General features: G+C 34.7%; 5 protein-coding genes across 6 annotated transcripts; 3 read left to right on the plus strand and 2 right to left on the minus strand.

The window, feature by feature from the left end:
* Positions 1-14,699: 14,699 nt before the first annotated feature.
* On the plus strand, positions 14,700-22,082 carry LOC132189299 (filament-like plant protein 4). The gene is made up of 6 exons (XM_059603969.1): positions 14,700-14,936; positions 17,016-17,147; positions 17,913-18,132; positions 18,244-20,659; positions 21,013-21,067; positions 21,314-22,082. The coding sequence occupies exons 2-6, from the start codon at positions 17,022-17,024 to the stop codon at positions 21,764-21,766; spliced, it is 3,270 nt and encodes a 1,089-aa protein (XP_059459952.1). The 5' UTR covers positions 14,700-14,936; positions 17,016-17,021; the 3' UTR covers positions 21,767-22,082.
* An 8,757-nt stretch (positions 22,083-30,839) lies between these two features.
* On the minus strand, positions 30,840-31,567 carry LOC132190206 (protein SMALL AUXIN UP-REGULATED RNA 51-like). The gene has a single exon (XM_059605119.1). It carries the CDS (start codon positions 31,459-31,461, stop codon positions 31,144-31,146), a length of 318 nt encoding a protein of 105 aa, XP_059461102.1. The 5' UTR covers positions 31,462-31,567; the 3' UTR covers positions 30,840-31,143.
* A 7,762-nt stretch (positions 31,568-39,329) lies between these two features.
* On the minus strand, positions 39,330-43,508 carry LOC132190349 (ATP sulfurylase 2). Its single transcript, XM_059605319.1, has 5 exons — positions 42,757-43,508; positions 41,542-41,947; positions 41,067-41,327; positions 40,160-40,246; positions 39,330-39,694 (listed from the first exon to the last, which is right to left on the minus strand). The coding sequence occupies exons 1-5, from the start codon at positions 43,308-43,310 to the stop codon at positions 39,557-39,559; spliced, it is 1,446 nt and encodes a 481-aa protein (XP_059461302.1). The 5' UTR covers positions 43,311-43,508; the 3' UTR covers positions 39,330-39,556.
* A 5,328-nt stretch (positions 43,509-48,836) lies between these two features.
* Positions 48,837-51,024, plus strand: LOC132189390 (pentatricopeptide repeat-containing protein At3g56030, mitochondrial-like). The gene is made up of 2 exons (XM_059604122.1): positions 48,837-48,945; positions 49,400-51,024. The coding sequence occupies exon 2, from the start codon at positions 49,614-49,616 to the stop codon at positions 50,616-50,618; it is 1,005 nt and encodes a 334-aa protein (XP_059460105.1). The 5' UTR covers positions 48,837-48,945; positions 49,400-49,613; the 3' UTR covers positions 50,619-51,024.
* A 3,297-nt stretch (positions 51,025-54,321) lies between these two features.
* On the plus strand, positions 54,322-67,048 carry LOC132189075 (5'-3' exoribonuclease 3). Of its 2 annotated transcripts, none has more exons than XM_059603576.1 (23): positions 54,322-54,845; positions 55,808-55,910; positions 56,006-56,082; positions 56,751-56,942; positions 57,096-57,215; positions 57,386-57,448; positions 57,746-57,895; positions 58,015-58,179; positions 59,598-59,675; positions 59,751-59,837; positions 60,122-60,475; positions 60,681-60,776; positions 60,904-60,999; positions 61,087-61,157; positions 62,313-62,441; positions 62,531-62,607; positions 62,710-62,750; positions 62,858-62,932; positions 63,055-63,212; positions 64,272-64,388; positions 64,494-64,569; positions 65,784-65,905; positions 66,082-67,048. In XM_059603576.1, exons 1-23 carry the CDS (start codon positions 54,642-54,644, stop codon positions 66,797-66,799), a joined length of 3,369 nt encoding a protein of 1,122 aa, XP_059459559.1. In that variant the 5' UTR covers positions 54,322-54,641; the 3' UTR covers positions 66,800-67,048. The 2 variants fall into 2 exon arrangements, with proteins under 2 accessions (XP_059459559.1, XP_059459560.1); XM_059603577.1 differs by having other exon boundaries at positions 54,323-54,845; positions 64,284-64,388.
* Positions 67,049-72,089: the final 5,041 nt, after the last annotated feature.

A 72,089-nucleotide genomic window follows, 5' to 3' on the forward strand; every position in this document is an offset into this window, starting at 1 on the left:
AAGAGGTAGCTTAATCGACTTGAGATCACGTTTCATGTAACAGAAGTCACTAGATCAAATCATTTTATCTCATTGTATGGACATATATAAAATAAAAAAAATAAATAAAAAAAAAAGGTAATTTTTTTTTTATAATCGATACTTTTTCTCTTTGTCATAATTAACAATTATAAGAGTGCCGATCTAATGAACATATTTTCCTTTTGCATCTTCTGTTCATCAGTCTCAAGCAAACATCAGGGGAAGAAAGAAAAAGGGGAGGAAAATGAAGTAGTAGCAATAAGAAAGGTGAAGATTCAACGAAGAGAAAACTTTCTAGACACGTAATGACTTCAAGTAGACAATGGGCCCTTGGCTAGTTGGCCCCAGCAATTCAATCCAATTAGGAGCCATGGCCCAGCTTTCATCAAGTTTGGTGTGTCAAATCAAAGCCTTGGATCATAGTCATACCACTTTACAGACCTCACTCTTTTTGGGTTGACAGAATATGATTCTTGGATTGCCATAAAATATATATATTTTTTTTATAAAAAAAAAAGCCAATTGTTTGTTCTCCTATCACCATATTGATTAAGGACGTTTTTAATTATTTTTTATTAAGTTTTTTAGATAATTGATGATTTAATATCGTTTCAAAACAAAAAATTTAAGTTCAAACCTTTATCTCTATAATTAACCATTATAAGTTTTTTTTTTTTTTAATAAATAATATATAGTATCAAAACAAAGGTCATAAATCTGTACATTATTTTTATCGTTTATTTATCATTTCAATTAAAAATTTCACAATCAACATAGTGTTCATTGTTCAATTTTTGCGGATTACAAAATGCATCAATCTCACATGCTAAGAAATTTGAACTTGTCAATCATTTCTGATATTGACAATCAAGTGACATTTTAACATTATGTAGCCATTTCCAGTGGGTCTAGCTACTGACTAGTATCACATCCATGACTTATTTTCTCCCTTCTTTTTTAAGCAAGAGTAAGAGAACTGCAAATCTTAAAAATTGCCATTTTCTTACCAAGTTCAGTTGCCTGAAATTAAATTTCTTGGAAATGGACTACGTGATTTAGTGAAAAACAAAGAGAAAAAAAATAAATAAATACACAAAGAACTTTCGCAATTCGGCAGTGTGTTTACGTCAACAAGATCGAGCGGCTAATGTTTTCACTATGTCGAAAAAAGAATAAGAATACAACTTATTTGTTCCCGATTAAAACCCTAATCCGACCATCCTTATCATATCTAGTGTTTACCTGAAAACGTTTGAGACCTTTATAGTAATCAGCCAGAGTGTCATTTCCTGGCTCAAGTTATGAGCCATCCCATCTAACAAAATTGCTAAAATTTTAAGCAAGTCAAGACAATATAAAGAAGAAGCAATTTGATGATAATAATCACCAAAGATCCAAAGCAAAAAAGAAAAGAGAACATGAGTTGGAGAAGTAGTAAAGGCAAATAGAATCCAAGGATAACTGGATAAATAAATAAATAAAAAACAGAGTTGCTTTGGCATAGAAAGTTTGGGGAGGTGGACTAAAGCTGTCTTGTGTTAAGGGGTGGTCCCCGAGTGGTATAATTCGTGGGTTGTATGACTATCACATTACCCGCTCCTCCCACCCACACAAGAAAAATAAAAGAAATTCTTTCGTACGAACCAAGCAAAGCAAAGGTTGAAATTCCCATAAAAAAGATACACTAAAATTAATGAGCCTCCATCTTACCAATCATTCTCATCATCGCATCCCACACCACCTCCACTATCATCTCTTTTACATTATGCTGTACATCACTTTTCCGTCCCCAGTACATGAAAATTGAATTTTTGGTTGAAAAAATCATGTAACATAAGATGGAGGATGATGAATAAAAATACTCGAAAAAATTTCACTAAACCAGTGTTCTACGATAATATTCGTTTAACTCAGTCTATTAAATTTACATATATTTTTTAAGGACATGATTTTCCAACATAATTTGAAGGAAAGTTTTATCCTACAGAGTATACCATGAATGGATCTATACAGTAGAGTATACCATGATTATTTGGTTTAGATAGCCTTATTATTATTATTATTTCATCTTCTCAGATCCATTTATTTTTCCTAAATTTTTTTGTTTAAATAAATATATTTCAAAATTCTTTATTAATTACATATGGCTATAAGATTAAATGAATACCCAGTATCTGGTTTTATACTATATATTATTCATGCTTCGTGTGTAAAAGTAGTGTTACACGTCTTTTCACGTGACATGCATGTGTAGAAAAATGTCCGTGCATGTGCGTACAACTCAAAAAAAACACTCCAATAATGTGTTCCCCGTATATGTTTCGCATTTGTGAGTTTGTGACAACTAACACGTCTTTTAAGATTTAATACACTAACACGCCTTCTAAATGTCAATTACGAAGAGCTTAAGAATTCTCTCTCTCTCTCTCCTCTTAATTTTCTATTAATTTTTAAAATTGCTCTTACTACACTAAAAATATCAACACCACAAAAATAAATTAGTACACACATACATAAAAATTAGTACATTTTTACTCTCTAATTATCATTTTTTTTAAAAAAAATTTGTAACATCCTCCTCAATTCACCATGACAGTTGCTATTCCTTTTCCCAAGCCCAAAATGAATAAAAAAAATAAAAAAATAATATATATATATATATATATATATAAGGTTTAAAAAATAATAACTTGTATTTTTTTTTTAATTTTTTATACGATAGAGAGTATTTTTATTATTTTGGATCATCGTAGGGAGACATTGCAACTCTAGAAGTGGTGTCAATTTGTGTTTGCATATCGGGTTTGAGTCGTGTCAATATATGAGTATAAGAATATTAACCCAATCAATTTAATGGGCAATGCTATGTGTTCTTCCGGTGTTCTCCTTGTGTCCTTCTAATTGTAATGTAACTTTTAAAATAATTGTTGAATTTGAGATTATCATTATTGACTTTTAATCTATTGGTAATTTTAAAAGCTACATCACAGTTGAGAGGACACCAAGAGAACACTAGAAGAACACCTAGCATTTTCCAAATTTAATTAAACCGGTCAAACCCTTTAACTTTAACCCTCTAATTTTATATTAGGTCCGTGTCGGATTCACGAATTATGTTGAAAATTGCCAATCAATATGTCGCATGTCTTGTTCGAATCGTATCGAGACATGTATATAAGATTATATAGGTTAACCATAACCCAATCTATTTAATTAAACATGTCAAACTCTTCAACCATAATTTTGTATTGGGTTCGTATTTAATTTGTACTAATCCTAACTCTAGGAGACGACATTGCAAAATTTAGCTCATTTTTAATTTTAAATTCTTTATAATTTCATAAAAAAGAATTAACAGGTCATGCATTAAAAATGGCGTTAAGCTCGCTCCTACCCTCAACGCATGCATTAAAACAATTACCCACTGGATAACGTTTAAAAAGCATATCCAAATTAATAGACACAAAAGAATAATCAACACGTCATGCTATTATATAGTTTTATAAATATCTAAAGTCGCTGAGGCTGCTAAATATGATTCTAGCTGCAGCTGGCTAAGTGCAGGAATTTTATTTTTTAACAATAGTTGCCGCAGAGAAAGAATCCAATTGTTTCCCTCTCTGTCATTTTCCCTTTAAAATCCAGACATTCAATATGACAACTATAAACGTTTGGGTTAAAATGACGTCTCAACCACTACTGATTTCACTAAACTAATCACATTACAAGGATAATTAACAACACTACGTAAACTCTGGTCAGGGATGGAATTAGTGTCTTGAATATTATGGTCTTCATCATACTCCTTTTCATAATGTTATTTATTATTTGAATGGGAAAGGAATCCAACCCAACTAAAATTCAATTGGATTTATGACTATCAGGCTAATGCATTATGGTTTTATTCAATTTGAAGCTCATTATAAAATTCATTTAAAAAAAAAATCAAAATTATTAGCAAAAATATAGATGTTGTCACCGATGCAAGATATCTGTGCCGACAGTTTGCTAATAATGTATCATTAGCCGCGACATGTCGGTTAAGGCTCTTATGTTATTTGTGACGACTTTTAATATTGTCAACGACGACAGCTATTAATGTCGTAAATAATGATATATAAACAACTTCAACTTTTTTTTATATACAGAGCATCAATGACAACTTATTATCGCTAAAAGTCATTAGCAACAATAAAATATCATTGCTAAAGACCAAAATTCTTGTAGTGAACTGGGGGTTAGAGAGTCGTGGCCCCTCCTCAGTTTTAAAATTTCCCTTTATACAAAAACACATTCATGCTTTGCCCCTAAATATGATAAATCTTGGTCTGACCCTAACCATAGTTCATCTATTTTATGCCAAAAGAAAAACCCTAGCCTCATCCCGAAATTAGGTAAACCATCTTTCTCATAATTTGTTGAGATGAGCTTTAAGCATTTATATATAGTATACGACAGACATTGCTTAATTGAAGTGTCTCAATCTACGTACACGTAGTCAAAGTTTTAATTATACTCTCCTAATCTTAATAAATTATCATTAATTAGTGCTTGATGTTGATATTAATTCTTCAATTATCCAAGCCCCTTAATATATGGGAACAGGATATGATACTCACACTTAATCTGAACATTAATAATTAATAATAGCAATTACAAAAGGACAACCTGGATAAGTCTGCACTTTAAACTATGTTCTCAAAGGAAGAAAGGATTTTTTTTTTTTTTTTTTTTTTTTTTTGTAAAACAAAGGAAGAAAGGTTTGAATAGTTTTACTTCTAAATAGCTTTAATATAAAATTTAAAACTCATGAAATGGAAAAGAACAAGATTTTGTTTTGTCTTGTTTTGTTTAATCTAATAGTGTATATAATGCCACGTTATTACGTTATTGAAAAATTTTAAATGGCATGACAACACATTCACTTTATAAGTTATAACAACATATACAACAACAAGATTGGTCGATTTGACTTGAGCGTGGAACTAGACATATTAGTATGGTTACATGGACAGATTTAAGGGGGGGACTGGTAGTGGTCTTGGTCCCCCCAAATTACAAGAAAAATAAAATTATGATAAAAATAAAATAATTAAGGTAAAAAATAATAATTTAAGATATTTTTTGCCAATTGGTCCCTTCAAAAATTTGTTTTGGCTCTTGGTCCCTCCAAACTCAAAGCTGGCTCGGTCCCTGGTTATGGAAGCAAAAGTTTGGTTGGTTATTGAAAAATTTCAATCAAGGATAGATAGATCCCTTGATTATTAATCAAATAGTTGGGTGATCAGTTAGTGGTTAATTCTTAATGCTCATCCAAATCCAGTTGTTAACCTGTTTATTCAGAAACTAACACATAAATGATATATAACTATCTATTCCAGTAGACGTTGCATGCTTTTTCAGCAAAATCTTTACATGGAGGTATCACGTCGCGGCTGAGGCAGCCACCATGGGCCTAAACAAAGTGTTCATAGGATTTAGTCAAAGTTATCCCAAGTTAACGTAAATATGACTCTATTATGATTTTCACGTTCTTTTAAATTGAAAAAAAAAAGTACATATATAAGAAATCTGTCTGAATAGGCCGTCGAAGAATCTAAAATTTATTTGAACATATGATTTTCGTAAGATATATTTCACAATATATTGCCCAACTAGCAATTTGAGCAGCTTGTTGCTAGATATTCCAATCCGAAACGATGATCCCGATTACATCAATTGTTGGGAGAATTAATATGAGACCCATTTTTTCAGATAACTGACTGAATAATTTGAACATATAATTATTGTAAATCTCAATCAAGAAACGAGACAAGACAACTTTAAGCTGCATTAGGTTTCAATAAATTGCACTTATTAATTATTAACCCTACTTTGCTGTTGACAGGCATTAACTCCACACAAAAAAGAAGTCGACGTTGATAACTTGACATACCAATTTTTGGAGAACAAGATTCATCACCTGAAGAGGTATTGAGCTGATCTTATCATGCTTGAGTGCTGGTTTCATGTTATGCACCAAATTAGGTTGAATTTAGCTGCAACAAGAGTGTCAAATATAAATCACACACAAAAAAAAAAAAAAAATGTGTCAAATATACGCAAGAGTCAGTTTCATGATCTAGATGGTGAATAATGCTTTAATGATTAATAATATTCACTTTCCCTTCTTTTTCCGTAGCTCTTCATTTTACTTTTCCAAAGAGAGAGAAAAAGATCATAATTACCCAAAATTTATGCATCCTCACTTTCAATGCTCATAAAAGCACTCCTACCCTTACTATAGGGACACTTTGGGGATCATGTGCGTGTAGGAAAAAAAAAAAACCAACGTAAGTTTGATTCATTTGACCCCAATAAAATTTTAGAAAATTTTCTATTCGAACTTTAATGTTTAAAATTTAGCAATATAACTTTCAAATGTTTTAAAAATTTTTAATTCAGATCGCCTGTTACTAATTTTCGTCTAATTTGACGAAAATCATCTCACGTGCGTTTCACGTAAGATTTTGATGCTATCTATTCTAATTTTACCCTCATTAAAACATACGAAACTACATAATTATTCTCATTAAAACCTACGTAATTGATGGTAATTCCGTAATTTTATAGGTTTTAAATAGGAAAAAATTGAAATATAGGGCATCAAAATTCAACACGTGAGATGATTTCTGTCCAATTAAACATAAATTAGTAACGGAGGATTTGAATTGAAAATTTTTGAAACATTAAAGAAATACATTGCTAATTTTTAAACATTAAAGTTCGAATTGAAAAACTCCTAAAACTTTATATGGGTAAAGTGAATTTAACTAGACACATCAATTAACAATAAAAGTATCTAAGTATAGACAAACCGAGAGGAGGCCTAAAAAAATAGCCTTTGAATTTTCTAAAAAAAAAAAAAAAAATTCTTTTTATTTTGACCCATACCCAAAAAAAAATAAAAAATCAAAGCAACCTAATCCCTCTGAAATTAAATTTTTTGTTCCATCCTTTTATATCAAACCATTAATCTGGTGGCAGCCGACAAAACGCACCATGTGAAGGACTTGGAAGGCATTCTAAGAATTGTGAAGCTCCAATTTGTCAAGTGGAAAATAAACATGTTTTGTTTTTTGTTTTTTTCTTTTTTCTTTTACTTTTTGTTTTTCTTTTACTTCGATTTTAATGTATTAATGATGCTGCTGTGTTTTGTTTTGTATGAAGTGGGTTAAATCTCGTGTTTCGATTATAATTTGTCGTGTTATTAGCCAATGGCTCTAGTCTCTTCGCTCTGCCGACGCTGTCAGTTTCGATAATTAAGGCCAGATGATTCGGGCTTTCCCTAAACGTGGTCTCTTTCTGCCGACACGTGTTGTTGAAGCTCTCGGGGGGGGTGGTCCCCACTTGATCAAAAGGCTAGTGAGCGCTGATACGTGTGGTGCGTGGGGACCAGGTGTCTTTTTTTCCTAGACATCATTGGATGCTTCACCTCTCTGCTCCACTATAGTCTATATGGACCTGGAGGAGCCTCTCTCTCTCTCTCTCTCTCTGTTCTTTTATACGCCTTACCTTCGACGCGCTTCGACATGTGTGGGCTCCACTCTCTCAATTTTGGGTGGTTGTTCGTTCACATTCAATCTCAGTGCCCCCTATCCCCCCGTGTTCCTCTCTGTACTACTAACAATAATAATAATAATATATATATATATATATATATATATCTCAGTGCACCCAAAAACTGGAAACATTTGCACGGGATTAATTAATTTTATTGTTACTTAATACTTACCCAAAAGATTCTCCTCCCAAAATAAAAATATAAGCAATATAAATACAAAACACTATAAAAAAAAAAAACATATAAATAAATTTTACTTTACGTCACTTCATAATATTTTCCAAAGCAAAACAACAACAAAATACATTTTAACATACAGAGCCAAATGACCTTGTTTGATAATATTTGTTTAGAAAATTGTTACTTTTTGGCAAAATATATATATATATATTAACAATTAACTCAAAATACAAAGAGTAATACTATATCTCACACTATTATTCTATTATTATTTTACTATGTTAACGTGGCATTGCCAATCTACTCCCCTTAGATCAGTCATAGCATGTAAAAAGATTTGCAAAATGAACTCAGTATTTTTATAGTTGTGTCCCGTATTTTTGCATGTCTACATGTGTTCTCAAATAAACATGTATAAAGTATCTTGTTTGTAAGTGTATTTGAAAGAGAATGATTGTTTCAAACCTTAAAATATATATATATATATATATATATATAACAAACAAAATGGCTTAAATCACCATTTATTTCAAAAGTTTAAATTGATTTGAATAAATAAATTTGAATAATTTAATTAATACTTTAACACACATTTTTTTTCACGTGTAAGCTCAAATTTCTTTTTAATAGGTAATACTTAACAAGTGATATATTTAATTGAAATTAAAGGTAAATGAATAAAGTTCGTACTTCATGACCTTTAACTTTAATACCGTATTAAACTATCACTTATTCAAAAAATTTAAGTTAATAATAAAATGTAAATTTTAATTACTTAATTAATACTTTAACATAAAATATATTATTTAAAAACAAAATTACAATTTTATCAAATACTTAATTACATTGTCATTTCAAATCGCTATTCAAAAAATAAGCAACAAAAACAGAGTAAGTTTCCCTCCTCTTAATTGTTTTACACCAACCTATAAGACTTAGGTGGGAATAAAATAAGTAACGAAGTTATTGCACCATTGAATGTGTGATTTGGTATGAGTCAAGCTTGTCAATATATGCGGGCACACGTACACAAATCATAGCTTCATAGGCCATCGCTATCCCTATTTCAATAGGATCAAGACGCCTAGGGCAATAACTTGCATGACTTTCAATTCTTGTCGCGCTGGATTTGAATCTCCAACGATTTAAATTAAATAATTTAAATAATACATTACATATAGTTTAAATTGCTAATAATTGTTTAAAAAATGTAGCTTAATTGACTAGAACCACGCCTAATGAAATGGAGGTCACTAATTTGAATCTCATTTCTCCCTCTTATATGGATATGCAAAAAAAATAAAAAATGCTAATAATTAAAAAAATAATAATTTATAGAAAACCCTTATCCATGTCAATATGATTAAACTATAGAACTAGGGATTTGGCTTAAAATAATAGTATTTATGTTGTAGTGTAAGCAACGGTCAAGATTAAATCTCTCAAAAAAATATTTCATTTTTTCTTTCTTATTAAGAGCTTTTAAAAGTAAGTTAACTTTGATATTCAATCTTAATTGTTGCTTACATTACAGCATACATGCTGTTATTAAAAAATAGCATGTCGTCTTCAAGAAATAGATCAATTGACTAAGACTACGCCTAATAAAGTGGAAGTCACTAGTTCGAATTTTCCTTCCCTTCTTGTATAGACATGCATGCAGAAAAAAAAAAAAAAAAAATAACAACATGTAAGCAAGATCCTGAAATTAGTAACATTATTTTTATAGGGCGTGATTGCAAGTCGAATAGAACTAGTAAATTTACCTTGTAGCCCTTGATGGAAAGTAAAAGATGATTGTTCTAAGCTTTTTCATTCTTTTTTTTTTTTTTTTTAATATGTTAACATATTCATTCGTATGATTGTACTTGCCACATCAGTGAAAGAGATTGAGTTAAACTTGTGAAAAAGTAATACGGAAACGGCGCGACCCTTGGCAATTTGGGAATTTTACTGAACATGGAAGTAAATAAAAGACGCAAAATAAATGCAAATGTCGTTTAGCTATGTAAAGTGTTTCATACATACGCGCTACCATTGTTGGGGATCCTTCGTTTTGACGGTTGGAATCGTTTTGAGATGTTCACGCGGCATTTCGTGATTGGAGGAGAGGGTGATTAAATTGATCGGTGAATGCCCAAGTTACAGACAGCCGTCAAAAATGAATTTTGCCAAGCAAGTTAACCCAACCGACTGTGGGTTTTATTTACAGATCCGACGGTCAGATATTTCAGGTAAACACCAAAGAGGCTGTCTTTTCAAGAGACAGGATGGGTACGTACTAGTTACCTATCTAATCAATCAGCGTTTGTCTCTGTTCAAGCTTTTATTATCGCTGCACTTGTCAGTCCCTTGCCATATTGACTTTCTGACTAAAATAACCTTTCGGATTCAACCAGGTTAACGTGGCTCCAAATCGCATAAATGGGTAGGTTTGGAGATGACGATTTATGACCCTGTCGTGAGGTATTCTGTCACGAAATAATTGTATAAATTAATTTTAATTTGATAATTTTTTTAATTTTATTTCAAGTTCGTGCTAAATTTGTAACTCAAATCAAATATTTTTAGTTATAAAAGTTGAGTATTAAGTTTAAGTCAAGTCAAATCATGTTAAATTTAATTCGATTCATTTAATTAAATAAGTTATAGAGGGTGGGTGTTGGTTATGGTAACCCTATTTTCGATAATTAACTTAAATTATCAGTTAATTCGATTAATTAACCCATAACATTTCGATAAAAAATTATTTTGAAAATTTCGGTTAAAACGGTAATCAGTTAACAACAGTTCGAATATCGGTTACCGTCAGACTAGCATCGTGCAACCCATGAGGCTCCAACACTGCACCACTGACAACTAGAGTCGAACCACACCGTCATGGACTCACGAAAGAAGAGGAACACGACAATGACAGAGCCAGAGAGACAGCCGAAAGCTGAGAGTGACGAGAGAGGCGTCCTGCGAAAGATCTGAGAGGGGCATGCGAGAGTCAGAGAGCTAAGAGTGAGAGCATTGTGAGAGTCGAGAGAGCAGAGGGTGGTGACAAATGATTTGATTTGGGGTTAGGGGAAATAAAGGAATAGATCTATATATAGCATCAAAAAACTACATAGTTTGATTTCAATAAATTGTATATTAGGAAAAATTAAAAACGAAGTGACGTCGTTTTATACTCCCACTATCGGTTCGGTTCAAAAACCGATAAAAAAAATGTTTTACCGATTACTGAACTAAAAATTGGTTTAAAAATCTTAATTGATTACTGACCGACTTATGTCGGTTGATGATTAATATCGGTTCAGTTGCAGTCGGTAGACATTCGATAATTGGTTAATATGCCCACCCCTAAGTTATAGCACTCAATCTTACTCCATTAGTTTCTTACTTGATTCGATGTCGAATTTGCAAGCCGTTTCAAAAAATGTCAATCCTACTTGAGTGTACCTGATAAACCAAATTACATTTATACAATTTTTCATTCTTGAATTACACCTAAATTTAACGTGGTTTATAATTAGTTGTTATATTATATGGAACGATTAATTAATGACTTTTTTAAATTACCATCTAATTGACAATATTCTCCTAACCTTTCAATTTGTGATAATATCTCTTCAAACTATCAAAAAATTGACAATATCCCTCAAACTCCCACCTAATTTTTTAAAATGAGTTCGGAAATCACATATTTTTTTAAAAATATATGTGGAAATACATTTTGAACACATATAAATTTTATAGACTATATTAGAAAAAATTCTTCCAATATAATTTGAAAGAAAATTTTGTTCATATTAAAGATTTTTCCCTTTTTACGAGTTAGTTTGGTTAGGGAAAAAATTGAGAGGATGACATGTAATAAGTGATTTTTTTATTTTTTTTTTTTGAACAATGTAATAAGTGATTTTAAATTGATGAATGTTCCCCTTCATATTGAATTCTATAAAGTGTACCTTTTATCGAATATACTATGTTAAGGCCTTATTTTATATCGTACAAATTAACTGTATTTCTTTTTTATTGAACACTTGTACCTTAAAGAGGAAAATGTATGAACTAGAAGCCAAAGATTTTGATCAACCGGCTCCATCCCATTGTTTGCCATTTTGGGAAATTGTTCAGAAACAAGAATTGGCATCATTTGCGTGTTTTACGAGCACGCCATACCAGATCCCCATACCAATGGTCGCAGCCTGTCCGGTTGCTTTAGCAAAAGCAACCACGTTTTATTTATTTATTTATTTTTATTTTTATTTAAAAAAAAAACACTCAAAATTATTTTTTCATTTATAGTACATTAAACTCCTCCAATACAATTGTCATCCATATCCGATAAAGTGTTTTTCTTTTCAAAGAAAATGCTCTAATTAAAATGACACATGTAATTAAATGTTGTATGTGAAAGTATGTGAAAAATATATATTCTAAGAACAAGGGTGGCTCGTGGCCACCCCATGCCACAGGGGGTTGTTTGCCGTCACCCCCGAGCAATAGAGGTGGCGGCGGATCCAATCTCTATATTTTTATTTAAAAAAAAATTAATAAAATTTGATATAATTTGGTATGGGTGTTTATTTTTTCTTAAAGTATTCTAACTAACGTGACAATCAATAAATGATTTGCACAAAATTCCTATTTTATACAAAGAGCATATAGAAATTATTCCCTTTTGTGTAATGATAAAACTTTGTGGGTTGAACTAATTCGCATGTAATAAATTAAATAGTAAGAATGTTAAAAACTTTTATTTTTTATTTTTTATTTTCATGATGAAATGATTCGATTGTCCACTTTTGGCGATTTTTCCAATGTGTGAATGATTATAGTCATAAAAGGAAAACCAGCTTTGTACATTTGTAGTTGAAAAAAGAAAATAACTTTAGCGTGTCGAAAACGACGGAGACGATGTCCTCTTGGATACCGCAATCTAAGCTATCCTCACCAAAAACAAAAATGCAATCTATCAAGAAAATGAAATGACATGTAAATATAAAGTCTCCAAAATTCCATTTCCTCCGTTTTTTATTTTTTATTTTTATTTTGAATAAACCCATTTGTGCATTTATACTTATCTATTTGCTCGTGTTGTTAAAACTTTGTATTAACAAGCAAAGCTAACCATGATCACATTTTCAAATCCAACACAAAAGACACCGTCTAAAACACAATAACAAACAGAGCTTGTTTACAAAGTCTTTGTCCTAAGCAATATGAGGACCAGTAGGGGCAAAACCATTCTTGCCTTTGGGGTCCTAGACGCCCACAAAATTTGAATTTTTTTTCTTCTTAGATTTATGTATTTTTATGAAATAAACCCAACATTAATTTTGATCTTCAATTTTATATTTTTTAGTTTTTTAGTTTTGACCTCCTCTCATAATATTATAGTTTCGCCCCTGAATGCAAATGACTGGTCGAGAGGAGTTTAGTATAAGCCAAAAATTAGAGACAGTGGGAGCTAGCTCAGCCGGAGGTGGAGGTGAATTGTTATGAATATTATATGAAAATCAAAACTTCCGTCTACAATTCCCGATCGTATTTATTGGTTAGTTTAGGTATTTTAACTTTTTAATTATTACACTTGATTTTAATACCATTTTGGCAAACACAATTGCAACCGCTTCAACGTCATCAAATAAAAATAGAAAGGAAGTGCACATGGTGAAAGGTGAAGCAATTTATTTACTCTATGAGGCCACACATTAGGTAATCCATCTTAAGATATTTCGGGTCTAGTATTGAAGGGACTACAACACTTGCCAAAAATGCAGCTGACTTTCATCCTTATATCTCACGAGAGTAGGTGTAGATTCAATTTCACTATAACTAAGATTTACGACTAAAAGGGTTCTTCTATTATGTGGGGAACCCTAAAAAATAAAAAAATAAAAAAATCAAAAATCAATACCTATTACTTTTGACATTTATCATACCTACTTTCTAATCAAATCACCCACAACAATAACATTATTTATTTGGTCCAAACTCAATGCACTCTTAACCCCTTTTATTTTTATAGCGCGGCTAGGAATCCGATTCCGTCCAAGTTTCGTAAAAAATTAATGTGGCAATATACGTGACGGTTTTCACACTAGTCATTAATCAATTAAATTTGTTTGTTGTTAACGTGGCAGTGAACCGTGAACTGTAATAGTGAAACGTGGCAATAATTTCACTTTTTACTTTCATGTAAACTTTTTATTAGTGTTATAATATTTGAAAGTAGAGTAGAGTAGAGTAATATTATTCTTCACATCTATTTATTACACAGTTTATAATAAGCGGCTGGATCTTAGACTAACCATTAAAAGTTTAAAACAAGTAAAACCAATTAATTAATGTGTAATAGATATAAAAAATAGCATTTATAATTTTATTTGATTAACATGTAAATTAAGGGTAGCATCGTGGTTTTGAAATAATGATTAAAATAATATAAAGTGATAGTAGCCGAATCCCAAAATTCCATTCAAGCAAGAGACAAGTAGAGAGAAAGATGAGGTGTATAGAAGAAGAAATGGCGCTGGTGTAGCGCGGTCCATGACACTGTCATGCAGCACAAACACAGCAAAATACCGAACGTATATGAGCTGTAGTGACTTAGACCGACTAGGGAGTGACGGTGGTCCAAAGGCGGAAAAAACATATAATAATATAATAATCATCATCAAAACAAACAGAACTTTCCAATTACCGCGATACAGCTCATCTGTTGCTTCTGCCACAAGCGTGGGGGACCCTCTCGCCATTCCCTAACTCTATAGGGGCATATCCGTCAACCCACCCATCCATTTATTTTTTTTGTCATAATTCGCAAAATTAAAAAAAAAAAAGAGAAATAATTTTAAAAAGGTGATGGTTTTGGAGCTTTTTCCAACGTCTTGGCTTTTAAGTGACACCTAAGTCCGAATATTTCACCCACCATTACCACCACCTCCTCCACCACCACCACTTCCACCACTTCCATCCATCTCCTCCGTCCATCTCTCTTTATTTATTTATCTATCTGAAACTGAAGCCACAGAGGAAGAAGCACTAATTTCGGATCTCCATTGCTGAATCTCGGAAAGCACCGTCTTCACTGCTTCCGTATTGTCCGAGAGCATTTCTTTGAGCTGCATTTGTTTTGGTAAGCTTGTTTCTCACGCATTGCGTGTGAGTGTGTGTGAAGCGGCGGAGTCTATGGAGCTACTGTTTCAGAAGTCGGACTAGAAGCGACTCTGTGTGTGTGTGTGTTTTCTGACCTTTCTGTTTTTGTGAACTAAAAAGCTGTCAATTCGAGTTCTTACTTCGTCAAATTTTCGATTTTCTCTCCCTCTTTCCTTATCCTTGATTTGTTAAATGGAGATATTTTTTTTTAATGGCGAATAAATTTTATAGTAACTTTATTTTCTTTTGAAATTTAGGTTTTGATAATTATTTATTTGTGCTTCAGTGTCTTGTTGGTGTAAGTGTTACTCATCTCAAAGTTTTTCATAGTTTCTCGGATCCATTTGGATCTAAATTAGCTTGGCAGGATATTAATTCTTCCAAGATTTTGATAAGTAAACTAATACTATTTTTTTTTTTTTTTTTTAATTTGTGGTTTTCAAAGTTTTTGATGTTGTTTTAATTCTGTGTCTTCGGTAATTGATATGAAATCTTCTTCTGTGGGATCGTCGGCAATAGCTTGCTCTGTGATTAGATCTTGGTGATTAACCTCATTGCATTGGCATGCACACCAATTTGATACAATGTGCTCCTATTTGAACCCTCATAGTGTTTTTTGATGTTCAATAGCTTCAGATTTATGTCAAGCATACAATGATGTGTGTGGTTATGTAAACAATTTCTTTAAAATGTATACACATTCACATACAAACAGGTTTTCTGAGTGAGTATTTGTGAACCTGTGCCGCTATATCATTGCTCGTGCTTTGGTCAGTAGTCTTTTGGTTTTCCAGTGGCGAATTTGTGTTAAAAGTTGTTAATCCTCAAGAAAAATATCTGCACTGCATGTTACAATACTAGAGCTCTGTTTTCTGTTATGCTCTGTTTGGTTGTAAAAAATGTACGAAAAAAGAAAACAAATTCTAGTTCTGAATATGGGTTTTCATTGCTTGAGACGTGAGAAAATCCTCTCCTCAGCACCTCCACTTGACTGAGACTTAGCCTACTACTTGACTTTGTCGGTGTGAGATTTTAATTTTTGAGAAACCAAAGAGATATAAAAAAATAAATCTGAAATAAATAAGTGCTTTTTTCTTCGAAGTTTTTCCTGCAACAAGAAACGGAATTATATGTTTGATGTACATGCATCGAGTTATTTTATTTTTTTGCTGGCCTGTGACGATAAATTACAAAATGCCACTGTTCTCATGTACCTCAGCTTTCTGCTCATCATGGTTTGATTACTTATCAGTTGTCTAATTCATTGCAATCGATCCCTGATTTCTTGTGTATAACAAAGGATCAATGTTGTTCCAATGTTTTCTGCATCCTTTTGGGTTTCTCCATGGCATGGAACATAATATAGCAATAGAACACTCGTTTATTCAAAGATCATTCACATCTCTCTCTCTCTCTCTCCCCAATAAAACTAGTGCCAATATGATCTATTATCTGAGAGATTGAAATGTCTGTATTCTATAGTCACTGGGTGAGTTTACTTTGGTCCATCATACCTACTAATATGATGGTGCTTGGGTTAGTAAATAGCACCCAAGAAATTTGGTGGTGTCTGCTTGGGAAAACAGAGTCCATAGTTTGCTTAATGGCCTTGTCCGGAATGCTCTGGCAATGTCAGTCCGAAAAGTTTTGAATGCCACCTGTTGCCCTTGTTAACATATTAGCTTGAATCTTGTCAGTTTTTTTGTTGCTCGTTGAACCATTAAGTGTATGTTTTTTAAGCATTATCTTGAGGCTTGAAGAATATACTGGCTCATTGCATTTTCTGATTATGGTCGAGTGTTTATGGCATTGTACCAATCAAACACATATTGTCATTCATTTTTTTTTTTTCAAACTATGAGATACTTTATTTATGCATCGTGTCCTTGTAGCATTTTATTTCTTCACTCTGATAAATTTTCCATATTCATGAGAAACACTTATTCAATAATGTTAATCACATTGATACATTTCTAATTGTTTTTCCCATGATTGAAACTGTAAATTTTTTTGAGCCGCTCTTTTGTCATTGGAACTCATACTTCTGCAAATTTTATAGTCTGAGATGGACCGGCGGGGATGGCCATGGAAGAAAAAATCATCTGACAAGGCTGCTGCAGAAAAAGCGGCTGCTGCAGAAAAAGCAGCTGCTGCATCTAACGCTGCTGGTGCTACTAATCAGGCTGATCAGGTGAATTCATTGACCTGTGTTGTTACTAATGGAAACAGTTTTGTTCTGAATATTCTTTCATCTTGAAGAGGTTTCTATTCTTTTTCCATGTTTTTTGCCTGCCAGTTATCTATACGTGACTGGTGGTATACAGTTTTCTTTGGTTTGACAACTATTCCTGAATGAGAACTACTATTTGTCCTTCTCCTGTCCATCTCCCATACAACTTTTTTAAAAATAAGCCATTAGATCTGTAAGACCCCCACCTTCATCCATGTGGGTCGGGGTCCTACAGATCCAATGGCTGGTTTTTAAAAAAAGTTGTGTGGGAGAAGGACAAAAGAAGGATGTTTACTGTTTAGACTTTCTCATTCCTGAATTTGCCTATATTCTTACTTGTTATTGTTTCTATCCTAGTCTTCAATATGTTGGACATTCTCCTTATCAAAAAAAAAAAAAAAAAAAAATGTTGGACATTCTCCTAATTTTCCTTCTGCAAGTTGAGCACTCTGTAGATGCTAGCTTTGATCTTCTTTGCTAAGTTCTGCCTTAATTTTCCTCTATGCTTGTTCATATTGTATGTTGTCTGATCATATCAATCTATAGCAGAAGCATAGTTCTTGATTAGGGTGAAGCTTAGAAATTGTATGTTGCCACCAAGGTCTTTGTCTTTTTACCCCATCCCTTCTTCATCATCATCATCATCATCGCTTCTTAGTTTCTATATCATTTTAATTGAATAATATCATAGTTACTCTTTGTGGATTTTGTTCTTTTATGAAACAGGATAACTACAAAAAACCGACCTATGTTCAAATTTCTGTGGAGTCATATACGCATCTGAGCAGTTTGGAGGATCAAGTAAAGACATATGAGGAACAAGTCCAGACGCAGGAGGATCAGATTAAGGAATTGGATGAAAAGCTGTCAGCAGCCCATTCAGAGATGACTACTAAAGACAACCTGGTAAAGCAGCACACTAAAGTTGCTGAAGAAGCTGTCTCAGGTATGATGCTGATCTAATCTTGCTTTGTAGATGAATAAATGCTGGTTTAATATTGATGGTTCTTCAATTTTTCTTGGCCTAGATTTTGAATTGAGACTAATTTTTCTTCAGGTTGGGAAAAAGCTGAAGCTGAAGCTCTGGCATTGAAAAATCATCTAGAAACTGTCACACTTGCAAAACTCACTGCTGAAGATCGTGCATCGCATCTAGATGGTGCTCTTAAAGAGTGCATGCGGCAGATACGAAATCTGAAGGAAGAACATGAGCAGAAATTGCAAGAAGTTGTTATTACCAGAACCAAGCAATGGGACAAAATTAAGCATGAATTTGAAGCGAAGATAGGTAACTTTGAGCAAGAACTCCTCAGGTCTGCTGCCGAAAATGCTGCTCTTTCAAGATCTTTACAGGAACGTTCAAACATACTAATCAAGATAAATGAGGAAAAGTCACAAGCTGAAGCTGAAATTGAGCTGTTGAAGAGCGATGTTGAATCATGTCAAAAGGAAATAAATTCTCTTAAATATGAACTGCACATTGTTGCCAAAGAGCTGGAAATTCGTAATGAAGAAAAGAACATGAGTATGAGGACTGCCGAAGTAGCAAACAAGCAGCATATAGAGGGTGTTAAAAAAATAGCTAAGCTAGAAGCAGAGTGCCAAAGGTTACGTGGTCTTGTGCGGAAGAAGTTGCCTGGTCCTGCTGCACTTGCCCAAATGAAGCTAGAGGTCGAGAATTTAGGCCGAGATTATGGGGATACTCGACTCAGGAGATCTCCTGTTAAGCCTTCTAGTCCACACGTTTCTCCAGTAACTGAGTTTTCCCTTGATAATGCACATAAGTTCCATAAAGAGAATGAATTTCTCACCGAACGTTTATTGGCAATGGAAGAAGAAACAAAGATGCTCAAAGAAGCGTTGGCAAAGCGCAACACTGAATTGCAGGCTTCAAGGAGTTTGTGTGCTAAGACTGGTAGCAAGCTCCAAAGTTTAGAAGCACAACTTTATGGCAGCAATCAACAGAAAAGTTCCCCAAAATCTATCATTCATATCACTGCTGAAGGTTCTTCAAGCAATCCTCCGAGCCTGACCTCCATGTCAGAAGATGGAAATGATGATGAGAGGAGTTGCGCTGAGTCTTGGTCTACTACAGCATTGATTTCTGAGCTCTCCCAATTCAAGAAAGAGAAGAACAATGAGAAATCAAACAAGGTTGAAAATGCAAACCAGTTGGAGCTTATGGATGACTTTCTAGAGATGGAGAAGTTAGCTTGTCTACCAAATGGTTCAAATGGAGCCATCTCCATTTTGGATTCTTCAAATAATAAGATACCTGATGCATCAGGAGAAGTCACTACCGAGAACGATCTTCAGTCTGATCAGCTCCGTGATTTGATTCCATTGGAAAATCAGGTACCTTCTAGCATCGAATTGTCAGAACAGTATCAAGGCTCAGATGCAGAGCAGCTTCCACTGGTGAAGCTCCGATCAAAAATTTCTTTGGTATTTGAGTCTATGCCCAGGGATGCTGATATGGGGAAAATTTTGGAGGATATTAAGCATGTTCTGCTGGATGCACATGATGCTCTTCGTCAGCACTCTGTAACTTATGCTACCGAGGAAGTACAGTGTTCTGATGCCATATCTGACGGGAAGGGTGATCCAGAAGAGCTAACTGCAGAAAAGGAAATTTCTTCATCCCAGCCAGCTACAGAGACTGTGAATATCATAAGCCAAAATTTAGCAACTGCCATTTCACAGATTCATTACTTCGTTTTGTTTTTGGGCAAAGAAGCAATGGGAGTCCATGACACATCACCTGATGGCAGTGGATTGAGTCAAAAAATTGAGGAGTTCTCTGTCACGTTCAATAGAGTTATGTACAGCAATACTAGTTTGGTTGATTTTGTTCTTGACCTTTCTCATGTTTTAGCTAAAGCCAGTGAACTCAGATTCAACGTCCTGGGCTATAAGGATGCTGATGCAGAAATTAGTAGTCCCGATTGCATAGACAAGGTTGCTTTACCTGAGAATAAAGTAGTTCAAAAGGATTCATCAGGAGAAAGATATCATAGTGGTTGTGCCCGCATTTCCAATCCTACTTCTGACCTGGAGGTTCCTGATGATGGAAATTTAGTCTCAGGCTATGAATCTAATTCTGCATCATGCAAGTTCTCATTGGAGGAGTTCGAAGAATTGAAATCAGAGAAAGATAACATGGCTGTGGATCTAGCGAGATGTACCGAAAACCTTGAGATGACGAAGTCACAGTTGCAGGAAACTGAGAGGCTTCTAGCAGAACTTAAATCGCAATTAGCATCTGCTCAGAAGTCAAACAGCTTGTCTGAGACACAGCTGAAATGTATGGCAGAGTCATACAGATCGCTTGAAGCACGTGCAGCAGAGTTAGAAACTGAGCTGAACCTTTTGCAAGTTAAAACAGAAACTTTGGAAAATGCACTTCAAGAAGAAAAGAAGAGTCATCAACATGCTCTGGCCAGATGCGAGGAACTTCAAGAGCAATTGCAAAGGTTAGCATCTAAAGTTTTCTTGTAATTGATTGACATCAGCCACCAGTCTTGTCAAAATTTATAGACCGTGCTCATCTAAGATCCAGATAAGAGGGTTCAAAGGCCTTCATGGCAATTCTTGGTTGCATCTTTGAAGGCCATAATTCGGCCAGCATTCCTTTTTTTTGTTTTTTTTCTTTTTGCTACCTAGTCCCAATTGAATAATTAAGTTACAGATTTAGGCCTTCAAATTTGCATTGAAGTCTTAACTCACAACTTAACAATTCTGTTTTGTTTTGAATAGATAGTGATGTCTCTCGGTGCTTGATCCAGATTGAATTTATTTCTAACCCTTGCATACGTATTACTTTTAGGAATGAGGCCTGCTCTGTCTGTGCTGCAGCAGCTGATGATCTCAAGACCAAACAGGTGAGGCCAAGATTTATCAGCACGAAATAATTCTAGCCCCCAAATTATTATGTTTGTATAAATGCAGTTGCATATAATAATTTTTTAGTTCTGCTTTTGTTGCTAACAGAGTTATTGAAAGGGACCCATGTGTTATTTCATATTTGGGGCTTTAGTTCCTATGTTGCTTGTTCAATGCTTGCCTTTTGTCCTAGTTTGCTGATATGGCTGATCATTCTAAACTTCTAACTGTTTATTTCATCTCAGGAGACGGAGTTAACAGCTGCAGCAGAGAAGCTAGCAGAGTGTCAAGAAACCATTTTCCTTCTTGGCAAGCAGTTGAAATCTTTGCGTCCTCAAACAGAGTTCATGGGATCACCTTTCAGCGAGAGGAGTCAAAGGGAAGAAGGTCTCACCGAAAACGAACCGACTACCAGTGGCATGAACTTTCAAGACTTTGATCAAGCTGAAATGGACACAGCCGCTTCAGCCAATGTGCAAAAACTCGGTGCTGAGTCTCTCATGGACTTGCATAGTTCCCCGTGCAGCCCGTCTGATACCGAAGCAAACTATCCCCAGAGGTCACCATCGAGCTCAAAGCATCCAAAGCACAGGTCTACCAGGTCAACCTCCTCGTCATCTTCTTCTGCCCCAACACCTGAGAAACAATCAAGAGGATTTACCAGATTCTTTTCCTCGAAAGCAAAGAACAGTCAATAGGCTTGCAGCTCGCAGGCAGAATAATGGTGGTTGTTGAAGTGGCCATTAAGTAATAATAATATTTAGAAGCACCCAAGGCGGAGAGCTCTATCAGCTACACGTTATTAGAATCCAGATTCTGAGAGGTTTTGTGGAGCTCTTTCTGAGAGGATGCTTTCCAAACATCAGGTAATTTTTGTAACTAATGGCTGTACATGATATCCATATATGTGAATTTGTTTTTCTTCTATTCTAATTTCCTTCTGTAATTTGGTTAATTGAACCGTGACACTTTCTCAACTGTTACAGAATATTTGAATATATTTTATGTGGCAGTTTTTTTCTTCTTCTTTATAGTTTATAGATGCTATTGTTTTATTCTTTTTTTGGTCAAATAAAGAACGGACTCCAGAATTTGATACATGGATGGGGATCGGGTGCAATGATTGCAATGGAAACCTCACATGAGAGGGCACCCGGGTCCCCATCTTGCTTGGGTTTTACCTGGCACGGATACCTATGGGCTATGGGATTTGTGCAACTTCATTGCACAGGATCATTATATACACCGACTCAAACTTTTAATCCGGATCGTCTCCATTTGTAAAAAAATCTTGCCACGTCATAACCTAATAGATTAGTGGACTTAATTCAGCCCTGTAATTATACATTTTAATACCACGAAGAAGAGAGGCCAAGTTCTGAAAGCTAACTACCAAACTAGGAAAAAGCAAATCCAGAAAACCAGTTTGCTTGTACAAGAGTTCCTAATCCTTGTTTGGCACGAATAACCACACTTCATACTGCATAGTCCTCCAAACGGACCAAACCCCTTTCAAGGGAATTCTCACATTTACTATCTTGTTCATAAGCAATTTCAGTAGCAAGATTGACGAAAATTTATATCCCGAAACTTGAAGGTAATTGGACCAGCCAAATTGATGAAATCGAGAAGGGTAAATCCGTAAATACAAGTACTGTTTTTCACCATTGTTAGAGATGACATGCACTGACATATGTCACATATTAATGGGTCCCGTGGGCTTATTCTTGTTTGACCCTTTTGGGTCGCCTGAATTTCGGGCTACTTTTCTTTTTCTTTTTACCCAATAAATATGGGCCTCATCCGTCAAACTCAAGAGAAGACTTATGGGTTGGTCAGGCTACGCCTGGCCATTCCCCCACAAAACAGGCTTTACAAGTAGGGTGGGGTAACTATCACGTGCTGATCATCCCCACCAAATGAGTGAAAGAACCGACAGCCAAATTCAGCCTCTGGCCGTCCATGACATTTTCTCATTGACCTTTCAACAGTGGTGATTCGTCTGACATGGCCCTTATGACCAGCTTTTTTAGGGCAAACAAAAGATCAAAACCCAAAAATTGAAAGAACAAAAAGACATCAATTCAATTTCTTGACTTAACTCAGCACAAGGCCGCTCTTTCTTTCTTATCATTCTGAAACTGGGTCCATACTGGCCCCGCTGCCACCTACTATTTTAAAAGAAACCATTGGAGTGTATTATTATTATTATTATTATTATTATTTTATTTTATTTGATTCAATTTATTAAATTAATATATACTTTTAACACATGATTTTTACATGTATTTTTAAAAATACATACAAAAATCAGATAATATTTTAATCCTATTAAAATTATATATAAAAAACACACTGTATCGCCTTGAACTTCCATATATGTAATTCCCTCGAGCATATGAGGCATTTAGTTAATGAGCCCAACCCTAATGAATTGGGACATTATACACTTGTTTTAAGTTCATATGTCAATATAATAAACTAAATTAAAGTGAAATAATAAAGACACAACTTTTTCTTTATGTGTTCATTAAAAAAAATAAAAATAAAAATAAATTCTTAACCAATAACATCATATGTGATCCTTTTTTTATTTGGTATATATATATATATATATATATATATATTAAAAAAAAATGGTCTTTGTCTTCATAATAATGGCCTTTTTTTTAAAAAAAAAAAAATAATAATATTACGATTTTTATGCAAAAAAATTAAAAAAAAAGGACCACATGGGATGTTATTACTTCAGAAATTTTTTTATTTTTTATTTAGTTTAAAAAAATAAAAAATAAGAGAAAAATTAGGCCAAAATTGTGCATTTATCATACCTCTTTCCCCAAACCCAATTCAAAGAAAACATTATCTTTATTTTATATTCACTTATATCTATTGTAGCAGGCTTTGATAGGCACAATTTGCCTGTAATTTGGAAGAAGTTTGTTGAAATTGGGTACCTTGAATTTGGATGCTCCTCCTCATGCTATTAATATATTTGAATTGTTTGTGATTCAAAGTCAAGTTGCTGAAGCTCGGAGACATAGCTCGAAATTCCAGACCTAAATTCATACCGAAATCAAGGATTCATGTCTACCTATGAGTAGAAAATATTGGGAAGATTAATGTATCTTTTTCTCTGTATTCGAGCTGAAAACAACGTACGAAATGGCACCTGTGTACGACGTGGAACAGATGCGATGGATAATTGATAAAGATGTTTCATACCAAAACATCAAGGGTTCCAACTTCCAGCACCATTGATTATCAGTTTTGAGTGTCAATAAAGATTTAATTTTTTTCTCTCCTTTTTCTTGTCTGGGAGATTTGATAAACTGATAAAGTTTATCGCCCAATTAATAATAGCCCTATATAATACTCAAATATGAAATTTATTATTTACGTCATGAACGAAATTGGGATGATTAATTTTATGGTCAAAATTAGATTCTATAGATTTAAGTAAATGCAACAACACGAAATCTTAACAGTAGAATAAGTCTTTTCCATTTCAGTTGAAATGAAGAGGTTCATGTACCGAGTATTGAGCCCGGCAATTAATTTTACTACAAAACTACCACATAATAAATATTCTATGAGTCAATTCCGCTTTGTAATAGTAAATCCAAAAAACTATATATGGATGTAACCCTAAAATACAAAACCACACTATTAACTCAAATGAAGTACAAATTTTGAAGGAAAAAAAAAAAAAAAAAAAACGGTGTCCCACAATTAGAAATCAAAATCAAAACTTTGGTATATAGTTGAAATCCCACTTGCCTACCCTATACAAATCAGCCCACCTCCCAACATATGTGGCTCACTTTGTCCAAAGCCCAACCCTAAGACGAAAGAAAAGAAATAAAAGAAGGTAATTATCATAACGACTACACATATATATCCAGCCATTTTCAGCCTAAATAGCCAATATCCCCTGTCATTTTCATCTACCAAGTTATAGCATGTTTGAGATTGTGTTTGAAAAGTAGAGCTTTTAAGTAAAAAAAAAAAAAACTTTTTTTTGGAAAAAAGTTTTATTTTTTAGCTTTTGCCAAAAGTGTATTTCGGTCATTTTTTAGCTTTTTGAACATTTAAAAGCGCTTTCAAATTTTTTTTTTTTTTTTTTTATCAAACGGGTACTTTTTTCTTTAAACGAACTTTTTGAGTACTAAACGTATTTTTAAGCCTCTCAAATGCACACCCAAACATGTCTTTAATGCGGCGTTGTCTTTATTATGACATTTGATAGACAGAAATGAGTTATGAGAGGAATTTCCTGCCCGAGTAGCCAAAAAGAAAAAAAAAAAAAGACAAATAAAAACAAAAATCTCGGATTATAGAGGATCAATCTATCTACTATAGAGAAGTCATTGTCATATATAGATATACATTATGGGAGAGATGAATAGTATAATTATTATTGACTTGTATTATCTTAAAAATTTTATATTCAAACCCTTACCAGGAAGGTGGTGTTGATTTTAGTTGAAAATGAAGTGAGGAAACAAAAACTAGCAGTGTCCCACAAGTAGTAGGTCGATCAACTTGTCTACCCTACAATATATCCCACCTCCCAACAAATGTGGCTCACCTTGTCTAAATCCAACCATGAGAGGTACAAACTAAAATTAATTAAGAAGATAATTTATCACTGAAAACAACAAATATCCAACAACTTTGTAGAGATCTTGAATGATATCATGCATGCAGAATTCTGATATCACAAATTCGTTGTCTGCTTCCTTTTTGTGACTTCTATTTTTTTTTTGGTGTAAGATGGGCTCCCAATGTGACAAGGAAATCTATTTATTGCATAAAAAATTACGTGGCGTGGTGTACTACAGTTTTTACTATAATTTACTTACAAATTGATATGTCAGACCATAATTTGTGAAATAATTAAGAGTATATGGTAGACAAGTTAATCACTAGCTAATCAAACTGATAAAACACATCAGTTTATAAAGAATTTGTACTAAAAGTTATAATATTCTTAACAATAAGGATTTCCAAAATAACCATGCAGATATGTTGTATGGTAACAAAAGAAAACACATATGGTTACTTTTTATGAAGGAAATGGGAAGTTTCTCTTGTCATTTTAGAGCCCTAGAATTGTTTCTAGTGAGAAGTTGCCTTCAATTTTTTTAGGAAGGAATTTCCCAGATTTTTTTTTTTTAAAAAAAGATGTTTACTTTTTATGAAGAAAATGGGAAGTTTCTCTTGTCATTTCAGAACCCTAAAATTGTTTATATTGAGAAGTTGCCTTCAATTTTCTTAGGAAGGAAATTCCCAAATTTTTTTTTTTTTTTTTTTTTTTAAAAAAAAGAGTTAATTTGGAATTTCCAATCTAGAATAGGAGAAAGTGAAAATAGGAAAGAGAGTTTGATTCCTGCTATATAGAGTAGGTGAGTAATTGATTTTGTTTCTTCTATGCCATATTAGTGGCGATAAACGTGTAATTTGACATTGGAGCAACCTGATTTGATGCACTCACATGAGTCTTGTTGCTCATAATCTTATCTTTTCTATTATTAGTTTATACCACACAATTTATAATCATCTAATCCCGTTTCTAAAGTCTATATATTACCTTCTTTGTTGGTTACGGTTACAATATTAATTAAATTATTAAATTTCTTTGAATAATGCTACATATTACACTCATAATCTTTCCTCATATCTTATTGGACTGATGTGGTAATATTAATTTATGATTATTATTTTTAACAAATGCTAATTTAAGAGCCAATGGACATTGTCACATCTTGCCAGTGAAATGAATGATCAAAATGCAATAAGTAGCATTACTCTTTTTCTTTTTCTTTTTTGGATAATTTCATTGAAGACCCTGAACTTTCACTCGATTTGACAAACCCCCGAAATTTCAAAATCTCTCAATTTAGTCCCTTGAACTTTCAATTGCTCTCAATTTGAACCCCTCGGTCAAATTTAGCCGTTAGAAATACCAAAATATTTTTGATTTTCGTTTTTTTTTTAATAAAAAAAAGGTTATGGAATTAAGGATAAAGTTGAAATTTTATAAAAAAGTCAGGGGTATAAACGTCATTTAACATTTAAAATCTAACAGAGGGGTCCAAATTGATTGCAATTGAAAATTCAGGAGACTAAATTGAGAGATTTTGAAGTTTAGAGGGGGGAGGGTTTATCAAATCAGGTGAAAATTTAGGGTCTTCAGTAAAATTACCTCTTTTTTTAATTTCTTTTATTATTATTATTATTATTATTATTATTTTTTTTTATTAGCTTAAGTTAAGTTTTTTAGTGCAAATCTTGACTTTATTGAAGACTTTTTGGTGACGATATATATTAATATTGATAATATGATTTTATCATTTCTATGATTCTATCGGTCAAACTTTGCATGATCCTTGGGATCCAAAGTTTTTTTTTTTTTTAAAAAAAAAAATTAGAGCCACAAGAAATTAGGCTCAAAAGACATGACCTGGAAGAGCAAGGGACCACTCTGTTTTGAAATGAAGACAAACCTCACATGTGCAACAGTAATGTATGATTACCAAAAGATGTCATTTTGCTTTTCAAACCTAATTTAGATTTAAATCAGTGACTTTAACTTTAATGTCAGATAATTTTTTGTTTTTTTCCTATTTTTTTTCAATGTCATTTCTGGCAAATTCATGCTTTTCTAGTCTCCTCCTATTTGTTTGATGTTGGGTTATATTCGACTATAGTTTGCTTCAATTATACAACAGAATGATCCAATGGGATAAAGAATTAAAAGCAGGACCAACTTTGTGTAATACTCATAGAAAAATGTTGCTTATCAATTCCAAATGATTAGTCAAATTATAATTAAGGAAACCAAAGTTTGGGGCGATTTTTAATTCGACTTCCAAAGTTTCAATTTTTGCAATACACACCCCCAAATTTGCAAAAAAAAATTCAATTTGACTAATGTTATCCCAAAATTCCCATATTGCACTAATTTTTTTATTTAAAAAATATGGCCGGCCACCCCTTTGGCCATCTGGCCATTTTGAGATAACATTGGTCGAATTGAAAAAAATTTGCAAGTTTGGAGGGGTGCATTGCAAAAATTGAAACATTGGATGTCGAATTGAAAATCACCCCAAACTTGGGGGGGAAAGTGTAATTTTTCCTATAATTAAAGCAATTTATAATGCCAAGTCTTACTTAATAAATAACAAATATTAAGAAAATATATATGTATTTAACTATATACGAAAGTGTTGTTAAGAATACTACACCTTTTACTAAAAGACTCTTATAAACTGACTGTAGCAATTTATATAGTACCGATTACACATCAGTTACTATTCAATTAAATTTAGCAATTAATTTTTTTATTTTATTATTTATTATTTTATTTTTTAACTTTTAAGATACTCTCACGTGATTTTGTAAGAAATAGTATAACAAAAAATGGAGTAATCAATCATTTTCTATGTATAAATATTAGAAAGAAAATATTCAAAACCGGAGGCCATGGCCGCTGGTTGGGTTGCTGTTCTAGAACATACAGAAATTCAGTAGTAAGTTTCCGTGATTGGATAAAATAGTTAGAAAATGAGGTGAGCTGAATGATTCAGTGAATATGATCAATGATCATGGGGAATTCTTTCTTTTATACGCTTTCTTATTCATCCCCATTTCTCAAAAAGACGCTACTAGCTAGCCATGTTCTTTATTCAACCTTCTACTAACAAGTTAAAAATAATTTTTTATGTAATTAAGATTGATAGAGAGAAAAGTTGATTGCCAAACATTTAGAATAAACCAATTTAGAATAATAATAAAAAGGAGGATAACAAGGATTTGATTGGGTCAAATATCAGTTCAAATTGGATCCGTTGAAATTGAAACAGACGTTTCTTATTGGAGCTGGAAATTGAAACAGACGTTTCTTATTGGAGCTGAATTAAAGCTAAATCCTGATAACAATACATATATTATTATTAGATTAATGTTACCGTTTTTAATGCCGTTCTCTTAAAAAACTTACCCCACTAATCTCTCGTATATTTTTTTTAGAAAACTATATTCACGTAGGATTAAAAAAAAACTTCATTTTCAAATTTACCTCCCCCACCCTTTTTATTTTCCTTAAAGTCAACCCGATTCATAATCTTGAATTTGTTTTTGTTGGTACTTTTGAGTGGGTCTTCTAGAGGGATTAAATATTGGGTTGAAACCATAATCAGGCTAATAGTAGTGGACCCTTTGGGAAGCAGACAAACGAATTAATATTATGCTGTCACATGCATTTGTTTGTATGCTCTTATTCTACCTAATTAACCTGTGGACCACCTTACTAATCAATGTACCTAAAATGTCCTTGGATTGAACCATCAAGGACGTCCTTCATGTACCTTCATTTTTTTAGGTCCTCTAACTTTGCTCCTTCCATCTATTACAATGGAGGTATATATGGACCAAATTAAATCCCGGAAGGCCCACTTTCTCCCTTGTATTTTGAAGCATTCTCAATTGATCTCCTATTCTCACTTCCATTCGTATCAAGAATAAGAAAGACCCTCATTTATATTCTCTTTTCTCATTTGAATTATATATATATATATATATGGAAGGAAATAACAGCCGAAGATGGTAACATGTGAATTCGGACTCATAAAATACGAACCGTTCATTTTAAATGAATTGTCTAGATCATGCCACCAATGCCCAAAAAGAAAAGTGGAATTGAAAATAAAATATTACACCTAATGCAAAACCCTAAATATTATAGCATGAGATCCGAATAGTAAAATATGGTAGCCATCTTTTAATACCCGTGGCAACTGCCAAGTCCCAACAGTTGCGTAATCGAAATTCATTGCAGATGGGCATGCAAAGTAGGTGCCTTAAATCTCAACCATCCTTTCAGTGACCACCACTTTAATTTTGCAAACGACCTCGCCTAACTGCCTCTAAATTTAACAAAAGGTAGGTGGTATTGTTGCTTTTATAAGTTTTTATTGACATTTTTATAACTTAATTAATATTTATCTTACAATGGTGATGTAGCATTTCCGAGCAGCCGTGTAATAAGTCGTTATTTAAAAAAAGAAAAATTCAAAGATAAGTTGTGAAATTGACGTATCAGCATTGTCATATAGTTGTGAATAAAAAATACGTTAACATTTCTCTTTTTTATAAAATGAGTTGATAATCCATGTTACTTTGTTTAATTTTTTAATCTAAGGAAATCATTATAAAAAGTGTATTAACAAGCATTTCTCGTAAATAGAAGAAGGGTCAGAAGCTCATCTGTGACTGTGAGTGAATCAGAAGATGCTTAGAACCATGGATATATTTTCTACTCTTGACTTTTCTTTCTCTCCCTTCTGCTATAAGATTTCTGCTGTGAATCCGTTCAATGCATATATGGTATGGAAATAGCCACTATTAAAAAAACAATGCTCTTAAAAAAAAGGGTATCTTAAAACACAAGTCATGAATCCGACATCCAGGAAATTAAAAGAAGAAACACTTAACAAAGAACCATATTGTACGTGATCTGCTTAGTTTGGACAATAAAAAGAAAGAAGGAAAGAAATATGTGTATATATATATTTTTATCAGGACAAGACATTCGATCCGTTTAGAGATCTTTTAGGAATCACCTTTTAACAGTTTTAACGGCTAACTGTTGATCTAATCAGAGACAGCCTTAGCCTAGAAAAATGTGAGCCGGACAAAATCCTGGAAACTGGCGCAGGCTGGTAACTTGAATGAGAGACAGAGTAAGAAAAGAGGTCATACCAAAAATGAAAAAAGAAAAAAAGATATCTTTAATTAATATTAGTTCTCCCACAGGGTACATTGGTACAAATCTACACCACTGTGAGGAAAATTTCAAACTCTTGAAGATATATAAATCTAAAAACCCAGATTCACACAATATTCATGGGTTTTTTTTTAAGAGTCAGAGTCTAAAATAAGAACCCTTTTAAGTAAAATAAAAAATAAAAACTATATAGAGAAAATTAGAACAGAGAAGCAATGGAAGCAGCTTCATCTTTTAGCAATTTTCTCGAGAAACAAACAAAATCTAGGCGTGCCTAATTAATCTTCATCTGAGCATGGATGTTAGAGACAGAAAAACTTCTTCTTCGCAAGGGATTGTGAGACCCATGTCGTGGCTGAAGCCAAATTCTTCTTCGGCTTGCTGGAGAAGGATTTGGAACTCAGGACGAGTCAAGTAAGAGATTGGGACAATGTATCTGCTTCTATTTTCTCCAACATATACAACAAAATGACCCTTTGGGACGTCCAAAGGGAGGCCTTGTTCATCATAGTCTTGCTGCTTCTTCCCTAAGCTTGAGCACCTCTTGAGAATTTGCTTCAGCATGGCTGCTTGAGGCAGCTTGTTTGATCTCTTGATAGCCATTTTTGGGGAGCAATGGAGTTGTTGGGTAAGATACAGAGAAATGGTGGTGTGAAGGGCTGAGGGGTGTGTGGGGGGGGTATTTATGGCGAGATTAGGGGGAAGAAGTGAGAGACTTGAAACAAGTCATGTGGGGTTGTGGGGGCAAATGACAAAACCATTGGGTGTTTTTGGGGTCTTTGTGAGCTCAAGGACATGTTGGGAGCCAACCCAATTGGGTTAACTCCACACTGTTGCCCTTCTAAAGGACAACTTGGCCCCTCTCTCTCTCTCTCTCTCTCTCTCTCTCTCTAGCTTCAACTTTCAAGTAATAATTTCTCCTTTTATTTATCCTACTTAACCATTTTTTTTTTGCTTTCACACTCACCAAACTTATTTTTTTATTATTTTGATGAGGTAATTTAATAAAGTAGTTTGAATTTTTACTTTTCAAGACTTAAATTAAAATAAAATTGTGAGGAAAGAATATTTACTAAAGATAGTAAATACTATTCACTCACCAAAATAAATAAAAAATAATATAAATTTTATCTCTTTCCTTCCCTATTATTTAAAAAAGTTTTATATATATAAAAAGAAGTATTTGAAAAAAATATTAAATGTAATAATAAAAGTTGATAGTTAAAATAATGAGGCTTCTGGGTGCTTTAAAAAAGTGAATAGTTAAAATAGAGAAAAATATACTTTTAGTCATTTTTGTCATTTTTGTGAGGATGCTAAGAATGCTATATGTATTTTGGTGAGTAAAATTTACTTTAACTCTTATAAATGCTATACGTATTTTCAAGTGCTTATTTTCACGTGTCACAATGAAATTTATTATTAAATGCTATATACAATATTAAAATTGAGAAATACCGTGTCAATATATGGTACATATTTTTCTCACCTCATCTTACAAATTAACAATTAGATTTGTAAACCCCATATAAGTTGATGGTGGACTATACAAATCTAATGGTTTATATATTCAATTTGTAGAAGAATATTGGCCAAATATAAAGAACTTATTAACCTCTAACATTTATCTATTAAAACTTTTTTTCTCTTTTTCGGAGTCATTTTTTGCATTGAAAAAAAAAAAAAAAAACTTTGAGGTAAAAAACTTTCTTCCTTATTTGCTGTTGAACTCAAATTTTCTTCAGTAAAAAACTTTGAGGTATTCTTTTCAAGTTTCCAAGAAGGGTTTTGCTATATATGTCCCCTCTTTTGGGGTTGTTTGACACACTCTTTCACCAACTTGTTCAGCCTTGAAATCACCCCCCACGCACTACTGCACTTGTAAACTTTTCCTAAATCTCTCTCTCTCTCTCTCTCAAAGTTACTCACAGAGTCACAGGAAGCATATATAGTACTGATCCAGCATGAAACTATATGATCTCCCTCCACAATTATTGGTAATTTCCTGTTAAAACTTTGTCCCACATCAACAACATTCTACTGTTTTCGTTTCAGCATGCTTTTGATCATCGCATGTAATCGTTGAAATTTCAGAGAAAATAAAGAGTCTGAAAAGTAGCACCAAGTCCTAAAGATGAAATAATTCTTCCTAGCTCGCTAGGATCCTTCTTCCTATTCAATGAGCAATAATTTGTGTACTGAGGCGTACGCCAACTTGCCGCTAATTATGTTGTTTGATCATCTTCTCTTCTCAATTGTGATTCTGCAGACGATAGTGACAGAAAGTGCAGAGCATTTCACATGCAGACATCCATCCCACGCTCCTCACATCTTGACCACCACTCCATAAATTATTTACACATCTTTGCTGTTAATTTGGGTAGTAAAATTATAAATAGACTCTTTTTGTAGGGGGGATTTTTGAATTTTATAGGTTTAAATTATGTATTTTAACAGCATTTTTTAAATTCAGACTCCCAGCTAAAGCACGGTTCCCATCCTTTTTGTATCTCTGGGAAAATTCCCCTTGGACCAAGATAGATACGGAGAATCTTAGCACCCGAAAAAAAGAAAAAAAAGAAGAAGAGAGAGATAGATACGGAAAATCTAAGTATAGACTGATACGTAGGAGGTAGCAAGATCCTTACTAGCTCTCTAAATTTATTTTATTTTTTTAATTGTATATAGTTTTATTTTAAATTGAATAGGAGAAGAGGGTGCGATACATATTTTTTAAATCATGCATGCAAATATGGTTATTTTGAACATCTGTCAATTTAATAAAATGCAAACACCGTCACCTTTGAATTCATGGACCTCCTCCTATATATATATATATATATATGGTATTAGATATGTCAAAGTGACAAGCACTCAATCAATAAAAATGACTTGTTTTGTCTCTAAGAGGTAGTTCAATCGGCTAGATATCACGCTTTATGAAGCGGTGGTCATTAGTTTGAATATTTTCTTCCCCTCTTATGTGAACATGTAAAAATAAAAAATAAAAAAATTACTCGCTTTAAAACAAATGGGGTTTCCATGTGTTTGATGTATTTTAATAAAACTTAATTATTTTTATAAATTTATTTGTTAGAGAGTTTATAATGAAATATTTTGACCCATTAAATTAAATGGTTGTTACAAATTTTTTACGCCTCACTAAGTACCTCTTTTAATTTATTTTGTAATTTAATTCATCGTTATATTGTGATTTTTTTTTTCATTAATTAAGTTAATATTCAACCCTATATAAGGTTTGCTTTGTAATTCTTTGAAAGGTATATATATATATATATATATATATATATATGTCACATGGAAAGGTTAGACAGTGTCATGTGATTGGCACGTGCAAATTTATGGGCGTAATTAAGGAGAAATGTGGGGTTAGTTTGGGGGGTTAAAGAAGGGTAGTATTCTTGGTGAAATTTGTGGTCTATGATATACTGTAGACCCATAGAGCCTAAAGTCAATATGGTTGGGCTATTGTGTATATACTGGGAGCGGCGTGAGAGTACTGAACCTGTTTGATGGATTGGAATATTGCATTATATTCTTGAAATATTCTTACCCAAACGTTTTAAACAGAGCGAATTATTCGCACCTCAATTTAGTCATATATCCTATAAAAATAAAATTAAAAATAAAATCTTAAAAATACATTTTAGATTTATTATTCATTTAAAATAATTATATTATTTTATAAAATGGGTAGGTCAATTCTAACGCGACCAATTTAATTAAACGGATTAAATCTTTCAATTAAGTTTATGTCGAATTTACAAGCAGTGTTGAAAATTATCGATTTTTATGTTACGTATATGATTCAAGTTGTGTTGAGACATGAATACATATATGAAACTACAATCATTTAATTAAACGGATTATATTCTTTGGTTCTAACATTCTAGTTTCGAGTTGAAGTTGGTCAAATTCACCTAACCTTTAAAAAGAATTATCCACCCTAATTGCATGTGGTCCTCTCCTAATAGCAGTAGGAGCACATATGATGTGACATAAACATTGTGGAAATTAGCAGCTAGTTAGCGGTGTGTTTTATAGCATGGGTACCAATAGAGCATTTGGATCTCCAAATTGACGGAAGGGAAGTCGTTCTTGTTAAAGAATGGGCAAAATTGTCTAATAATTTTTTTTTTTAACAATTCTGTCCTTATCCTAATGAGAACGGGTACCTCTCCGTGGATTCCCGGTCTACCAATAGAAATAGAAGGCAGAATAGGTAGGAAGAGTAATTATGGTTGTAGCTAAGCTAGGGCAACAGAGTCTTCCCTCTTAACAGTTAACATACGGCCTGTCCTCTTTCCTCGTCCCCGTTTTATCATCCCCCCAACCCAACCAGTACACTCACATCGTACGCGTATTAGTATACCCTTTACTTTGAGGGCTACCCACCATGCACACATGCTTTATCATTATTATTAATTGTCAACAATGTCCCACCCACCACGTACCCGACCTAGCTAGTCAATTCAATAAGTAAATAATGATAAGTTTAAAATATATATATTATAAGTTTGGAGTATGAAAATTGGTTACGAGAGTTCTCGGATAACTTAATTGACTGAAAATCACGTCTTATGAAATATAAATTATTAGTTTGAATCTCCTTTTTTCTTTTTATGTGGACATGTAAAAAAAGAAGAAAATGAAAGACTGAAAAGGGTAGCAGGCAGGCTAGGTCTTCGTAAGTTTAAAATATATATATATATATATATTTTGTAAGTTTGGAGCATGAAAATTGGTATCGAGAGTCTTCAAGGATAATTCAATCAGCTGAAAATCATGTCTTATGAAGTAAAAATTACTAGTTTAAATTCTCATTTTTCCTCTTGTGTGGACGTGTAAAAAAAAATTGATAATAAGAAAATGAAAGACTGAAAAGGGTAGCAGGCAGGCTACGCCTTGATAAAAAAGGTAGCAACAGATGCATGTTCTGTGAATGATATTGGTTGGTGAAAAGACGATTAAAACAAAGAGAGAAATAGGAAGGGGGACCCTCTGTTCTCATCCAAAGATAACAAGTTAATAGATCCAATCAAGGCAAATTTGAAGGAAGAGAGGGGTAGAAAATGACCCCTCTGTTTAAGCACATGAAAGGCATCTTACTTTTGTCCCAAAACCTATGGTAAAAGACAACCTAGTTATAAGGACTTCACATGAAGTTGAAATGTCACCCAAACTGCCCAAACTGCTTGCCTTACATCATAAATGTCATTACACTTCTTCTTATTATTATTAGTAATGTTACGTACTCGAGCATCTCTCATCAACCCACTCAGTTGATTAGATTAGCCTTTATTCTACATAAAACGGACAAGATCTTATTCTCGTCACAATGAATGTTTGTTTAGAGCACTTGCTGAGAAAGATTATGATACAAACTTCAAGTAAAACTTGTATTATTGAAAATCGCCGGCTAGCTTGCAACTGGAGGATGCCAACGAGCTCATATATACATAGTTAGGATTGCATATAAGCATTAGGGTAAAGCTTTCTTTCAAATTGGGTTGGAAGAATTTCTTTCAACTCAGTTTATAAAAATGACATGTATCTATTTTTTTTAATAAAATGTGAGATGTACATGAGTTTTTAATATTATTTATTTCGACTTTGTCCCTACTATTAAAAAACATGTGCATCTCACATGTTCAAATGATACATGTCATTTTTATAGACTGACTTAGAGAAAAACTCTGTCCTAAGCGTTATGTAACACTTAAGATCGTAACATATATGCCACACGTTTCACATTTGACGTAATGTATAATGGCCCATCTTTATCCCATTGGTCCCCTTATATCAAATGAGAAGTTGTCCAGGAGTTTATAGATCAAGGTAAATAATACGTAGAAATTAAATTTTTTTATTTTTTATTTTAAAAAATCACGTGGATGGGGACCTTATTGAGAGGCAGATGTTCATAGAAAATAAATGGAGACAAGGAAACGTAAACATGTTTTGCACTACCTAGAAAAAACCTTGACACCGACTAGACGAACTGGTATTTTGTGGTACAAATCCTTCGGACCAACCGCCTAGAGCTTTACTATGTCGTTGAATCAATGGCGTTGGCCTACAACCAGCTTCATCAACTTTAATGTAACATATTTCGAGCCACACGTACAGTAGGGGTGATTAACAACATCTTTTCAAACCTAACGTGCAATTCTCCTATAAATCAAGAAGAAATTATATGTACAACTGCAATGGCCCCCATTACAGCTCACCGTTGGAGTCCGGAGCACCAAAGGACTTGAGGGATGTACCCGCAACCCCACGGGTATCCCTCCACATGTACCTTGCCTTCACATTCAAAATTGGCGTGCAACAGCAACATATATATACTGTCCTCCCACGTTAGGGTTAGGGAACAAGAGGGTCCAAGCCAGGTTGGTTGATTTGCGCATGAATCGCCCGCAACTGTTCCCACATAGCGTTGAGTTAAGTGGTGTACTTAAAGGTGTTACGGTTTTTATTACGAGTTTTTTATTGCCTGACGTGACATTTATCATATCAATTACTAAAATTTAGATTGTTGTTTGATAATATTTTACTTTACACTTATTTTCATAAAAGAAAGATTATAAATTTTGTTTCATTTGTTAGGATTTAACAAAGATTCTAATGGAGATTTAGAGATGATTAAAGGGGATTAAAAGATTGGAATCTCACGTTATAAATTTTTAAAGTTTAAGGGAAACATTAGAAAATGCTTACTAGTTTAATGGTACACGTAAAATTTCTCAAAAATATAAATATAAAAATACCCTAACATTTTTATGTAGCATTATGAGCCTCAACGTACAACAAAGAAAGTCAAATAATTTCCCTGGCTAAAAACGTACTGTACATTCATTACTATTAAAACGAATAACCATAATCCAACTACTCTATTTAAAAAAAACAAATAATAAAACCGACGACAAAAAGTAACTAGAACAGTGGAATATGTTTTGTGATTAGACTATTGTGGAGGGAGTCGGTGAAAGAAAGTAACGACCACAACTGGCCTAATCGGAGTCTAGGGTACTGTACATGGCTTGGGCTCATAACTAGGCATGTGATCATCTGATCGGGGGACAAAAAAATAAGGACAGATAAGATGTTATATGGAACACTTTTTCTTAAGTTTTTTTTTAGTCTCGAATTAATTAATATTAAGATAATTTTTTTTTATTATATTAATATTAGTTTAATATCAAGTTTATAGTCTTCAAGGAGTAGCTCAATCAGCTGTCTTCCCTCCCCATTTCCTTGTGTGGACATATAAAAAAATATACATATATCAAGTTTATAGTAAAAAAGAGGTAATGACTGCTGGTTCAAACTACTGGCCCGTGGCCTCTTGTCTCACGCAAAAAACAAAAGCCCAACAAGATTAATTTCTTAGCCCAATTGTAAAAGAGGAGTGAAATAAGATGTTCATATAAATTGGAAAATTTTACTTCTCAGACCCAGACAAGTGTTAATATTTCCCTCGAAGAATTTCACTTTGCTCAAATCCTAATATTTGAACGACTATGCATGAAAGTACAGTCATAACTGAAGCCCATTTGAGACAATGGAAGACTCAATGGGCCGTGGCTGCATCCACATACTTAGCCCAATTAAGGGTTCATTTTAGACGTTTGATAGAATAGCAGTTTGGCCTTTAAAATCTCAATTAAACTTTTAAAATCTTATGTTTTTTTAAAACACACCCTTTAGCTACAATTTGAAAGCAATTTTTAAAAAATGCACTCCCAAACGATACATTTTCTTCAATTTAATTTAAAATTACACTTTTGATTTGCAAGATCACAATGCCAAACAACAAACACACTCTAAATCGGGTTCAGCACCTAGCCTTGTTTGGTAAAGGGGTTGGAGTTGGCTTAGATACTGTTCATCACAATTTCCTAAAAAAATCATCAAAACATTTTAACTTTTTCACTTTTTATATCACATCATTCATTTTTTATTATTATTCAAATAAAAAAATCACTACAAAACAAAATTTTTTCACTTTTCTATACCACTTTTTTACTTTTTTATACAAAACATTCCTACTTTTTTTTTACCTCAATCTACATCAACTACAGTGTCTACGCCAACCCATTTACCAAACACCACCATAGTTAAATGAATGTCACGACCAAAAGAAGAGGTAGCTCATGGCCTAATGTCCAATTTTTAAATCTTATAGCTTTTCCCCTTTTCCTCTTTTGGTTTATTGGTTTAAATCATCGTGGAGTGGGGTTTGGGAAGTGAATAAGAAAATTCAACAACATCCACAATCTACAAAAATTAGTGATCAACACGTGAATTTAATATACTAGATTAGAAAAACTTCCTACAACTTAGTTTGGGGAAAGAAAAATGTTTGGTGAAAATTTGAGCAGAGATTTTTTTTTTTTTTTTTTTTCAGCACTATGGAGAGCCGTAGAAGTTAATGTGCACACCAAATATGAAGACCAACACCAATAGTCAAAGAGAAGAAGTTTACAGGAAAGACAAGAAGATGATCATTCTCAGTGTAGCGTCTTGCCTGTGCTGATTTGAAAAAGTGCTGCTCCTTGGTCCCTACTATGAAGCTCTTCTCCTGCTTGAATTAACTTGCCATTTATCCCATAAAAAAGAAGAAAAAAAAATGAAAAAGAAAAGGCATCAACTTGCCAAAAACTCTAGTACATATCTAAGTAGTCAACACAGCCTGCTGCTGTGAAGCCTCTTCCGCTTGCAAGCCCTCATAATAATTGACGAGGACCTTCCATCCCCCAGGGCACATAAAACCCTCAGGAGGGTTCTCTCCGTTTCTTGCATAAGTCCGCATCTGAAATAATGAAGTAAATCCAATGAATAAGATGAAGTATTCATTGAAAAACTAGAAGGAAAATTCTAAAGAAGTTGAAGGAACAGACAAGATTTGAAGGTTTTGCCTTTTAAATTTTTCTTTTCTTCAAATATGTGCTTTATGGTGACATGAACTGAATTTTTTCTAACTGATTTATCATATTATATGTTGATCATCGTAGAGTTTTGATCTAATAAATGGTTAAATCACCAGTTATCATCCTTGTCATGCATCAGCCTTGCCATTGTCACCCTAACCACAAAATGTGAGAAATCATGGATTTACTATGCTAAGGATGACCATTTAAAGCAAACTGTAGATTAAATAGCCCAATATAATTTACCAAACTTGACCATTTAAAGCAAACTGTATCGTAAAAACTCCTTCGAGTCCTTGGAGCTTGATTCGTTCTATGGGCAACCGGGAATGAGATATAGTTCCTACCTTGGTTCCAGAGATGAAGAGGAAATCTTTAGCACGTGAAGGCTCGAAAAATGCCATCTTCTTTTCCAGAGTGTCATAAGCTGCCACCTGCACTTATAAGGAAGAAAGATGATTAAGAGGGCACACAGAACCGAGCTTCTTCACCTCTCATATTACAGAAACCAGCAACAGCAATTATATCCAATGGTAAACCTACAAGCACTTGAGTCATGGCAATTTGCATACAGGGTTCAGATGTGATCAGACATATCAAATTGATAGAAGAATATGCAGAGCTTCTTATCAGCAAAGAAAATGATCAGGAAGTAATCTGCACGCATTGTATTGCGATGGAATAAATTATAAAGCGTGGGCCTTAGAAGCACTTCAAATTCCCTTTTGCCTGACATGAACTGCACTTGTATCTTTCAAGCATCTTTTGATAGATAAAACATCTAATTAAAGAGAATACCGAAAGAAGGCATGAAAGTGGTGGAGGTTGAAAGCCATGCAAAAGCCATCTTTAGGAACCAAGTTTGAGCTTTGCTAATAGGAAGCTCCACAACTTCAAAAAATTTTGTGGTATACACAAATATGGACCATTTCCATAAGTTCCCAACTTCAGTAGTTTGAAGAGATATAATAAGAAAAAACGGCATACTATAGATTATTAGCAGTATACGACAATCTTTCTCATCATTCAAGGAACTCATGCACAAATTCTTGGACTTTGATAACTAATGAGTAACTGCCAAGGGAGAAAATTTAATTTAAGACCAGCAAAAATAACTTTATATTGCGATCAACCCGAATATCTAGCAGAGTTTGATGCCACAAAGCCATAGGATTGCAAATAAGGGGCAATGAGACAGAAATAAGCAATGGAGCTTCAACAGTCTGGCTTAAAACAAAGCATGATGTTACCTACCTTGAATGGCAAAATATTTAGCTTCTCCAGGCCAGGAGCCATGCTTAACACCTTTTTCCCATGATCAGGGTCATATAAATCCCTCTTCTCAGTTGGGTGACCCATACCTGCAGGATCACGGCCAACAATGTAAAAATTAGCACCTGCATTTATCCGTGCTTTAGCATGCCACTGTACTTCAGTTGGACCAGCATAATGCATAGGTGACGGGAATATGGCTACAATGGTAGTCTCAGGGTCAAGAACCCCATCCTCTAGGACCTGAGCAGAAACAAAAAACAAGCGCAAAACTAAGATTTTGGACACTTACAAATAAATTGATTAAATTTAGATTATGGAGTACATGGATACACAAGTTGGATATGCCAAAATCACTTCGTCACCAAAATGATGATGCAATTCTGAAAAGGGAGAAATTTGCAGCAGCCAAACTTGTTATATTTCAATGTTATATACAAAGAGCCATGGAAATAACCTTGCTATGTTGCTCCATCCGAACATCCAAGGGCACATCATCTGCCTTTGTGAAACCACCCAAAGGATGCAGCAATAAAATTGGATTCCTGTAGCCCATTTCCAAAAGTCTAGTCCGTGTATCATTCATCAACAAAGCATGCCCATTATGCACAGGGTTCCTCAATTGAAAAGCAAAAACTGCATCAGCCTGACGCTTATCAAATTCCTTCCGGAGTTGTTTGGGTGAGAGCCTGTAGTGATCAAGCCCGTCGTTATATTTGATAGGATCTAAAACTTCCAAATCTCCACCAACCAACCAATTTCCAGCGGGACTAATAACCTCCTCGACATATGGCAATCCTGGAGCAGTAGTACCCCAAGTTCTAGCTATTCTTTCTTCTTTGTGATGCTTGTATATCTCGATACTGCAAAAGAATTAAGTATTAGAAAGGTCAATAAACTGAGCTAGGTACACGTTTGTAGTTCTAGTTATATATTATAGACTAGTACAATAATACTATAATACAAATACAGAGAAACCATAATTGAAATAAAGAAAATGGTTTACTTCCCAAACTTCAGAAGTTCCGGCCAAAACCCAAGATTTGGCTGCTCAAACCCATGTGGTCCATATTCAGATGAGAAAGACACATGGGATAGAGAGAAGGGGAAAGGAGAACAAGTTTAATTCTTTCTTTTTTCCTGGAAACCCCAACCAAACTCAGTAAATGTCATGCCTGGGCCCGATATGAGTTGGCTTCCATAGAACACAACAGGCTATCAGCATTTTCATGCTCATGACTAGATCACGCACACAATTATTAAAGAAGAAATGTTCATTTAGGAACAAGAAAAACTCAACAGCATCACATAAATATTGGGTATTGTCTCCACACACTCATCCATTCGAGATTTAAATATATTTGTAAATCCAGTGTGCGAAGCCAACTCAAATGCATCCTAAAAAAAAACATTAGGAACAAAACAAACTATTCCAATTTTACAATCAGAAAAGATTCCCTTTTGACTTACATTGTCAAAATTCTCTTTATTTTCTATTGCAGTACCTAACAATCTTCTCTTGAAATACCAAACCAAACAAATATGTAACGTCATAAACAAGCTCTCGCTGGTTCCCATATTTAACAAATAACAAAAACTATTCCGTCAAAACCGGAATTAAAGAGCATAAATTATTTGAATATACAACATTCTCGTACTGAAAACGACTAACCTTCGAAGAATACCGACCAAATCTCCATCGGGTCCAACCAACCCCACATTGGGAGACGACCCAATTCTCTCCTTGGTCTCGTCGTCAATAGCCAGAACAATGGGAAGCGACATGTTCGCCACGGACCCATCTTTCATTCTCAAGCAATTGAAATGCAAGCTCTGCAAATACTCGCTCTCTCTCATGAACCCTCTCAACGGGCTCGCCCACCCCTCGCTGATCACATGCACCCACTCGATGTCAACCTTGGTGAGCCTCACCTTGGGCATTGCCTCCGCCTCCGACTTCTTCTTTGCCCGCTCGCTCTCCGGCACCACAAGATCCACCAGGGCCCCACCATCCGGGTCGATCAGAGAGCTCTTGATCGAAAAGGAAGACGAAGAAGAACCATCAACATGCATTGTGGGTTTGTACACGGTGGAGATTAATGGGTTGGAATGGTATATGGGTTTGTGCCGGATCTTGGTGCCGTAGCTTGTGTAGGCACTTTTCTTGATTGTTCCGAGCTTGAGGTTGAGGTTGTTGGTGATGTGTAATTTAATGGTTAGAGACATTTTTGTGGGAGTGTTTTGGGGGTTTGGTTTAGAGAACAGGTGCTTGGAAGTGATAGAGAGATCCGAGTAATATGGGGAATTGTACCTACGACGCTAAATTTAGCGAACATCATCTTGTGGGGGAAAAAGAAAGAAAGAAAGAGCAGCAAAAATCCACACGTTTGTTTGTGCTCCGCCAGCCTTTTTTCAGTGAGTGGATAGAAGTTGGCTACAAGTCTAAATTAGCACGTTGGGGACCAGTGTTTTTGTGAGGTCAAGCCGTCAAGGCCTTGGTTGTTGAAAGCAGGCAGCCCAGGCTTTGCCCTTTCTCATGCCTCTCATTCAAACTACAAACAGCCCAGGCCCTCATATCATTCCAATATTGGGTAAGGAGATACCTGTAGTTACCTCAAGCCGCCTTTTAAGAAAGGAGAATGGTTAACTTAAAAGGGTTTACTCATGGAATTCGATGAAGCTACTCTAACGCTCGAGTTAGTAAAAGTAGGTCGAGGGAAAATTTAGGTAGAGTTTTGCTAGGATCATAATTTTATCTTATTTATATAGGGTGGCGCCTCTTTCCTTATCCTTAGAATTTTATGAACTCCCATTAATAAGTTGTTATTGACTTGGAGATTTTCTCTCTAAGTATGTTGGGAAGGGTTGCATGGGGTGGACATTCGGATAGTTGAACCGGCAGAGGGAGAATTGACCGTTAAGCGAAGGGACAATCGATTGCTGAGCGTTATATTAGGACGATGGTGCACTAGAATCCTAATAGCTAGCTAGGATGTGAATGGTCGGACTCTCGGCGAATCACGATTCTTGATATTTCTAACGGTCAACCAAGCTTTTATGGTGGATGGGCCCATTTAGGGCATGCGGATATCCAAGGCCTCTAATAGTCCTTCAATTTACCCTTGAATGATAAAATTTGAATAAAAGCCTAGGACCCATTGGTATTCAGACCATCCAAAATGATACTAAAAAAGTACATTATTTCTTAAAAGCAAGTATTCATTTTTTACATGTTAAAAAACTAGACAATTTTATTTTCAACCCAATTAAGAGAAAAGTAATGTCACCGATCGAGGCAATACTGAGTTGGCAACAATTTGTCACCTTGTCAAGAATGTGCAATAAATTATATTGAATGAGTAGTGATAATAGAGACGCCATTATAATATAAAATATTATTAAAAAAATTTATGAACAATAATATTAAAAAAATTATATTATAAAATAAAGGCGAGGCTTACATGCGGTACTTTAGAAGTACTGCAATCTGCAGTATGTTGAGTTGGAAGGCTGAGATCTTCCAAGAGGATTTTAACCTCAAAATAGCAATTAGAAGGACTTTTTTTAAAAACTATTGACAGCAGGAAGGGATGCCGTTAACTCTCCCATCCAAACATCCTCTCTCTCTCTCTTTCTTCTCCAAAACTTCTCTGTGTTATCCTTTTCAACTTTGTTCTCTCTTACCCTTTGGTGCGCTATGGGTAGAAAAATTCAAAATCAACAAAATCTCCAGACTCTCTGTGCTTGTCGATGCCGGCAGCCCCGAAACGATGTTGATCTCAGATCTCATGTAAAAGCCATTGAAAAAAAAAAAGGACAAAAATTAGTTTCCTTTCTAGCTTTTCCTATTTTCCTTTGGGAATATCCGACGACAACCACCACCAGCCCCGCTGATGACGGCACCGGAATCGGCACAGGCACCGGTTTGGCCAGAACAGAATTATAGAAACTTAAACACTATCACGATGTGCAGTTTTCATTGGTAAACTGAGGCCATTACAAAACATAGAATCATGTGCAAAATTTGACCAACTCCCATCACTGGCTATCATAAGATTGGTGTGCCAGCTACCCAGTTCAGTTCACGCCTGATCTTTAATAAATCTTGATGCTGACTAGTGACTCTTGTAGCATTCTTACATTCTTCCACAAACTCCTTCACAGATCTACTTGAAAAGCGATCCAAGGAGAAGCCTCAGATTTCTGTTGGAAGTACTAAATCCCCATGACAATAGAATATGCTGGAGAAAAAAAATCTCATACCTAATAAGACTTAGAAAGGGAGTCGATTACAAAATATCCAAGCAACAACAATGGTTTCTTCGGAGATGTGGAGGAGAGAGAAAGCGTAGGAGAGAGAAGGAGGTGGGGTTGAGGCCGAGAGGATGGAGGAGAGTGATTGAACGGCTGATTGGGTTTTGGAGAGGGACTTAGACAATAGAGATGTGGAGGGTGTGGGTTCTGAAGTGTCGTCGGCGTTGGAGTTGGGGTGGCAGAGGAGGGAGGAGATTTGGACGGCAACTTTGGGGTTGTGGAGGGAGAGAGAAAGAGGTGGAGATGTGAAAGGAAAAGATTCTACCCATAGTGCACCAGAGGGGAAGACAAAACATAGTTGAAAAAGAGAACAGAGAGGGAGAAGTTTTGGAGAAGAGAGAATAGAGTTGACGTTTGGATGGGAGAGTTAACGGGCATCCCTTCCTGCTGTCAAATTTTTTTTAAAAAAAACGTTTCCTAGTGCCGTTTTGGGGTTAAAATCCCCTTAGAAGATCTCAACCTTCCAACCCAAAGTACCACAGATTGCGGTACTTCTAAAGTACCGCATGTAAGCCTCGCCCATAAAATAAACTGATGATCACTACTCATATTGAATACGTAGAGACGTCATGTATGAAGTCCGCGTAGGTTGACCATCTAGAGACTAGAGCAGCATTATTGTTGAAGACCCACTAGCTCGAAACAATTTGATTGCATGTATCTCTGGGTCCGGGAGGTTGAAATGATAAGCCAGTTTACGTTGGCCATTGGTCAAGGCTCCACCATTGTTGGTTGTAGTCATCTTTTGCAATCAAATATCATTCTTCTTTGATTCTTCTGTCCTCCCCTCCACTTGAAGGTAATAATGAACCCGAAAGAGAATGTAGCCGCTTCTACCATAAAGATTCACACACTGGCTTCCAACTTCCAAGGTCCGAGGGCCTAAACCAAAAAGCTTCAAACCATCTCGCCGCCTCATGATTGGCTGCCGCGGACAATGTGGGGTATTTTATAATATGAGAGAGTGTGGGGGTATGTACAGCACTAAGTAATGGAAAAAACACTTTTGATTTGTTAATTTCCTTAATGCTCTTTGCGTATGTTCCTCTTGTTAACTTATGATTTGTATAAGAAATAGATGTAATTAATTAATCTACTTTTCTTTTTCTTTTTGGGTGAAGTCCACGTACTCTCATCAAATTACCACATAATTGATAATGTTCTCCAAAATTTTTAATTGTGACAATGTCCCCTCCAAATTATCAAAACATTGTCAATGTTCCCTCAATACTAACAATAAGACAAAAATACCCCTATAAATTTTTCAATAAGACAAATACTCCTATAAATTTTTTTTTTTAAGTTTTAGTTTTTTTTTTTTTAGAAGTTTTCATATTTTTGTATTTATTTTATTAAGGGTAATTTCGTCATTTGAGGAAATATTGACAATTTTTTATAGTTTGGGAAGAAACATTGTCACAATTGAAAGTTTGAGAGTGACATTATCAATTGGGTAGTAGTTTTGAGGGGTACGTGGACTTTTTCCTTTCTTTTTTGTTGTATTTGGCTATAATTTGGTTTGTAGTAGATTCTGTTTGTGGTATTTGTCTATGATTTTGGTTTATGATGTTAAGATATGATGAAAGAACAATATATGGATGAATGGTGAAATGGTTGAATTGTAGTGAATAATAGAAGTGCAAAACAAAGTAATGGTATATATCGCACTACTGCTTTATTATGCTGTTGTGCTATTTGCTAATTCATCATTGCTTTTTGTTTTTCTCTTTTAAGATTCAACAATGGATTGACAAGTTCTCACCCAAGATATGATCTATTTTGGATTTTTGTACTATTAAAATATTTGGAAATGTTTTTGTGATATTGTAGTGTTGAAATTCATTCATCTATAGGAGACTTAAAGTCATTTTTGTGGGGAGGACAAAAGCCCATTCTTAAAGTATGTTTGGTACACGAAATGACAATTTCATTAGAAAAAATAATAACCTTCGTTCAAAATAAAATAATGTAGAATATAAAAATCTTGGTGTCCTCTCAAAAAATTATATTTTTTTCCCTCTTAATTGTATTTATATATTTGTCTATCGAAATTTTAAACAAGTTGAAGAACTATATTTGGACAGCCTGATAGCACACATAAGCCCTCAATAGAGAATAATCAGATTGACAGGCTCTCCATAGAGCCCATGTGCTCCTACCTGAGCATTTACTCGGCCCATCAAAGACCTCACAAATTGCTGGGTATTGGCTGCAATCCACATATCCAGTAGAGGGCCCATTAACATGAACTATGGTGCTAATACAGAGTAATTCTGGTTATTTTACTTTTATTTTTCTGCCTTGCTCATGATTTCGGGTAAACAAGCTATTCTATATATATATATATATAGATATATTTATTTTAAGATTGCAATTTTATTTTAATGTGGAAAGTGGAATGCACTTGTCATTAAATGTTTTAGCCTCGTTTGGTTCGCGGAATAGACCCCTATAAAGAAATAACTGATCCTACGGTATAACTATTATTTTATTTGGTTACACACTATTCCTGCGAATAGTTTATTCCCATGAGACTACTAATCTCATACACACATTTTTTTATTGGCTTAGCTAATCCTTAAGAAATGTAATACATTTTTCAATAAATATATATATATATATATTAAAAAAATTAAAACAAAATAAAAAATATAAAAAAATAAAGTGGGTGGCTTGACCACCCATTGGGGTGGTCGGCCACCCACATTACATAAGGGTTGGGCAAGCTATTATTATCATGGTGGCCGCTTCTGTGGGGGGAGGTCGGCCACCCTTTTTTTAAAAAAAAAAAAAAAAAAAAAAAAAAATTAATACGAGTTTGAAAAAGATGAGGTTTTTCATAATTTTGATTTAATTTTAATTTTTACATGTGTGTTGTTATCTACCTAATAAATATGAATAATTATTCTATTCCACATTCTTTTATTCCCAGTAATAATTATTATTTTTTTTAATGAACTATACATTTCGCAAACTAAATGAGGCATTCAAGTATAAAATTAATTATTAAAGATATTGAAAATACATTAATCGCCAATAAAATTTACAACTCTCTCCCCCTACACTACAACTTTTTCGTTTTATCTTGTAATTATTTCGCATTTCATAAACTTATTTTTGCATATTTTGTACCACTCCCATTAAAATTCCATGACCATTCACACGAAACACGTGACCCGCTCATGCAAGTATGCAACTGGCACACTGACAACTACACAAAACACGTGACTCACTCCCCTGCCCTTTGACCACGCTTCATTGGCCGAGCCCAATCAACAATCTCCCAGGCTCCCAGCCGTCAGGTATGCACTAACATACCAGTCATTTTTCAAAAGCCTTGAGGGCCATTTAGTCAATTTATTTGTAAATCCGTTCAACAGCCGGCACATATCGTAGCCGTCCGATGCAAATCCCCAAAACCCTAAATCTCTATAAATCACATAACGCCCTCCTCCCGGAACCTCACACCAAAATAGTAGTTTCTATCGTTCCTCTTCATCCTATTCTCTGTCCGGAAGTTCAACTACGATGAGCGTGGGTGTTTCAGGTACGTAGTTATATATCTCTTAGCAGTAATTAATTTCTACATTTTGAAAATATGAATGGGTTGTAGTAAGTCCATATGTTGCAACATATTTTCTCACAACACCCCATTTATATATTCAAAATGTTAAACGAAGCCGCTCCGTAATTTATTCATTTCGCAGGTTTTCTCAGCTCTGTAAATTTAATTGACTACTGTATCTTTACAATTTCTAAGAAAATTTTGGTGACGACGTTTTTAAAGCTTTTGTTTTGTTTTGTTTTTTTTTTTTTTTCTCGTTTTCATTCATTAATTTTTCACTAGTTAAGCTTCATCCATAACTCAACCTGTACTTGCAGCGTTATTGGGGATCTAATTTCTTCTAAAATTATATATGTCTCCGGTTTGCAATTTGATTTTTGCTATATGTTTGATTTACTTTGTTACTAAATTTTTTATTTTATTTGTACATATGCAGCGTTGTAACTTTATATGCAAGAATGGGCGATTTTGGGAATAATAAAATAAATAGTGCTTTACACCATATCGGGGTGAATGATTATCATTCATGTTCGGTAGCACATTCAATTGAGGAAGTAACTTTTTGAAAAACATGCGACCATTAAAATCTCATCCTTTGAAAACCCCTTTGCTCTCAATCCCCATATCGGTTGTAACACCCTAAGAAAGAAATGTCGCTTCTCCGAAAGCTCCCACATAAACCTTATAAGTCCCCTTCTATCCCCACTGTGATCAACCGTTTCTTCACGACCCTAAACCCTGACCCTAACCCATTTCCTGATGTGCCCACTTCTGCCTACTACGACGACCTGGTCCATGCTGCAGGCCGGTCTAGAGATTTCGAAATGGTCCGCCACCTCCTCAACAAGCGCGTGAGGGACGGTTGCTTCAACACCTCCAAGACGTTCAACTTCATCACCAACACGGAGACCTCCTTGTCCGTACTCCACGACCTTTCTCAAACCCTAGCTCTCGTCGACAAAGGGTTGCCACAGAAGAGCGCGTACGATTCATTGGTATCGCGTCTGAGCAAGTTGGGTCGAATCGATGAGTCTGTGCGCGTGGTGCACGAGATGGCGCGCAAGGGGATCGGTTTGAATGCGTGTAGCTTTCATCCCATACTGAACGCGCTCACGAGGAAGAAGGAAATGAATCGTGCGCAGGGCGTCATGAAGCTGATGAGGCAATATCAGATAACACCAGATTTGCAGGCTCACAATTACTTTTTGTCGGCTTACTGTTTCATTGGAGATTTGGCTTCCGCAACTGAGGTGTTGACCAAGATGGTAGAGGAGGGAGCGAAAGCAGACACGCGTACATACAACGCGCTGGTGCTGGGCGCATGTAGTGCGGGGAAGGTGGAGGCTGCACTGGTGGTGTGGAGGAGTATGGTTGATGACGGGGTCCCGGTGCCATTGTCCACACACATGCACGTTGTAAAAGCACTGCTGAGGCTGGGCTATTATGCGCAGGCCGTTGAGTTTGTGAGGATTTTAGCTGGAAGAGACAAGTGGTTGGACACTAACAACTTCGGGTGTTTGGCTAGCAAGCTCATACAGTTAAAGAGGTTTGGCGAGGCAAAGTTGGTCTTGGAGGAGATGAACGAAAGAGGGTTGGAGATTGGAGATAAATTAAAGGACTTTTATCGCCCGGATTTTGCATATAAAAAGAACTAGTTTCAGAAGATCCATAGCGATTTGATCATTATGTTTTTACTTTGTTCAAAGTATTCCTCAATTAAAAAAAATCTCATCATTTACTCCCCAAATTATTTCCCCCAAAATTTTTGACACCACTCTCCATTTCATCCAAAATTTTAATACTCATTTAAACTTACAGTGTAAAGGAAATTGCCTTCACATAGAAGAATTACAAGTTGCATCGTGATTAGGGTGATTCCTTAAGGCACTCCATGTTGTATTTATAATTGCAAGTAGCTGCATTGTGATTCTCTTAGTGCGCTCCATGTTGATGCCCCTAAAGAAAATTAGGGTTAATTTTAGACGAAGTAGACATTGATTTTGTTTTTACTGTGTACAGTGATGAATGATCTGGAATCTGATTACGATTTTGTTTGTGGCATTTGTCTATAATGTTTTTGCGACTTTCAATTCTAGTTTGGATGTCATTTAAGTGTTGAAATGAAGTTCATCCATCGGAACCATTTATGTGAGGAGGACAAAAGTCTACTGTTTGGTGTTAAGGTATAGATATACTATAACACTCTGAATATCCATTTCCATGGTTTATGAGAAAATAACCATTCCTTATATTGTGGAGTTATCTTCATAGTTGAGTTGAAATGTAAACCTCACCGGGCCATCTTTCTCCTATGGCAGAATAATGACACCAGATTCATTCTTGTAATCTGTGCTTCATTGCTGATGGTTTAGACATTTCACCTTTTGATACTAGTGGGAAGGTTGTTTGATATCAGTTGGTGGGTTCCGATTAAAACAGTGTCATAAATGATTCCTGTCTCGAGCTTAAAAAGGGAAATGGTATTCTGTTCATGTCCAATTCAATATTTTAGTCTCCAAGAGGTAGTTCAATCGGTTGGGACCACACTTAATAAAGTGGAGGTCACTAGTTCGAATCATCTTCTCCTCTCTTGTGCGGACATGTTAAAAAAAAAAAAAAAATCAATATTTTAATGGCATGATATGTCAAACTAACCAACAGATATGTATCTCATATGTCTTATTAATATTATTTAAAAAAATTGAAGAACTTTTATATATATATATATATATATATATATAAAGAAAAAAGAAAAAAAAAAAAATTGGTGTAGCTCGAGCCACCTCTCATGACTGCCTAGGGGCCACAAATGGGGTGGTCTTGTTTGGCAAGGGGGCGAACCCCTGATTAGTAATTGACATGTTTCTTATATTTATTTTATTAATATTATTTAAAAATTATAAAAAATAAAAAAAACATTAAAGAGAAAACAAAACATTAAAAAAGAAGTTCGGAAGGCTGAACCATCCTTAACCTCCAAATGTCAAAATGGAGTGGTTTCAACCGCCTCCTGTGATTTGTATGGGGTGATCAAACCACTTACAAGGTCTTGGGGTGGTCAGTCCACCCCTAAATAACCTTGAGGGTAGTTTTTGGCTACCTTTATTTGGTTATTTGAAATGACTGAACCATTTATGGCTGGCCATTGAGCCAACCCGAAGCTTCTGACCACCCCTAAATGACCTTGAGAGTAGTTTTTGGCTACCTTTATTTGGTTATTTGGAATGATTGAACCATTTATGGCTTTCCATTGAGCCAACCCTAAGCTTCTTTTTGTCTTGTTTTGTTTATTTTAATGTTTATATTGCTTTTATATATATATATATATATATATATATAGGACAAGTGTCAAATTCTTAAAGGTATTGAATATGGACAAAAGTACCATATTTGTGTATTAAGTATATACATATACCACTCACAATACTTTCTGAAAAAATAAGTAATTATTCGATAATTAGATGTGAGTATCGGTTTTGGTCGGTAATGGCATTTTCACCTACTGATTCATAAAAGTCGATTAAGTAAATGGAAAGAAAAAAGTAAATTCATGGAACATGTATCAAAATGATAACCACAAATCAGCTGTATAAACACAATAAGAAAAGTTATCAGATAAAATTAAAAATTCACTTAAAAAATTGACTAAGTCGGTTAATTGTCAGTTAACCGATAAAAAAAAAGTATACCGCCTACCAAACCGAATGGATGTCGAAACAATATTTTTATTTCATCTGCATGAATTTGGTTGTCAATCGGTGACGATTTAGTAACGGTTGATAGGCAGTAAATGGTTAATTTGCCTACCCTATCGATCGATAATAAACCTTACCAAGCATATTAAAAAATAATTAAAAACAAAAAAAATTGTTGGAAGCACGTAGTATTGTAGATAAACAGTATTGAAGAAGTTAAATGAGTCACGCAACAATAAGACAGAAGGACTTTAACGTTCAATTTTATGAAAAAATTACAGTTTACCCCCCTAAAGTTGACAGCGTTTTTCAATTCGAACATCAAAGTTTCAATTTTTGCATTCCACCCCCACAAAGTTTCAATTTTTTTCAATTTGACTAATATTATCCCAAAATTTTCATATTGCCCATAATTTTTATTTTTTTATTTTTATTTTTTATGAAAAAATAAATAAATTTGGGTCTGCAAAAATGGCCAGATGGCCAAAGAGCCACCCCGAATTTTTTTAATTTTTTTATATAAAAAAAAAAATAGGGGCAATATGGGAAGTTTTGGATACAATTGGTCAAATTGCAAAAATTTGAAACTTTGGGGGTGGATTGCAAAAATTGAAACTTTGGTGTTCGAATTGAAAAACGCTATCAACTTTAAGGGGGTAAACTGTAATTTTTCCCAATTTTTTAGACAAAAAAAATATTATTTTAAATTAAATTACAGGAAAAAAAATTATTTGAAATTGCATAGTAAACAAATTGTGTTTTAAAAAATGCACAATTTTAAAAAATTAAATTACAATTTTAACAATTAAACTCTAATTTTGTCAAACACTTAACTGCATCTATAAAAATAATGTTTTAAAATCACTATTTGTAAATCACAAACACGACCCAAATTCGTTAGGTAGGACCCACAATAGTCTCCCCCTAAAGACCCACGGTGGCGGATTGGTCCATAACAAGATACCATCACACAGCTCCTCTGCACTTTTCCGTAGCTCAATCTTTAGGGTGGTGTTTGGTAAATGGGTTGGCCTAAGCATTGTAGTTGATGTAGATTGATGTGAAAAAAAGTAAGAATGCTTAGTATAAAAAAAGTGAAAAAGTGGTATGAAAAAATGAAAAAGTTTTGTTTTGTAGTAATTGTTGTTATTTAAATAATAATAAAAAGTGAATGATATGATATAAAAAGCGGAAAAAATTAAATTATTTTGATGTTGATGTGATATAAAAATTGAAAATTTTAGTGAAACTGTACTTGAGAATAGTGAAAATTTAGTGAAAAATTTGATGTTGGCGTATGGTTAGAATAGAGTTTGGAGAGATGAGTATCCATCGAGTATTAGTGAAAAAAAAGTGAAAAATTTAGAATATTTTGATGTTAATTTTTTTTTGAAAAAAATGGTGTGATAAATAGTAATAAGGAAACCAACTAATTTACCAAACAAACCCAGATAAATATCCACCGCTTCAGAAACAAATCAAATCAAACCGACCTACTATCCTTGCTGAAAGACATAAACACCCTCATATTTTTCCCAAGACTCGCCTCCTTTATAGCCCATATCACGCAACGAGGCAGGGGCACAACTGTCCCTTTACTTAGTTTCGTGCCCTAATTCGTCGGATATTTTTTTCTCTAACCTGCGAGACGGTGATGTTGTTTCAGCCATAGGATGAGCGCCTTAATTTGGATCCCTAAATATAAGAAAAAGTGAGAATTCTTGATCTTTCTCAGTATCTCTCTAAATTCGAAAATTCAGGAGGCGGGCGCGCCATCTGATCTAAACTAGTCGGACGAGAATCTTGAAGCCGAGCTACGCAGTGACATCTCTTGCTGGGCCTTTGATAAGATTGTTTCTTTCTCTCTGTGAAACTCTCGGGTAGGGTTAGGGTTACGATTTTCATTCACTTTCTCGCTCTGTCTCATTAGCCTGTTCGGGCTGCGGGAGATCTCCGAGGCGGCGAGCTCCTAGTGTTTTTGCAATGGGAGTTCCGGCTTTCTACAGATGGTTGGCGGAGAAGTACCCGTTGGTGGTGATGGATGTGATCGAAGAAGAACCGGTTGTGATCGACGGCGTTAAAATTCCGGTCGATACCAGTAAGCCAAACCCTAACAATATGGAATTCGACAATCTCTACCTCGACATGAACGGGATTATTCACCCTTGCTTTCACCCCGAAGATAGGGTACGTTACGATACACAATTTCAGTTATTCTGTTTCCGAGTTCTGATGCTCTACAACGTAATTATGAAATTTTAATTGATTTTCTGTATTTTTTTTTTTTTTGCGGGAGAAGGTTAAATTTAATGTGACGGGGGTATTGTTTCTATGATTTGAATTGGTTAATGAAATCTGTTATATGTGTAGCAACTAGCACGCCAGCTCAATGTTGACTATTTGCATAGGGTTTGAGCTCAGATCTTTGTTATAGTTTCACAATCATCAATCAATGTTATGGATTGGTAATTTTGTTATTTTTTGAGATCGATGTAGTGATTTTTTTATTTTTTATTTTTTTTATTATTATTATTTTTTTAATTTTTGGTCTTGTAGCATTTTTATTTTTTACATAAGTGAAAAAATAGTTGGCTACATGTTTATGGTGCAAATAATGAAGGGATCATAAGATTATTTATATTTGACGATGATCTCTTATTTTTAATTGCCTCTACTAATGCGTTGAGTAGATATTGTTCTACAATTTGATAGATTCCAAATATAATTTGGAAATATTTGTTTGGGCTTGCTCTAGGGGCATCCGTGCAGAAGTATGATATTTTTTTCTTTTCTTTCTGTTGAGTAATCTAAAGCAAATTGAATGTATTTTTACATTCTATCAAATGAAGTGAGGTATCTGTGTAAAGGCATTTTGGAGAAACTTGAGGTTCTTCTGTGCTAGAGATGCCCTCCAGTCTGGTTATTTTCTCTCTTGAGATAGGGTATCTACATCAATCTTTTGAGAGTTTGTTTGTACCAAACAACATTAACTCTCTCTGTTATGTGATTATGGGTTCAATAAACCTCTGGTTTAAAATCTTAACATGCATGTGCTCTATGTAGTTGTATACTGTGTTCTCATATCATTGTTTTCTTTCAAAATATTTTTAATCAATTATGCCTTTTCTGTGTTATTTTGTCTTATGCAGCCTTCTCCAACAACTTATGCGGAGGTATTTCAGTGTATGTTTGACTACATTGATAGGCTTTTTGTGATGGTACGGCCTCGAAAGCTGCTATACATGGCTATCGGTGAGTATTGGGGTTAAATTTAATCTTTGTCACTTCAAAATACAAGCTGATGATATGTCATATGTGAATTCTAATTATCTGGAGACGGCTGATAGATGGAGTTGCCCCAAGGGCTAAAATGAATCAACAGCGGTCTAGGCGTTTTAGAGCAGCTAAAGATGCAGCAGATGCGGTATGTGCTTTTGTGTATTGTAGGCGCGTCCTCCATGTGTGTGCACGTGAAGGGATTTTTAACTATACTGTTTGGCATTTTCAAATCTCACTCATAGTAAATATAATAGATATTGGACTCATATGAGACATTTTCAAATCTCACTCGTTACTAGCTCATGAGCATGGAAACTACTCATAGACAAGGACATTATTGATTCAGATATCAAGGACTGTCCAGAGCTCTTAAGAGAATGCATATCCTAGTCATAGTAATGGAGCATTTGCATTTTATGTATGCCACCTTTAAGTTTATTTGTTTTTGGATCAAGTGATGGAATTTTGTATAATAACTGAGAAGAGTGAGTGAGGCTTTTATTATTTTTGCAAACCTGCTCCATCTTTGCTATTAACTTTTTCATTTCTTTTAGCATGCTTCTCATGTACTCTCTTGGTAAAGGGAGAATCTTATATCAATCGTCAACCAGGGATTCTTTAATCCCGGAAATTTAAACTGCTTATCTGCCAAAGAACAATTTGGGGGGATGACAGTTGCAAGGGCTCCATTACTGTATTATGTTCAATGGTACATTGACACTCCTTTTCCCAATAAGGGGAAAAAGTACCAAGAAAATAAAAATAAGAGGCCGAAGTGTTTCAACTATTGATACTGTTGCCTTTCTTCTGTAGGCAGCTGAAGAAGAACGGCTAAGGGTAGAGTTTGAGAGAGAGGGCAGAAAGCTTCCTCCTAAACAGGATACACAAGTTTGTGATTCAAATGTTATTACACCTGGAACTGAATTTATGGCTGTTCTATCAGTTGCACTGCAGTACTATATTCATCTCAGATTGAACAATGACCCTGGTTGGGAAAAAACAAAGGTATTTTACTTGCCAAGCTCTGTTGTCACCTTCTTATTATATTTTGATTTCTTCATGATTAGAATTTTGTACGCATTTGTGTGTGCTGCAATGATGGAGTGTGCTAACTTCATTTTTTTTACTTCTTTTTTTTTTTTTTTTGGTGGCGGCAAGGTCATTCTTTCTGATGCCAATGTTCCTGGTGAAGGGGAACACAAGATTATGTCTTATATCCGCCTTCAAAGAAACCTTCCTGGTTATGACCCAAATACACGCCATTGCCTGTATGGTTTGGTATATATCTTTCTTCAACATATATCTGCATCTAAAGTAGGAAAATTGGCTTTCTTTCTTTCTTTTTTATTTTTATTTTTAGTTTTCTTTTTGGCATTTGATTGATACACCTGTGCCCAAATTATTCTGGACTAACATTAGCTGCTTTATTAATTGGTGCCACATGACAGGATGCCGATTTGATAATGTTGGGTTTGGCCACCCATGAAATTCATTTTTCAATCCTTCGAGAGGTGGGTATTCCATTATTTGCACGAATTCACAGTGACTTTTACGTTTTTTTTTTTTTTTTTCAAGTTATGTAGGGTAGATTTTTTGAATGAAGAAAATGAAGGAAAACGTGGATCTTATTTTGTTTTTTGGCAACTTGATCCTCTTATCTCTGTGTTGTTTGTATAGTTATGTAGATGCTCGTTTGTTAGAAAAATTGGGTTCTATATGTCTTTAACTTTTCAATACCTGCAATATGGTCTGGGTTTTATCTCCATGTTTAACAAATAATCAGTCTCTATCTATATGGTCCATTTCAGATTGTATTTACTCCTGGGCAACAAGACAAATGCTTCGTGTGTGGTCAGATGGGTCATTTAGCAGCAAATTGTGAAGGAAAGGCAAAAAGAAAGGCGGGAGAGTTTGATGAGAAAGGTGATGGCGATGTTGTGGCAAAAAAACCCTACCAGGTTATATTTCATTCTTTGAAAGATCTTGGTGGTAAAAGTAATTTTTGTTTGTGTGTATAGGTCGTGACATGTTTTTGGTTCTTGTGACTAATGTGTCACTATCTTTCCCTTCCTGGCAGTTTCTCAATATTTGGACGCTTAGAGAGTATTTGGAGCATGAGATGACAATTCCTAACCCTCCATTCAAGATTGATTTGGAACGCATTGTGGATGACTTTATCTTCATGTGTTTCTTTGTTGGCAATGATTTCTTACCACATATGCCAACTCTGGAGATTCGTGAGGTTTGTTAACCCAGCATTTTCTTTTGGAGTAAATTAGTTTTTGAAACATGATGGATTAGGGATAAACAATATTTTGAAATATCATAATCATAACTTTTTAAAGTTTATCTTCTTTAAACTTTAAACTTCTTGTGGGCAACTTCCTATGACTTTAATGTTTCTAGCTTTCATGTTTTTCATGAGCTTTTTTTCTTCTTCTAGCTAAGTGTTTCTTTTGTATACTTTATGTGTACTTGGGTTGTGCCTTTTGCGCTTTTTAATAAATTACATTTACTTATGAAAGAAATAACTTTTTAAAGTTAAAGGGGCCTTCTTTCAAGAAGAAAAGCTTAAAAGTTGACATTTAGTAAAAAAGAAGAAGGTATGATGTTCGGGTATAAACTAAATGGCATGTGGTGAAGTTGTATTTGGCATAAAAGAAGCAGATATTTGTGTTTTTTGTTTTGGAAATTTTTAATTGTTTAATTGCCCATACTGATATCAATACTAGTGGTATGTGAATATATGGGAAATTTGTGTGGAAAGATTCATCGGTCATTAAGGAATGCAATCATCTTGTGTTTATATTGGGACTAGGTTTTAGTATATCATGCACAAACTTTACTATTAAAATGTAGCAAATGCCACTGTTTAGTGTCATGCCTATGTGGTTAAAATGTTTGTTGAAAAACATACCATTTATGTTGTTTATAATATAATAACATATTTACTTACAAAAAAAATTTATTTATAATATAATAATGAAATTCAACAAGAACCTATGAGAGGAACTTTCTCTATTCTGGTCTATCACCAGCAGTTATACATGACAATTTATTATAAATACGTTAATACCTATGTTACAAACAAAGAATTAATCACAAGAATTAAAGTCATGTAATCATGCGAATGTTGGTCAACATATTGGCTTTGATAATTTAATGTTAGGAATTAGAGGTGAAAAGGCACATGGAAGATAAAGATTTGACAGAAATTTGTTATTCATTCCATTGTTGATATGGGTAGAAATGTGTTTAGTAGAGGCGACCAAATGATGATGATGTAGAATGTTGGATGGTAAGCTTAGTCAAAAGAGAAATGCATTTTCAATATGATTGCTAATCTTCCAACCTTTACTTAATGTATTTTTTTTTATGGCAAATGTTAATAGCATATTGGTAAATGTCGTGTAAATACGTTGTTATGATGGACTAGTCGAATTGTTCATTATTAACACAATTTGTTAGAGATGTGTTGAAATGAATAAATTGGATGTCTTTAGGCATTTATAGTCTCAGTCCTTGTGTGTCATCTTCATTATTGCAACGTACAAGAAATTATATATGTTGCAACTTGCAAGATAGCTGCAATTGAAGATTCTCTTTGACTTCTCTTGGATTTACACAACTAAATGTTTAATATCCTGCTACTTTTTCTAGGGTGCTATTAACTTGCTGATTGCAATATACAAGAAGGAATTTAGGGCATTGGGAGGGTATTTGACCAATGCAAGCAAGGTATTTAATTATTTATCTGAGAGTTGTAGTTTCTTTAGGGGTTGAATATTATTTTTGACTTGTTTTATTTCACAGCCAAATCTGAGCAGGGTGGAGCATTTTATTCAGGCTGTTGGATCTTTTGAAGATAAGATATTCCAGAAAAGAGCTCGATTGCATCAGGTTTGCACTGTTCTTAGATTGACATGGTTACCTTTAACCTCCTATGTTCTTAGATTGACATGGTTACCTTTAACCTCATTACTCTCTTTTTGGCCTTAATGGTGAGATCAGCAGTATCTTGGATCTCTGTTATTGTTCAAACTGCTTGCTATTAAAGCAATGAATTTTTAAGAGTATTATTGGATCCAGTACTATATTATGTGGTTCTGTTTTTGTTGTTGCTGTTTCTTATTCCTGTAAACCGAAGTCATGATAAAGATTTTTATTTTGCTTTCCTTTTTCAGCGGCAGGCTGAAAGAATAAAGCGTGATAAGGCACAAGCCAGGAGAGGAGATGATGTAGAGCCTCAAGTTCAACCTGAGTCTCTGGTTCCAGTTGCTCGATATCATGGTTCTCGTCTTGCTTCTGGTCCTTCGCCTACACCCTATCAACAATCAGGATCTAGTCACAGTTCAGAGAGGTCAACGTTTGCTAGAAAAGATTACCAACATGAGCAAGCTTCAGCACGGTTGTCGGGGGTTGAAATAAAAAGCAAACAGTCAGGGGCTTCTCCTCGGCCCCAAAAAGTTGCACGTTTGTCTTCAGTGGCTACTATTGGAGCTGCTATTGTTGAAGCTGAAAATAGCCTTGAAATAGATGTATGTTTTGGGAGAGGCTTTAATGTAATTTTGACTCTGTCAGCCGTTCTTTAGGACTAATTTTCTATAGGCTTTCGGTATGAGCCTTGCTGGCGAGGAGTTATTAGTGCATCTATTATTGTATTATCATTTGTCTGTTGTCTTTCTTGACAGTATAAGATATTAGAGTGATGCTCATTGTGTCTTTTTCTCTTTTGGTTTCCAGGAAAGTGAAAACAAAGAAGAATTAAAATCGAAGCTTAAGGAGGTACTTCGTGAGAAATCTGATGTTTATAACTCTCAAAATCCGGAAGAAGACAAGGTTTGATGATAACTTTACCTTTGCATATAGATTCGTTTAAAAGCTTGACATCATACAGCAGTTCATTTAGCTTTTGCTATTGCATTTTTTACCTGGAGTATTTATATCTCTTTTGTTGTTTTATTAGGTTAGATTGGGAGAACCGGGGTGGAAAGAAAGATATTATGAGGGAAAGTTTTCTGCAAAAACTCCAGAGGAGCTTGACGCAATACGAAGAGATGTTGTAAGTTCAAGTGTTATCTTATACATTGGCATGTATTTGGTAGATAACTGTAGGTTTATCTTATATATTGGCACTTCTATTGGGTAGGTCTTGAAGTACACAGAAGGTCTATGTTGGGTTATGGAGTATTATTATGAAGGGGTATGTTCTTGGCAGTGGTGAGTTTGTTTTCTCTTCTACTTCTTCTTCATCTACTTAATTTTAAGGTTTTGTTTGTGGTGGTTGTAATCCTTTTATTTTTCAGTTTCTTATGGTGCAGTCCTCCCTCCTCCATCTTTACTGCATGCACTTGCTTGTGTAAAAATTTAAAATTAGTGGTTCCAATGTCCCCTTGAAAAAATGTTCAGTGATTTGGTGATTAACTTTCATTTTTTTTAGCTCTTTCTGTTTCCTTCTCCTTTTCTTGTTCTTTTGATCTTTTCTGTTTCCTCTTTCTTTTGGGTTCTGGGTTGTGGAGTAATGATTACTTCTTTTCATTTGAGGAGGTGTTGTTGGTATGTGAAAGTTTCAATGGCTTACTGATCTCTTTTTCCCCATCTTGCCTCTCCTACCTTCTCTTTTTGTGATCTATGTTGGTTGGATTACACCATGTAAGGATTTGGTGAACCTTGTAGGTTGAAACCTTGATATATGGTAGGAAGGAAAGAATGGAAAACATCGTATAGGGACCACATTAAATCTTAAATCATATAGTTGATGTGGGTTTGAACCTGCTACAATCATGTTAAAACATGATGGTACCTAGCTCTAGTGTCAATGGGGTTTTACAGGGTAGGGGGTGCCATCACCCCTTCCTATTTTTTTCCACAGCAAAAAAAAAAAAAAAAATCATATAATTGATGTCTTATTTTGACCACATTCTTTCTGATTCCATCCATTATGTAAATGATGGGAAGTGTGGATGACTTCATATCTTTTTTTTTTAAAAAAAGGGAATGGGTTCATAAAGGGAAGCTATCAAATAATATTGGTCATATGGTTGAGGTTCATATATAAACTGCGTACTTGATGTTTCAGTGAAATGTATATTTGATTAAGAACTGAAACCAATTACTACGAAGGAACACCTGAATACGCATGAAATGAAGACATCCTTATCATATGATTGAAATTAAACAAAAACTTTTGTTTTATTCTGTCACACTGTTTTTCATAAATTTCACTTGTATTCAAGTCAAATCTTTTCTCAGCTCTGGGTTTCTTTCTTCTTTTGTGGTGTGGTGTGGATGTTCTAGTTAATTTGTTGTCTCTATCCAACATGCTTTCACATATTTGAATTTTTACTTTTTGACTCTGGAGAATCTTTATTGTAGGTTTTATCCTTATCATTATGCACCATTTGCTTCTGATCTCAAGGATCTTGGACAACTGAACATAAGCTTTGAGCTTGGCACTCCCTTCAAACCGTTCAATCAGCTTTTGGGAGTATTCCCTGCTGCAAGGTTCAGTAGCCACTTTTCTTTATTTTATTTTATTATCACAATTTTATAAGTTTCCCATCACTTAAGAACAAAATGTAATCCATTTGCAGTTCCCATGCGCTTCCTGAGCATTACAGGAAATTGATGACTGATCCAAATTCGCCGATTATTGACTTTTACCCGACTGGTATGCTTTTTGACTCAAATGGGGGCCTGAAACTTTTTTTCCCTGTTTGAATTTACTACAGTGATAATTTCTCCCACTTAAAACCTTTGTACTATTTGTCAGATTTTGAAGTGGATATGAATGGCAAACGATTTGCTTGGCAGGTGGGTTTCTCCTTTAATCTTTATTTGTAGGCATGATGATGATGATGTACAGGACATGACTGTTTTCTCAATTTGTTTCTTTGACACCTCTACTTGCTTTTCTTAAGGGTGTTGCAAAGTTGCCTTTTATTGATGAAGCCCGCCTTCTTTCAGAAGTTAAGAAAATTGAACATACATTGATGGTATGGTGTTTTGCCATAAGTTAGTTTGATACTCTGTACTTTACTAGTTGCGATTTCTTTACCTCTTCTTTTTAGACATGACTTTCATTTTAGATTGAGTTCTGCATTTTTTTTTTCTAAAGGAGGAGGAGGTACGGCGAAATAGCGTGATGTTCGACATGCTTTTTGTGAAATTGTGTCATCCGCTCTCTGTATGCATTAGTATTCTTGACGAAAAGTGTAAACGGTTAACAGACAAAGAACGAGTCGAGGTCAAGGAGAGAATCGAGCCGGAAAAAAGGTTTGTTGCAATGTTTAAATGCTGGCCATTACATTGCTGTTTTGTTTTTTTTGAGGTTCAAAGAATTAATGAATGTGTACATTCTATTCTATGTGAGGGCTCTCTCTATTTTTTACTTGACCTGGATTGTAGAATACTGCTGTCATTTGTTGTGTGCTACATTTTGGTGCCACTCCCATTCAGGTTTCCTGAATTTGTAATTTTGTAGAATTGGTAAGAAAATGAAGAGATGCTCTTCTAAGAAGAAAAATGGAGAAATATCTGGCAAAGAATTTTTTTTAGCAATCTTTTCTTGAATTGTATTTTTTTTATTATTATCATAATGCCAATTTTACTGTTCGTCTTTGGTGGGCCTTGTGTTTCTTGGTCATTTGAGTTTCATTTTTCCCCCTCTAAAATTTTTGACAAGTTAACCAATTTCCTCCTTAAAAATGTTTGTCATTTATTAATGCATTTTTATCTGATTGGTTGCCAATATCTTTTTTCTGTTCTGTGGAATCTTAGGTTGCCAGCTTAATTTTGTACTTGTTGAATACAAAATAATCTTACTGTGCCCCCTTTTGAGGTTGTTCAGCCGAATTCCAAGCCATCCTAATAAGATTCTCGCATTTGACCGTAAATGATGGTTTTGCGCCTTTATGTTTTTACCAACTTAGTGATCATAAGATTATTCTGTACTTGGCGATAATGTAACCTGTGTAGCTGTTATCGATAGAACTTTTCATGTGGACTTCTCTTTTACCAAGGTGTTGTGTCTTCATCCTTTCATTTTCTTTGTGAACCTTTGCTTTGGAGGAAGTTAGGAACCAGGCCCTCACTTAACCCCCCTTACCCCCAGAAAAAGGAAGGATAAAAAAGAGAAGTTTATTTACCTAGTATGGATATGGTGATTTTTTTCATATGTTTTTACTGAAGTTCTGTGGTCTAGTTGCAAGTCTAATTGTATCCCTGCCCGGTTCTCACCAGTCTGCTGCGCACGATTTTTTTTTAGTTTGTGAATTTCTCCATGCTACCAATAAATTTAAGTTCTGGTTCGGCTATTTTCTGATTTTATTTAAGGGCTAAATGCAGTGATGGAATGAATGGTTATTTATCCCCATGTGCTGGAGATCCTCGCCCACCGATTTTCAGGTCTCCTGTAGCAGGGATGGAAGATATTATTGACAACCAAGTCACGTAAGCATTTGAGCACTGACTGCTATTCAATTGATGAACCATGCATCCAATCTGTTCTTCCCCCTCTCATTTTTTTTCCTTTCGTCTTTATTTCTTGCTGTTCAGATGTGTTATATACAGACTCCCAGATGCGCATGAGCACATCACTCGACCGCCTGCAGGGGTTACATTGCCAAAGAAGGTATTATGTGGTTATTAGTGAGGTTTTATGGCTCGTCAGTTAATAGTTCTTTTCAACTGGTTTTTTGTTTTCCTCTTTCTTGAATTTTGGTATGTGATCCAGTATTGTTGTATGGAGAGAGAACATGTGGAGCTATCACAACTAATTTTCCTATCACAATAGGTTTACATTAAGGATCAATATTAGGGCCTCGTTTGGTATGCGGAATGACTATTTCATTAGGAAAATGAATAGCTATTACTAGGAATGAGAAAATGTATAATGGAATAGCTACTCATATTCCCTAGTTTGGTGACAACACATTTGCTCACATTAGAATTGTACCAAAATTTCTAAATAGCCAAGATATCTATAATAAAATAATAATAATAATAATAATAATTAAAAAAAAAAAAAATTAGAAAAATTATTTAGTGGCCAACCACCCAAAGGAGTGGCCCAACACCATGGCAGAACCACGGGGGTTGTCGCACCACCCCAGCGCCCTCTTGGTGGACCCCCAAGGAACTCTGGGTCTGGTGTGACCACCCCCAACGATGCTTAGCTGTGGTTCTGCGTTGTGTATTAAGTTTGTTATCTGTTTGTGTATGAATAAATTGCTTTGAACAGGGTTAATGTCTTTAATTTTGGTGTTCTTTCTTTGGGTTAATTAGCGGAGCTTTTGTGAATGGACGTGAGGGACGATGTTCTATATGTTTTAATGTAGATTTGGGTTCTAGTTCCAGTTTTAGCGTAGAAATTAAAATGGTTATTGTTTGAATGCATTAGTTAATGATGATGCTTTGAGATAATTTTCTTGCTTTTACGTACTTTTCACAATCACTTGGAAGACTCGAATCATTTTGGTGTTTGGTATCTTGCCCCATCGAGGTGCATCCACATGTTTTATCAATCCTTGATCATATCATTTCAAATATGGTTTTACTATTAGTTTTTAAGCAATTTTCTATGCCTTCTATTTCTTGCATTTTCCAAGGGAAGGTTTCTTTTAATTAAACAATCCTGTTATCATCATCTTCAACACGTCTCTCATTCATTAATTATTATTTTTATTCTTCCAAATTTTAGAATTTAATGTAGCTGTTACATAAAAGCGAATATATTTTGATGGTTAAGTGGGTGTGGCTTTTCAACCTGATGGTTTATCACAATGACCAAACTACCCTCAAACCCTAATGACTTACTAACCCTAATAACTCTTCTAACACTTGCAGACTGTGAATTTGGGGGATCTACAACCTGAACCTGTTTTGTGGCATGAAGATTCTGGAAGGAAGCCATGGGAAAATGGAAGGAAGCCATGGGAGAATGGAAGGAAGCCATGGGAGAATGGAAGGTATGCCATGATTAAATATCCATTTGATTGCATGCATAATTGGATCAAACTTTATGGGCATTCCCTTTTTCTCTATCCTTCTCATACATACGCTAGTGTCGGATATATCAAAGAATATTTTCTTTCATTGGTACTTCGGTATGTTTGACTGTTGTGGATTTCGTTTTCCTTTTCAGGCATAACTCCTCAGGAGCCATTTCTGGCCGACAGCTTGGGGACGCAGCTCATCGACTTGTTGTTAATAGCTTACAAGTGAAGGCAGCAGATGCTAATGGGTACAGCAATCAAATGCATGCCCCACCACCATCTTACCCTGTGCCTCCCTACCGCCCACCGCTGGCTTCCTACCAAAATGATAGAGGTCATGATCAGGTGTATAATAGAGTACCGCAACCAAGAACATTTCAACCTCCTCGAGGTCACCATCAATCTTCAAATTCCCCCACTGCTCTAGTTTACCAGGAGGATGGGTATAATCCACCATATGTTTCATCCGCAGCCCACCATTCCAGCAATAGGTCTTATCCTCAAAATTATGACCGAAATAATAGACCCGTTACCCACGGTAAAGGAGAGTATTCCAGGAATGTAAACTATCCATCAGCAGGACTTCATCAGAATGGCAGACCCATGTATGATAGCAGACAGATGGTACAACCTCCAAATGTGGTTCGGGCTCAATCTTACCATGGTGGTTACAACAACCCTTATCAAAACTACCGACCACCTGGAGCTTCTACTCATCAGCAGCGGGGTAATTGGGCTCCAGTGGCAAACCAGAGCATTCCCGGCGGGTATGTTCGCCCTCAACAACCAGGCAACCAATATTCTGCATTAGATAGAAGGGCAAATAAGGGGCCACACCCACCGCCACCCGGGTATGGGCGTAAGTAGGAACACTTGCTACAATGAATATGTACAATAGTCAGTTTTTCATTTGCTGAGAGTTGTAACATTATATTTTTTAGGCTTCATCCGTGGTTCCATTGTTTTATTGTATTCTCATTTTAGATGGAAAGGATAAAAAAAAGAAAGAAAAGAAAAGATCTCCGTGATACTTTTGTTGTAGAACAATTTGACCGTTGTGGTGAGTGCATTGTCTGCACCAGTGGCTAATGTAACAAGTTCTTTTCCACTTTTTTATTTTTTATTTTTTATTTTTTTTATTGTAAACTAACATGTGCTTTCTCTCTCCTCCTTCATTTGGGCAGAATGATGCGGGTCCAGTTTGATTCATTTTTTCGTGATTGCTTTTTGAGAAATATTGACACCATTGCAGATAGTAGCTATGCAGAGACGACAAAAATTGATGGCAATGTCAGATATTATGCTTTATAAAATCAATTTTCTACTGGTGCTACTATCAAATTAAATGATATCAGGTAGAATCCAATTAAACCACCCCCAAAAGCTTGGGCTTTTCGGTTACCCCCTCTAGCAAGTAGCATGCTTTTGGATTTATTTATTTATTTATTTATTATTATTATTATTATAATTATATAATAATCAATGTTATCAGGTTGAATATTTGCTATGAGAAGTGAGAGGTAGGTGGATAGTGGGGATGTAGGTAGGATGTATGTGTGGATGGAATGGAGGACGGTGATGCAGCAGCTTTTGAGACCAAAAAAGGTTCATGCTTCCATCTTCTTAATTCTCTGGGTCCCTCCTCCTCGTAAAGGGCGATTGATCTAGGGTTCGTTAGGCCTTAAATAAATAATGAAATCCGTGTTTGCATTAGGCAACGATATCATGCCCATGCAGACGTTGAATAACAAAAGGAAGTGTTGGTTGGAGCCATTTGTCTGTCGGTTGACCATCATAAATTGTTATTTGAATATGTCAATCCGAGTTAGAGTTCCAGGTTTTATTACCCATACAAGTAATACAACATCCCCAAATGTTAAAAGAAGCACGACGTTTTAAAGCTCAAGGGTTTGATTTCTTTTCTTCTTTTCTTTTTGGTGTTTTTGTTCACGTTCCATAACTTGATCTCTACTAATTTTCATATATATCTATATTTTTTATCATAAAAAAAAAAAAAAAAAAATTACTAATATTCCGACGTTGGTTGCAAAAATACTTACATCTAAATTTTGACATTTTTTTTTTAATTAAAAAAATGTCCAAATATTTAAAAATTTTTTAACAATATTTAACGAAATTACGGACCACTACAATGTTTATTCCTTAATGGGAGCCGAATCAATCACTCACTGCTCACGGCCCATATATGGCCAATAAACTGATGAGGCTATATTATAAAGCGCTAGTTGTCAATGTAGAGATGCGAACGTTAGAATTTAGATAAAGAAAAAAAAAAAAAAAAAAAATCCAAAGTGCATACTTTGAAAACTATATATATGATGTAAGTTGTATGGTCCAAAATTTAGAATAATACTCCTTTCTCTTTCTCTTTCTCATTTTATTTTTCTTCTTGTTTGTGTGGGGGAACTTTGGGTTGTTCGTGCGTGCGTCATTGGTTGGAATTTTGGTGTCTGTACCATAATATCATCTGGCCCCCCATTGGACCACATTATTAGCAGGATAACTATGACCACCTTCAACTAGGTTTGCACAAAAGGTGAGTGAGAGCAGTGGACGTACCATAATTTTCTGCTACAATAATACTATCTAATATAAATTTTTATATAATAATAATAAGAATATATACTAAAAATTAGTCTTTAAATATATATATATGTAGGAAAAAAAATATATAAAGACCTCATCCCATAATGAAATTTCATAGAGATTTAGAAAATTAAAAAAAAAAAGAGATTAGCATTAGCCTTATTGTAAGGGCCGGATCGTCTCATATCCATTGTAAGTTCTATTTTGACGGTAGAAAAGACAAAAGAAAAAAGGAAAACTATTGCTACGTCAGACTTTTTATCGTATTTGGATTAATTATAATTTATAAGGTAGACTTGTGAGTTATTATTGGGTCGCTAAAGAGAGAATGTCGTTTTACTTTCTTTTCTTTTTTTGGTTTGGTGGAAGCAATAAGGGATCCGAACTTGGGAGGAGAGAGTGGGAGACTGGGAGAGGGTGGGTGGGTGGTGTGGGTAAGGAGGAATAAAAATTGGGTCCAAATTCCAATCAACCGCACGAGTGCGGCACAATCACAGCTTTCAATGGTCGGGTGGTGGGGAATTTGGGGACCCCATTTATCTGAGCGAGCCCTCGGGAATAGGAAACCTCTCTATCTCTCTCTCTCTTCAAAGGCCATCCGGCCAGGCTTCCTTCCTGGACTTTTCCTTTGCACCGTCTTCAATCTTCATGTGTGGGAAAGGAAGCTCTATATAGATGACACTGAAATCCCATTTGACCAATGGGGAGCCAACTAGTTCAACCTATAGCAACTTCAGATCTTTAATGACCTGGAGCCCATCCAGACATGACATGTGATATCCCTTTTCCCTTTGCGGCGGCTTTATTCGGGCAATATGTACCTTTTTTATATAGGCCGTTCTTCCGAAATTCGAACCCGTAACGTAGCATCTGATTGATGAGAGTGAATCTCAATTGTAAAGATTCTATTGAGCAAATATTTCTTTTAAAAAAAAAAGTTTATAGGGTTCTGGTTAGGCTGATGGAGGTTTCCTAATTATTTGGAATCTCCGAGAATGTTGGTTGAAGTGTGACAAAGGAAGAGGAATTTTGAGTTGGGACGAAGAAATCTATTTGGGGAGGCTTTGAATGAAGGAATTAAAGCAAAGCAGGAAGTGATGGATGGAATATGGATGATGAAGTCATCTCTGACGCATATATGGTAGTGAACGGCACCGCACGCGAGGTGCACCAAGTCTCACCACACAAACTAATTAAACAATTACAAAGTAATCACCATACTTGTTTCATCATATTATTACACCATTTTTTTTTTAAGGTTTTTAATTCAAATACGCGTTTATGCGTAGTATGATTGGCATAAACATGAGGCCCATCATTTTGCAATGAAATATAGTTAATGTAATGTTAGCACTGAATGACCGAGATCGGGTGCAATTAGTTGTCGGCACAAATCTAGCACTCAAGTAACAATCATTTTATCTTAGAGCTAGACATTAATTTTTCTTTTTTATTGTTATCTTTATCATTAGACTCTGTTAGTTTTGACGTAAAATAATTTTAACATTGGCTGGCAACAGGCGACGACCTTTGGTGAATTTTTTAAACCTCCATCGGTAGAGATCGTGTGGGTGAGAAAAGGAGGCCGGGTACTGTCAAATTTAAAAAATGAGAAAGAGAAACCATTTTACGCAATTTAAATGAGTAATTATTAAGTCCCAAAGAGATGGATTCATGCATCAAGATCACAATGCAAATGTAATTAGCATAAAGTTGAATCGATCAGTTCAATAATCACATAATGAGTGATATGCTCTAATTTAAAATTGGAGGTACCACTTATGCTTTCCTGATATTATCTTTACAGGCAACTTTTAGAACAAATCCACACGTGAAGGACCTGCACAATATATTCCATACAAAGAGAGACTTAGCTGATTACAAACTAACCTAGCTAGGTCGACACACCCTTATATTTAAGCTTCCCGACACTCTTGAGCAAAAGAAATTAAAGCAATGCCACGTAGCCACGTTTACCAAGAGTCATAGAATTCGGCGGTGGACAAGTTTTATCTGAATGAGAATATTAGCTTTTTGAAGATATCTTGGGAGCCAGGAAAGAGCCATGGAACAGATTTGGACTCAAAAAGGGGATACAAATGCTAAAGGGAGTTTGTTATTGCTTCCCATGGCGATGGATGGATGAACTCGAAGGGTCTCATCAGTCATCAGATATCATCTCATCCGCCCGCTCAGTTGAATCTAATCAAGGCCTTTCTTTATAGGAGTGGATTAGGTTATTTCTTCTTGCACCTTCCAAACAAAAAATTAATCCCTCTTTGGAGATGTGTCATCTAAATCAACCTCATTAGGAAATGTCTTGTATCACGTGTGAAATGTAGCTAGCTAGCAGTAGCTGGTCAGGAGGCTTAGATCGAAGACCCCTTTTTTATGGAATATAAAATAGAATATACCAACTCCTTCAAGTACCAGTCAATATTTTTCATTTAAAATAATGTCTATATATAGAGACATGCATGTAGATGGGCAAAATAAATAAAAAGGTTACGATATATGTACACGTTTGAGGAAACTTAAAGAATACCGTAAAGAGTTTCAATGGAGATGCAATATGCAAGCATAGATGGAAGTAGCCAACCAGGGTCCCTGTGGGGCCATCGCTTTTTTTGATTTGATAATTTGTGTCCCAATCTCACACAAACAAGATAATTACTTCACCGTACATTGGATTTTTTTTTTTTTGAACGGAAAATCTCGTGCTTTCATTAATAAAACATCAAATCAAACAATACAATTTTCAAAGGTTACAATATCACGTAAAAACTCTAGACGTTCGTTCATATATCCAAATTTTCTCGGCATCTGGTTGAAAAACCTCTTTTGTCAAAAGATGAGCTATCATGTTTGTTTATCTCTTAGTGTGTTGCACATGCCACGATTAGAGCCAATCCAAAATAAGCTTTGAATCGTCTATCAAATTCTCATACCGACTCAATGATTGTGCTTTACTGTGGTGCTAAATTTTATAGCAGTTCTTTATTAAGTGAAACTAGACTTTATAAGTGATCCTTAAATAACTTCAATTATAACTTGGCTAGTCCTTTTGAAATAGTAATGTTTTTCCTAAGTTATTACAAATAGTGGTAGGAGAGCTTGAGTTCCCAAGCCTCAAAATTTTCCTAAATAAACCCATAATATTCTCAAAAAAACAAAAAAGGTTCTGTCCCTAAATGCAGGACCTTCTTAGAATAGAATAGAATAGAATATAGAAGAATTGGTTAGTAAAACCCGCAACCAATCACGCAACAAACAACCATATACTCTCATTTGTAAGTAATGTAAAAATATATATATATATTGAAGGCAATAAATGGAAATAATTATTATAAAGAAATGGATATTGTTTATAAAAGAAAGGGAATAGATAAGCTTTGCGGAAAGTTCTTGAGTGGATAAGCCAGTTTGAACTTTGAAGTGTAGTATTATTATGTAAATTGAAAGAATAATAATAATAATAATTCAATGTTCATGGATGGAACACGTACAGGAAAGCAAAAAAATAAAAAAATAAAATAAAAAATAGGTGGCG

The sequence above is a fragment of the Corylus avellana genome, chromosome ca8, assembly GCF_901000735.1.
Source record: "Corylus avellana chromosome ca8, CavTom2PMs-1.0".
NCBI lineage: Eukaryota > Viridiplantae > Streptophyta > Magnoliopsida > Fagales > Betulaceae > Corylus > Corylus avellana.

Coding starts and splice junctions, on each gene's coding strand:
- LOC132189299 (XM_059603969.1), top strand. CDS start 17,022: ATGGACCGGCGGGGATGGCCATGGAAGAAAAAATCATCTGACAAGGCT. Junction 17,148..17,912: donor CTACTAATCAGGCTGATCAG/GTGAATTCATTG, acceptor TTTATGAAACAG/GATAACTACAAAAAACCGAC. Junction 21,068..21,313: donor ATGATCTCAAGACCAAACAG/GTGAGGCCAAGA, acceptor ATTTCATCTCAG/GAGACGGAGTTAACAGCTGC.
- LOC132190206 (XM_059605119.1), bottom strand. CDS start 31,461: ATGGCTATCAAGAGATCAAACAAGCTGCCTCAAGCAGCCATGCTGAAG.
- LOC132190349 (XM_059605319.1), bottom strand. CDS start 43,310: ATGTCTCTAACCATTAAATTACACATCACCAACAACCTCAACCTCAAG. Junction 41,328..41,541: donor GGATGGAGCAACATAGCAAG/GTTATTTCCATG, acceptor GTTTCTGCTCAG/GTCCTAGAGGATGGGGTTCT. Junction 39,695..40,159: donor TCTTCATCTCTGGAACCAAG/GTAGGAACTATA, acceptor TCATTATTTCAG/ATGCGGACTTATGCAAGAAA.
- LOC132189390 (XM_059604122.1), top strand. CDS start 49,614: ATGTCGCTTCTCCGAAAGCTCCCACATAAACCTTATAAGTCCCCTTCT.
- LOC132189075 (XM_059603576.1), top strand. CDS start 54,642: ATGGGAGTTCCGGCTTTCTACAGATGGTTGGCGGAGAAGTACCCGTTG. Junction 57,449..57,745: donor ATTTTTCAATCCTTCGAGAG/GTGGGTATTCCA, acceptor GGTCCATTTCAG/ATTGTATTTACTCCTGGGCA. Junction 64,389..64,493: donor ATTATTGACAACCAAGTCAC/GTAAGCATTTGA, acceptor CTTGCTGTTCAG/ATGTGTTATATACAGACTCC.